This window comes from Acanthochromis polyacanthus, chromosome 8 (genome assembly GCF_021347895.1).
Source record: "Acanthochromis polyacanthus isolate Apoly-LR-REF ecotype Palm Island chromosome 8, KAUST_Apoly_ChrSc, whole genome shotgun sequence".
NCBI classification, from domain to species: Eukaryota; Metazoa; Chordata; class Actinopteri; family Pomacentridae; genus Acanthochromis; species Acanthochromis polyacanthus.
In genome coordinates this window covers 13,259,013-13,319,997 of record NC_067120.1, presented here as the reverse complement: position 1 = coordinate 13,319,997, position 60,985 = coordinate 13,259,013, and the positions used below count along the sequence as shown (strand labels likewise).

Here is a 60,985-nt window from a genome sequence, read left to right as displayed (position 1 = left end):
GAATGTGCGATTGGAACACACATACAGATGCTGTCATATTTATGTATTTATTCATGTGGATGATATTTAAATTAATTCCAAAGGATTCTTTGGACAAAAAACTTTGCAGAAGAAACAATATAATAATTATCAAAACCACCCGAATACTCATTTTACTTTAGAATACATTCATTATGTGTTGTATTTGCTTTTTGCATTCTTTAAGTGTACATGGTGTTATTATATTACTTTCTGTCCATTTTAGGTGGAACTTGATCATGAATATGCTAATCTTACTTGTGGACTTTGTGGAGACTTCAATGGTGTTTCAGTCTACGATGAGTTCGTTCATAATGGTATATCTGCTAATTCATTCTGTATTTATTCACGTAATCTGCTACATTTGGCTTGTCAAGTCACTTTTATTTGTGTAGTACATTTAAAACAAGTCGATCAAAAGCAAATGTACATGTCTGAAAGTGTGAAAAAATGTAATCATATGCAGGTCGCAAAATCAGCCCCATTGAGTTTGGCAACAAACACAGAGTCCATCGTTCAAATGAAGATTGTGAGGACCCCTATGAAGAGGAGGATGAATCGCTGGAGTCTGTGTCTGAGTCATGCAAAAAGTTTGTGAGTTCAGTATCCAATTAACTAATATAGATGTAATGATATGTAGTACAGCAGAGTCACCTCTGTCATGTCTGCTACCCGACACTTTTGTCCTTTTCAGAAAACCATCTGTGAGGAGATGCTGCGTTCAGAGTCCTGGAGCTCCTGCACTACACTGATCAACCCTGCATCGTACATCCAGGCCTGTGTGCAGGACATGTGTGGCTGCACCAACAGCTCAGAAGACTTCTGTGTCTGCAACACACTTTCTGAGTTCTCCCGACAGTGTTCCCATGCAGGAGGAGAACCTCCCAGCTGGAGGACGCCTCAGTTCTGTGGTAATGTTTCCTGTTCTCCATCTGTTGGATTATCATCTTTGTGATTTAGACATTATGGGATGGAGAGAGAATTAAAGCACAGAAATTGCCTCATTTACAATAAAAGGTTGAGTTGTACCACGTATCTTCACAGCTAAACAGTGCCCGTTCAACATGGTTTATGAAGAGAGCGGTTCTCCTTGCATGGATACCTGCACACATCAAGACACAAGTTCACTGTGTGAGGACCACAAAATGGACGGCTGCTTCTGTCCTCCTGGTTAGTGATCTTCACATCTGAGTGCCTGTTTACATAAAACACTCATCATAGTTTCACTCATAATTACCTTCACATGAACTGTCCACTTCAGGAACTGTGTTTGATGATATTTCCATGAGGGGATGCATTGCTCAGTCTGAATGTCAGTGCAAGCACGGCAAAGTCTATAACTCTGGAGAGATTTGCCAACAGGACCGAGAGAAATGGTAGGTCGAATGTTTTATATTGTCCACTGTTTTATTATCTCCAAACTTCCATTTTTATCCAAAGTTTTAGAAAAAGTAGTTTCTACCCAGCTTTTATCATTTATGTGTCATAATGACATCTTTGAAAAATTTCGATCAGGTTTTAAAGCTCTTCACAGCACAGAAACTGCCCTCCTGCCCACTTCTAGCTGCTAACAGAGGAGAGAGCGCAATTTTAATTCTTTTAGACTGAAGTGCAGCCTTTGACACAGTAGACCACACCATTTTAATCGACTGTCTTAGATCCTGGGTTGGTGTCAGAGATGCTGCAATTGACTGATTTTATTCTTATCTTTCAAACAGAATCTTTTCGGTGACCACTCCTCCTCAGATCCTATTGCTTGTGGTGTACAGCAAGGTTCAGTTTTAGGCCCAGTTTTATTCTCTATTTATATGCTCCTGCTCGGTCAAATTATCACGTGTCACAATGTTTCTTTTCATTGCTACACAGACAACATATATACCTCCCGCTGCGACCTACTGAAAGCCCAGCATCTGTTTTTAACTGTTATAACGATGTTATGAACTGTTGGATAGCACAAAACTAATTACAATTAAACAACTCCAAATCTGAAATCAGACCTGTCCAGGGTGTCCCCTGCCTTCGCCCGAATCAGCTGAGATAGGCTCCTCTCTTTTATTTCTCTTTTATCACTATATTCTACCTGTCAAAGCACTTTGTGAATGTTCTTCTCAAGGGTGCTATACAAATAAATTATATTATTGTTACTATCATTATAATGTAGGCAGAATGTATTATTTGTAGTGGGGTGGTTTTTCATCAAAAATCATTTGGGTTTTTCAGTACATGCCTTGAGGGCCGATGGGCTTGTGAGAGTCTTCAAACTCCTGCTACGTGTGCTGTTGAAGAGGGTTCACATGTAACTACCTTTGATGGGAAAACTTACACCTTCCATGGAGAGTGTTACTACACTCTGGCCAAAGTGGAAAGCAAAGTGAGCGAGCTGTAGCTTAGTCCAGTTCAATGGCAGACAATACACAATCAAACGATGAAGTAAGTACTTTATTTTTCATTTATTGTATTCACACTATGTATATTTCAGGATGCTACAAGCCCAAAGTTTACCATCCTGGTCCAGCTGGTGCCTTGTGCAAACCAGGAGTTTGACACTTGTCTGAAGAACGTTAAAATCCTGCTAAACAATGACAAAAACAATGTAAGTTAAATAATGAAGTCATGATATTAATTCACGCTATTTCTGGAAACACAACACTAATGATTGATACTGTTTTATTCAGGTATTAACCTTCACTTCTGATGGCACAGTAAAGCAGAACATGCAGACCATCAGTTTGCCGTACCACACAGGTATGACCAACAAATGGAAACTGAATGAAATATACTACTGTGAGCTTTCATTTAGGCTGTGAGAACAGAAGATAAACTTACTAATTTGTCAATTCTCTTTATTCAAAGGAGACATCAATATATTCCATGCCTCATCCTTTCACATCGTGCTTCAGACCAGTTTCGGGTTACAGATTCAGATCCAGCATGTGCCTCTCATGCAAGTCTATATCAGCCTGGAACAGAGCTACAGAGCAAAGACTCGTGGTAAGTTTTACATTTGGTTGAACATGAAGGAATATTCCATCTCAAATCATCTCTGATTTCCTTAAAACTTTTACTATGCGTATTTAAATTGGTTGATGAAATTTTAGAATATGTCTTTTTTTTTTAAACTGCCCACTTCAGACACTTTCAATGTTTTTTTCACACACTGAAATTTGAGGCTAAGTTATCTCAGGAACTATTTCACTCTTTTTTGTCATTGTGCCATTTATTTGGAGTCTAACATACTTTACAGGTAGATCAAATAGTCTCTGATTATGTGGGAGTTCAAATATGAAAAAAACTGAAACATGAAAGGTGTTAAATTCATTTTTTTTAGAAGTTTCTGCTTCACTGTCTCAGATTTGCCTTAAATCTTTCTATCATAACCTCCCATAACATGACCCCACTCCTCTTTAAAAATATTTAACTCTAAACTAGTTTATGTATGACCCTAGATTTTACACGCGGTCAACTCAATCAATATTCAACACTGTAAAATAAATCTTGTCAAACTGAAGATGGTCAGATGTGGGGCATTCGAATGACCCATAAGTTAGGACTAATATGTATACTTACACATATACGTAACTTACTGCTTGCTGCATATCTGAAATGATATGGCGTGATGAAGATGGTTACGGTGTATTTGGAAACAAGTTTCACGATACACAATCATCACAAAGGAAAGAAATCAAAAGATTATGTGGAAAATGGTCAAAGCTACTATAAAATCAATTTATGCTCTCTTGGATTGTTCAAAAATAAAATACCTGCAATACTTGTAATCTTAATTTTTTATAGTATTTTCTGTAAAACAGTCTGTGATTCTTGGGGCAGTGCATGTTGGTCCCACAGGACAGCAGGTCTTTGCTATATCTGGGCCAAAAGCACCAGGAGGAGGCCCTGGTTACTTAGCCTAAGTGAGATTCCTTCATATTGTGGCTGAGAGATGAGGAAAGACCTGATCAGGAAGCCTCCTGGGTGAATTCAATTGGAGGTTTTTCTGACATGTTCAGCTGATATTAGACATCAGGGTAGACCCAGAACATGCATAAGAGATCATATGTTTGGTCTGACCTGGGAATGCCACAAGATCCCCCATGAGGAGCTGGAAAGCACTGATATGTGGAGGGAGGTCTGGAACAGCTTGCTTAATGTGCTGTTACTCTGGATAAGCAGCAGAAAATGAATGGATTTTCAATTTACTACAGAAAATGCCGCCCAACAGAAAATTTCAATATCTTTGGCTGTTAGCCCCATTGTCTTCTGAAACCCATGAATCCCGACCAGCAAACAAATCATAAGTGTGGTTTCACTCAGTATTTGGCTGTCTATATAGAAATGCTTACATGATGATTTCAGTTTTATTCTGATTTCCTTGTGAAATATTTGGTTTCTTCAGGTTTATGTGGGAACTACAACATGGTTCTGTCTGATGACATGAAGACTCCTCAGGAGATCATTGAGGGAACTGCAGCAACTTTTAGTAACTCCTGGAAGGCCAACCTCATGTGCCAAGACAGAGCGGAACGACTGGATGACCCCTGTTCTCTCAGTGTGGAAAATGGTAGCTAAAAGTAGTTGTTTTATGTGTCAGTCAAGTGCACTGATTTCTATGTTGGACGTGAAAACATTTTTTTTAATGCAACTGAATAGTCCAGTGCAATTTTAGACACTGAAAACTGGGTTGTTGTTGTTGTTTCCCTTATTGAAGAGAGGTACGCCAAACATTGGTGCGGTTTGCTGCTTGGCCCAAACAATACCTTCACACAGTGCCATTCAGTGGTGAATCCTGAGATATACTACAAGGTACAGAAACACCTTTTTGTTTGTCTTTTACTGAATCTGATGGAAATGTAATTCTTTAAAAATGTTTGCTGTTTTCTGCAGCGATGCACTTATGCGAGCTGTAACTGTGAGAAGAGTGAGGCCTGCCTGTGTGCCGTTTTCTCCTCCTACGCAAGAGCTTGTGCATCCAAAGGAGTGTTCTTGATAGACTGGAGAGAGAAAGTGTGTGGTAAGACTTCTTTTATTGTGTTTTGGTACAGTCAAGTAATAATTTTTGCAGTTCGATTAAAATTTTCCCATGTATTCATGAGTCATACAGCTGTTACATGACCATCTTTACATTTTGCACAAAACAGGTAAATACACAGAGAGCTGCCCAGCATCTCAGACCTTCTCTTACAAGCATCAGAGATGCCAGTTGACTTGTAAATCATTGGGCTCAGTACAGCAGAGCTGCACCTCTGACTTCTTGCCCGTGGATGGCTGCTCCTGCTCTGAGGGTCTCTACCAAAATGAAAAAGGTATCTGCGTCCCCATGGAAAAATGTCCCTGTTACCATAACGAAGTGTACATTAAGCCAGGAAAGTCCATCAGCATCAAAGATGAGCACTGGTGAGTCAGCCCAAGACTTCAAATAAATTATCTAAGGATTCAGAATGAGAGCAATGCAAGCAGTATAGAAAGTCTAAAACGAAACTACATTAAGCAACTTTTGATTTTATCTTATGTATTTGGTATCTTTTTCTAGTGTGTGCACCAACGGAGTGCTTCATTGCCGTTCTTGGAGACTCCGCTCATCAGGTCAGTTTTGTTTTTAATCTCCTTTTCTCCTCAATTCGCAGACATTTGGTTGATGCAATGTATATTAAAGCAGTTACTACTGTTGTTACAGCATGCCGTTCTCCAAAAGTATTCTTCAACTGCTCTGCGGCGGTTGCAGAAGAACTGGGACTGCAGTGTGCTCGAACTTGCTTAAATCTGGATAGCGATGATTGCGTGAGCTGCTTTTGCTGCTTTGTCTCAGTTAACCTCTAAAATAACTGAGTCTCATTTATTTTTTCTCAATTTAATGTGTGAACAGCATGTTACACAGACCATATGGTCCACAGAAGACAAATACACATTACTTTCCAGACAGTTTTAGACAGCCATTTACAGCGTCAATAATCATAGTGATCCTTCTATCTTCCCAGGATTCCACAGATTGCGAATCTGGCTGTGTGTGTCCTGGTGGCCTCCTTGATGATGGTAAAGGTTCCTGTGTCAAAGCAAATGAGTGTCCATGTCAGCATAATGGCCATCTCTATGTCCCAGGAGCACAAATTCCTAACCAGTGCAATACCTGGTATGATCATATTTTATCAGAGCTATGATATTAAAGGGGAACTTCGTTTTTTTTCAACCTGGGGTCTGTTTTCATATGTCATTTCATACATGTGAGTGATGGAGAAATGAATTTTCGTCATAGCTCCAGTATTTAGCCAGGCAGGCAAGTATGGGGCAACCTGCCCCCCCGTGTTAAAGTGATGCACAACTGTTGCATACTTTTCGCTAGCTGAGCTGCGAAGCTGCCTGCCTGGCTAAATACTGGAGCTATGACGAAAATTCATTTCTCCATCACTCATATGTATGAAATGACATATGAAAACAGACCCCAGGTTGAAAATAAAACGAAGTTCCCCTTTAAAGGGTTAAAAAAAAGTATTGTCATAGTTCTATGTATTTTTTTATGGCAGTTTTCAAAACAGTGTTTAATATTTAACCATCTGTGATACATCCAGTACCTGCAAAGGTGGAAAGTGGAAGTGCACAGAAGAAAAATGTCCAGGAACTTGCATTATTTATGGAAGTGGTCACTATGAAACATTTGACCAACAAACATATGGATTTCAAGGATATTGTGCCTATGTTGCTGTCAAGGTAAATAATACATGTTGAACTCATTCAAATACTGTGTCTGATATCTGCCTCCCCTTCACTCATTCAGTACTCAGCCAGTAAACTGAGATTTTGAACACTAATCGTCCTCAGTTTGCATCATCTCTGACAGCTTTTGAGTCACACAACTGTAATTTTGTTATGTATAAAATGTAGTGCATTAAGGTGTGTAGTTGTAAGAAGAAAGTAGGCACTTGGCAGAGAGAAGTACAGCTACCTTTAACCAAAGTTCTTAGTTTTATCGAGATCTGGAAGACTGAGAATCTCCAGACATATGTCGATGACACATTTAGACACTTAGTGTTGTGTCCTACATTGTAAACAGTGTAATGATTTCAGAAACAGTCAATGTACCTTCTGTCAAGAGGTACCTAAGAAGTTCTTACCATTAAGGGTAAAATAGTCAATACATGATACTGAAAAAAAATTTACTTGAAGGTGAGTAATTGTCATAATAAGGAATATGAATCGCAAGTGCAGATAAGTGTATGACTTTTCTTTCCTGCAGGAATGAATGACACATTTATCCTAATGTAAGCTCTAGTTTTATTCTGAAATATTATAGTAAAGGTGAAGCTGAAGTTTAATTTTATTGTTGATTTCTGCTCTTGAGAAAACGCACAAAATGTTTATCGAATCTCTTTCCTTTAAGAACAACTGTGGCAACAAACAAGTGCAGGATAAATTTGGAGTTATTACAGAAAATGTACCATGTGGAACTACAGGCACCACATGCTCCAAAACTGTCAGAATTCACCTGGGGGTAAGATCTCACATGAACTGTTAAGTTTTGACTGATCTGTTAAGTTTTCTTTGTTTACATAATTATAGCAGTCAACTGGTTTCTAACATTGCAGCACAAGCTATATAAATCTCCTTTGCATTCCAGCGAAAAGAAATCAAACTCTCAAAGGGTAAATATGAAGAGACGGATCTAGGCAATGGCACTGAGATTCAATACAAAATAAGGAAGGTCGGCTTGTATCTGGTCGTAGAGTCTGACATTGGTTTGGCAGTGATGTGGGATCGCAAAACAACTGTTCGCATCCTACTGGAACCGCAGCACAGCGTGAGTCACAGCAATTGTTTTGATGATGATGACTGAAACCTCTTATGTTAAGACTTTAGAAATACTTTTGTCTCATCTGACCAGTAGCTGTTTTTGCTGATCATTTTCTTATCCCACATATAAAGATTTGGGCCAGCGAAATTCTTGAGGCACTTTTTTCAATATTCATAAAATCGAAAGTGAAAATAATATTCAGTTTGTTAGTGTAATATAAGTGTCTAATCCTGAGTGACTCTTTGGTGTGGTTGTACAGGGAGAGGTTTGTGGCCTCTGTGGAAATTTTGATGGTGATGGACAGAATGACTTCACCACCTCCGGTCAGCTGGTTGTGAGCAATCCATTAGAATTTGCCAACAGCTGGAAAGTGTCCAGCAACTGCCCAGATGTGGAAGTGAATGTTAATCCTTGTGAAGCAACACCAAATCGACATCACTGGGCAAAAATGAAGTGCAGCATTATAACTGGACAAACATTCAAAGACTGCCACAACCAGGTAATGAGTTGTTTGTACTGTAACTGAAAATATTAAACCCATTTTTGAAAATCTTTAATCAACCACTGTGAATGATTTAACAGGTTGATCCCCGTCCATTTCATGACAACTGCGTGAAAGACTCGTGTGCCTGTGACTCTGGAGGAGACTGCGAGTGTTTCTGCACAGCTGTTGCAGCTTACGCTCAAGCTTGTAATGAGGCCGGTGTTTGTGTTGCATGGAGAACTCCAGACATCTGTCGTAAGTAAACTATGTTTAATTTTTCAACCTCATCTGAATGAAGACATTGTTTGTGGTTCCCGATATCCCGATGTTCTGTGGGTTTTGAGTCTGGACTTTTGGTTAGGCCACTGAAGGACAGTTGTAAATTTGTGTGAAGCCTTTCAAGTCTTGCCTTGGTTGTATACTTTGGATAATTGTTAGGCTCATAGCTGAACCATTGTCCAATCTCAGGTCACTGCAGTCTAGGGAGGGGTTTTCTTCAAGAGCTTCTCTGTGGTTGCTACGTTTATTTTCTGAGAAGTGACCTCATAGCACGATGCTGCCACCACGCTTTAGTGTAGGGATGGTATGAGCAGATGATAAGCACTGCTCTTCAACAGAGTTATGCTCAGAGAGTTCAACATTTGACGCCTGAAATCAGAGAATCGTTTCTCTCTGAACTCAGGGTTTTCAAATTGCTGTTTGTAAACTTCAGGTGGGCTGCTATGTGTCTTTAAACAAAGTTGGTTGTCTTTATAGGAGTTTTCAATTCAGTTCAAACACTTTATTTATCCCCAAGAGGCAACTAAAGGCACAAAGAGCAGCATCAACAAAGAACAGGACAAGAACATCAGATTAAATTATCCCCCATCTTCTGAGATAATTTCTTAAGTTCTGAAATGTTACAGTGACAGTTGGATTCCTGGCCAAGGACCTACTTTCTTAGTTACCCAGTTTGACTGCATGGCTAATTCTACAGCGCTCGATTTAGACGGTCGCCAGGTCGCCATTTGCAACTAAAAACCGATTTTGGCGACCAAAAATGACAAAAAACACGCTGGTTTGTGGCCCAAATATTTTGATTTGGGCTACTGACCTCCAAATCCAACTTTCAGGGATGGCAATTTTCCGCGGATCCGCGGATTTCCGCCGATTTAATTTCAAATTTGAACACTTTATTGTCGCTGATGTTAACGTCGTTAACATCTCGTGAACTCCGTTGGATCCAGAACCAGCCCAGAATGTGGTGGCGGCATCCGGAGGACAGCACCAACTGAGCCTGAGCCTGAGCACTGCGAACGGAAAGCACCAAGCCACCGGAGCTGTCATTTTTAACTTGCCGGGTCCGCCGGCTGCTCTCCCCGGTCACAGACTGCTCAGACTCCCCGGCTGGCTAGTTATCCCCCGCTAGCTGCTTGGCTAACACTTGCTGCTCCTCGCCGCTCATCTGCCCGGGACAAACCGCACCTGTTCCGGCTGTCAACGTCCCAGTCGCCCGCTAGGAGCTCCGGACAATGCGCTGCTCATTTGTGGGTGATTTTTCACGGCCGTTGGGGGTTTTAAGGCACACTTTGCCCAGCGACCAGTGATAGCTCGGCGGCTCCAGCTAACAAGTGACGTGGAGGAGGAACTGGATTCCCCCCTCCCCCCCAAAAAAATTAGGATTAATTTTTTTGGCCACTAAAAGTTGATTTTGGCTCCTAAAAATGTCTAAATTGACGTATGTTGGTGGCCCAAAAAATGTCATTTGGGCGACCGGACCTCTCGGCCTTAAATCGAGCGCTGTTCTAGAAGAAGTCCTGGTGGTTGCAAACTTCTTCCATTTCACAGTTGTTGAGGCCACTGTGCACCAGACAAAACTTAGTTTTAGATGTGATTTTATACTCTTGTTCTGATCTATGCCTCGCCACAGTTTTACAGTGTAGGTCTACAGAGAATTCCTGGACTTTGTGCTTGCTTCTTGTCCTGACATGTATAACAGTGAGATCTTCTGGACAAGTGTGTGTCTTTCTAAACTCCACTGAGTTTGTCATGGGTGTTTTCCAGTCAAGTTCTTGTCACATGTATAGGATTAAAGCAACCCTGTGCACCTGACCACAGTACAGAGCGCCATGGCAGATTTTCTGACGAGTTTTATGAATGAGAGATTTCAGATATTTGATTTTTAAGAAATTTTCAATATGCTCATTTTGTCATGGGGGGTAATTGCGTATGGGCAACTCATTAAAAAATAAATCTACAACTTTAAAAAATGAAGAAAAAACAAAAGGGCCTTACCGCTTTCTTAATTGGGTGCATTTAACTATGGTTCACTATTCCGTGCTTGACACACAACATCCTATATTCTAACTGGTTCATTTGTGTTACATATAGTATTTATATGTATATGTTATAGAGTTTGTGTGCATCAGTGCATGTGTTTGTGCATATAACGCCATTTGTCTTTTATATACTCAATTTAAGAGCAAATAAATCAAACACAATGCTGAAAATGTGTCATTGTTATGATCTTTTAGTTGTATACTCTTCATTTTCTTGTATTGCTGTTATTGTTTTCTTTACTGTGGAGTAAGTTATAAATTCCCAAAAATAGCATTGCTAAAATGTTCAGTCCTTGGGTATAAAAAAGATTTACTGTGTGAAGGTGAGGTATTAGAATAGAAATTATAAAGGGAAATTTACCTATTTAAATCAATATTTCCAAAAACTATAACATAGCTTGTATCAATTCTTTGTAGCTGTCTTTTGTGATTACTACAACAGCCCAGACGACTGCAAGTGGCACTACAACCCTTGTCACACTCCTTGCTACAAGACATGTTTGAATCCACAAGGAATTTGTAGCAATCCAATACCCAACCTAGAAGGTAAGAGGTTACCTAGGACCCGCTGTCTCACATTACATCAGACAATTTTGCCAGTCAAAAAATATAATATAATGTTTTCTGATGTGACATTTACAGGCTGTTACCCTGTATGCCCAGAAGATAAACCTATATTTAATGAGAAGAACCAGACATGTGTGGACATATGTCCCTGCATTTACAACGGAACTGTATATGAAGAAAATGAAGTTATTTACAATGTGACCGACAATTTGGGAATGTGTTACTATGCAATCTGCATTAATGCAACAGTGGTAGATGGAAAGGAACCGTGCCCTATTACAACCCCAACGACAACTTCAGGCCCAACGACGACTACAGCAATTTCAACCCCAAGAACCCAGTCTCCTACGACAACTGCAGGACCAACTGCAACAACTACAATTCCAACCACCCAACCTCCGACTACAACTCGAGTTCCAACCACAACCACAGCAATTACAACCAAACCACCTACTCCAACTGCAGGTTCAACCACAACCGCAACATCTACATCTCCAACAACCCAACCTCCGACTACAACTGCAGGTCCAACCACAACATCTACAACTCCAACAACCCAATCTTCCACTCCAACTCCAGTTGAAACCACAACAGCTACAACCAAACCTCCTACTACAACTGCAGGTCCAACAACAACCACAACATCTACAACTAAAACAACCCAACCTCCTACTACAACTGCAGGTCCAACCACAACATCTACACCTCCAACAACCCAACCTCCTACTACAACTGCAGGTCCAACAACAACCACAACATCTACACCTCCAACAACCCAACCTCCTACTACAACTGCAGGTCCAACAACAACCACAACATATACACCTCCAACAACCCAACCTCCTACTACATCTGCAGGTCCAACAACAACCACAACATCTACAACTCCAACAACCCAACCTCCGAGTACAACTGCAGGTCCAACCACAACATCTACACCTCCAACAGCCCAACCTCCTACTACAACTGCAGGTCCAACCACAACCACAACATCTACACCTCCAACAACCCAACTTCCTACTACAACTGCAGGTCCAACAACAACCACAACATCTACAGCTCCAACAACCCAACCTCCTTCTACAACTGCAGGTCCAACAACAACCACTACATCTACACCTCCAACAACCCAACCTCCTACTACAACTGCAGGTCCAACAACAACCACAACATCTACAATTCCACCAACCCATCCTCCTACTACAACTGCAGGTCCAACCACAACATCTACACCTTCAACAACCCAACCTCCTACTCCAACTGCAGGTCCAACCACAACCACAACATCTACACCTCCAACAACCCAACCTCCTACTACAACTGCAGGTCCAACAACAACCACAACATCTACAACTCCAACAACCCAACCTCCTACTACAACTGCAGGTCCAACCACAACCACAACATCTACACCTCCAACAACCCAACCTCCTACTACAACTGCAGGTCCAACAACAACCACAACATCTACAACTCCAACAACCCAACCTCCTACTACAACTGCAGCACCAACCACAACTAATCCTTGTATCACGTGTGAGTGGTCAGACTGGTATAATGTGCATGATCCAAGTACAGATCACAGTGACTGGGAAACATATGAGAATATCACAAACAGTGGTCTACAAATATGTGACAAACGCTGGATCATTGATTGTCGAGCTGTTCATGTCCCGGACATGGACTTCAATGACTATATAACTCAAACTGGCCAAACTGTTACTTGTGATGTGAATTATGGATTGATATGTAAAGCAGAGGACCAGTCAAGACCTCCACGAAAGTGCTTTGACTACAAAATCAGAGTATGTTGTGAAGTAAATATATGTGGATCGACAATTCCAAGTACAGGCTTAACCCCAACCACGACAATCACCACATCAACATCCCAACCTCCTACCACAACTGTAGGTCCAACCACAACATCTACAACTCCAAAAACCCAACCTCCTACTACAACTGCAGGGCCAACAACAACCACAACATCTACACCTCCAACAACCCAACCTCCTACTACAACTGCAGGTCCAACCACAACATCTACACCTCCAACAACCCAACCTCCTACTACAACTGCAGGTCCAACAACAACCACAACATCTACACCTCCAACAACCCAACCTCCTACTGCAACTGCAGGTCCAAAAACAACCACAACATCTACACCTCCAACAACCCAACCTCCTACTACAACTGCAGGTCCAACAACAACCACAACATCGACAACTCCACCAACCCAACCTCCTACTGCAACTGCAGGTCCAACAACAACCACAACATCGACACCTCCAACAACCCAACCTCCTACTACAACTGCAGGTCCAACAACAACCACAACATCGACAAATCCAACAACCCAACCTCCTACTACAACTGCAGGTCCAACCACAACATCTACAACTCCAACAACCCAACCTCCGACTGCAACTGCAGGTCCAACAACAACCACAACATCGACAACTCCAACAACCCAACCTCCTACTACAACTGCAGGTCCAACCACAACATCTCCAACTCCAACAACCCAACCTCCTACTACAACTGCAGGTCCAACCACAACCACAAGATCAACACCACCAACAACCCAACCTCCTACTACAACTGCAGGTCCAACAACAACCACAACATCTACACCTCCAACAACCCAACCTCCTACTACATCTGCAGGTCCAACAACAACCACAACATCGACAACTCCAACAACCCAACCTCCTACTACAACTGCAGGTCCAACAACAACCACAACATCTACACCTCCAACAACCCAACCTCCTACTACAACTGCAGGTCCAACAACAACCACAACATCTACAACTCCAACAACCCAACCTCCTACTATAACTGCAGGTCCAACCACAACCACAACATCTACACCTCCAACAACCCAACCTCCTACGACAACTGCAGGTCCAACAACAACCACAACATCTACACCTCCAACAACCCAACCTTCTACTATAACTGCAGGTCCAACCACAACCACAACATCTACACCTCCAACAACCCAGCCTCCTACTACAACTGCAGGTCCAACAACAACCACAACATCTACAACTCCAACAACCCAACCTCCTACTACAACTACACGTCCAACCACAACCACAAGATCAACACCAACAACAACCCAACCTCCTACTACGACTGCAGGTCCAACAACAACCACAACATCTACAACTCCAGCAACCAAACCTCCTACGACAACTGCAGGTCCAACAACAACCACAAGGTCAACACCACCAACAACCCAACCTCCTACTACAACTGCAGGTCCAACCACAACCACAAGATCAACACCACCAACAACCCAACCTCCTACTACAACTGCAGGTCCAACAACAACCACAACATCTACAAATCCAACAACACAACCTCCTACTACAACTGCAGGTCCAACCACAACATCTACACCTCCAACAGCCCAACCTCCTACTACAACTGCAGGTCCAACCACAACCACAACATCTACACCTCCAACAACCCAACCTCCTACTACAACTGCAGGTCCAACAACAACCACAACACCTACAGCTCCAACAACCCAACCTCCTACTACAACTGCAGGTCCAACAACAACCACAACATCTACAACTCCAACAACCCAACCTCCTACAACAACTGCAAGTCCAACAACAACCACAACATCTACAATTCCACCAACCCATCCTCCTACTACAACTGCAGGTCCAACCACAACATCTACACCTCCAACAACCCAACCTCCTACTACAACTGCAGGTCCAACCACAACCACAACATCTACACCTCCAACAACCCAACCTCCTACTACAACTGCAGGTCCAACAACAACAACAACAACATCTACACCTCCAACAACCCAACCTCCTACTACAACTGCAGGTCCAACCACATCAACAACCACAACATCTACACCTCCAACAACCCAACCTCCTACTACAACTGCAGGTCCAACAACAACCACAACATCTACAACTCCAACAACCCAACCTCCTACTACAACTGTAGGTCCAACAACAACCACAACATCTACACCTCCAACAACCCAACCTCCTACTACAACTGCAGGTCCAACCACATCCACAACATCTACAACTCCAACAACCCAACCTCCTACTACAACTGCAGGTCCAACAACAACCACAACATCTCCAACTCAAACAACCCAACCTCCTACTACAACTGCAGGTCCAACCACAACATCTACACCTCCAACAACACAACCTCCTACTACAACTGCAGGTCCAACAACAACCACAACATCTACACCTCCAACAACCCAACCTCCTACTACAACTGCAGGTCCAACCACAACCACAACATCTACAACTCCAACAACCCAACCTCCTACTACAACTGCAGGTCCAACCACATCAACAACCACAACATCTTCACCTCCAACAACCCAACCTCCTACTACAACTGCAGGTCCAACAACAACCACAACATCTACAACTGCAACAACCCAACCTCCTACTACAACTGCAGGTCCAACAACAACCACAACATCTACACCTCCAACAACCCAACCTCCCACTACAACTGCAGGTCCAACAACAACCACAACATCTACAACTCCAACAACCCAACCTCCTACTACAACTGCAAGTCCAACCACAACATCTACACCTCCAACAACACAACCTCCTACTACAACTGCAGGTCCAACAACAACCACAACATCTACACCTCCAACAACCCAACCTCCTACTACAACTGCAGGTCCACCAACAACCACAACATCGACAACCCCAACAACCCAACCTCCTACTACAACTGCAGGTCCAACAACAACCACAACATCGACACCTCCAACAGCCCAACCTCCTACTAAAACTGCAGGTCCAACCACAACAATTACAACACCAACAACTGGAACTACTATCAAAACGGGAGGCCCAACCACAAAAACACCGACACCAACTGCAAAACCACTCGTATCTGGGACAACACCTGAATCCACAACAGCTACGACTACAATACACAAACCTCCCACAACAACAGCAGGCCCAACCACAACAATTACAACTCCAACAACCCAACCTTCTACTCCAACTGCAGGTCCAACAACAACCACAACATCTACAACTCCAACAACCCAACCTCCTACTACAACTGCAGGTCCAACAACAACCACAACATCTACACCTCCAACAACCCAACCTCCTACTACAACTGCAGGTCCAACAACAACCACAACATCTACAACTCCAACAACCCAACCTCCTACTACAACTGCAGGTCCAACCACATCAACAACCACAACATCTACACCTCCAACAACCCAACCTCCTACTACAACTGCAGGTCCAACAACAACCACAACATCTACAACTCCAACAACCCAACCTCCTACTACAACTGCAGGTCCAACAACAACCACAACATCTACACCTCCAACAACCCAACCTCCTACTACAACTGCAGGTCCAACCACAACCACAACATCTACAACTCCAACAACCCAACCTCCTACTACAACTGCAGTTCCAACCACAACCACAACATCTACAACTCCAACAACCCAACCTCCTACTACAACTGCAGGTCCAACCACATCAATAACCACAACATCTACACCTCCAACAACCCAACCTCCTACTACAACTGCAGGTCCAACCACAACCACAACATCTGCAACTCCAACAACCCAACCTCCTACTACAACTGCAGGTCCAACCACATCAACAACCACAACATCTACACCTCCAACAACCCAACCTCCTACTACAACTGCAGGTCCAACAACAACCACAACATCTACAACTCCAACAACCCAACCTTCTACTCCAACTGCAGGTCCAACAACAACCACAACATCTACACCTCCAACAACCCAACCTCCTACTACAACTGCAGGTCCAACCACATCAACATCCACAACATCTACAACTCCAACAACCCAACCTCCTACTACAACTGCAGGTCCAACCACAACCACAACATCTACACCTCCAACAACCCAACCTCCTACTACAACTGCAGGTCCAACAACAACCACAACATCTACAACTCCAACAACCCAACCTTCTACTCCAACTGCAGGTCCAACAACAACCACAACATCTACACCTCCAACAACCCAACCTCCTACTACAACTGCAGGTCCAACAACAACCACAACATCTACAACTCCAACAACCCAACCTCCTACTACAACTGCAGGTCCAACCACAACCACAACATCTACAACTCCAACAACCCAACCTCCTACTCCAACTGCAGGTCCAACCACATCAACAACCACAACATCTACACCTCCAACAACCCAACCTCCTACTACAACTGCAGGTCCAACAACAACCACAACATCTACAACTCCAACAACCCAACCTCCTACTACAACTGCAGGTCCAACAACAACCACAACATCTACACCTCCAACAACCCAACCTCCTACTACAACTGCAGGTCCAACAACAACCACAACATCTACAACTCCAACAACCCAACCTCCTACTACAACTGCAGGTCCAACAACAACCACAACATCTACACCTCCAACAACCCAACCTCCTACTACAACTGCAGGTCCAACCACAACCACAACATCTACACCTCCAACAACCCAACCTCCTACTACAACTGCAGGTCCAACAACAACCACAACATCTACAACTCCAACAACCCAACCTTCTACTCCAACTGCAGGTCCAACAACAACCACAACATCTACACCTCCAACAACCCAACCTCCTACTACAACTGCAGGTCCAACCACAACCACAACATCTACAACTCCAACAACCCAACCTCCTACTACAACTGCAGGTCCAACCACAACCACAACATCTACAACTCCAACAACCCAACCTCCTACTCCAACTGCAGGTCCAACCACATCAACAACCACAACATCTACACCTCCAACAACCCAACCTCCTACTACAACTGCAGGTCCAACAACAACCACAACATCTACAACTCCAACAACCCAACCTCCTACTACAACTGCAGGTCCAACAACAACCACAACATCTACACCTCCAACAACCCAACCTCCTACTACAACTGCAGGTCCAACCACAACCACAACATCTACAACTCCAACAACCCAACCTCCTACTACAACTGCAGGTCCAACCACATCAACAACCACAACATCTACACCTCCAACAACCCAACCTCCTACTACAACTGCAGGTCCAACAACAACCACAACATCTACAACTCCAACAACCCAACCTCCTACTACAACTGCAGGTCCAACAACAACCACAACATCTACACCTCCAACAACCCAACCTCCTACTACAACTGCAGGTCCAACCACAACCACAACATCTACACCTCCAACAACCCAACCTCCTACTACAACTGCAGGTCCAACAACAACCACAACATCTACAACTCCAACAACCCAACCTTCTACTCCAACTGCAGGTCCAACAACAACCACAATATCTACACCTCCAACAACCCAACCTCCTACTACAACTGCAGTTCCAACCACAACCACAACATCTACAACTCCAACAACCCAACCTCCTACTACAACTGCAGGTCCAACCACATCAATAACCACAACATCTACACCTCCAACAACCCAACCTCCTACTACAACTGCAGGTCCAACCACAACCACAACATCTACAACTCCAACAACCCAACCTCCTACTACAACTGCAGGTCCAACAACAACCACAACATCTACACCTCCAACAACCCAACCTCCTACTACAACTGCAGGTCCAACCACAACCACAACATCTACACCTCCAACAACCCAACCTCCTACTACAACTGCAGGTCCAACAACAACCACAACATCTACAACTCCAACAACCCAACCTTCTACTCCAACTGCAGGTCCAACAACAACCACAATATCTACACCTCCAACAACCCAACCTCCTACTACAACTGCAGGTCCAACCACAACCACAACATCTACAACTCCAACAACCCAACCTCCTACTACAACTGCAGGTCCAACCACAACCACAACATCTACAACTCCAACAACCCAACCTCCTACTCCAACTGCAGGTCCAACCACATCAACAACCACAACATCTACACCTCCAACAACCCAACCTCCTACTACAACTGCAGGTCCAACAACAACCACAACATCTACAACTCCAACAACCCAACCTCCTACTACAACTGCAGGTCCAACAACAACCACAACATCTACACCTCCAACAACCCAACCTCCTACTACAACTGCAGGTCCAACCACAACCACAACATCTACAACTCCAACAACCCAACCTCCTACTACAACTGCAGGTCCAACCACATCAACAACCACAACATCTACACCTCCAACAACCCAACCTCCTACTACAACTGCAGGTCCAACAACAACCACAACATCTACACCTCCAACAACCCAACCTCCTACTACAACTGCAGGTCCAACAACAACCACAACATCTACAACTCCAACAACCCAACCTTCTACTCCAACTGCAGGTCCAACAACAACCACAACATCTACACCTCCAACAACCCAACCTCCTACTACAACTGCAGGTCCAACCACAACCACAACATTTACAACTCCAACAACCCAACCTCCTACTCCAACTGCAGGTCCAACAACAACCACAACATCTACACCTCCAACAACCCAACCTCCTACTACAACTGCAGGTCCAACCACATCAACAACCACAACATCTACAACTCCAACAACCCAACCTCCTACTACAACTGCAGGTCCAACCACAACCACAACATCTACACCTCCAACAACCCAACCTCCTACTACAACTGCAGGTCCAACAACAACCACAACATCTACAACTCCAACAACCCAACCTTCTACTCCAACTGCAGGTCCAACAACAACCACAACATCTACACCTCCAACAACCCAACCTCCTACTACAACTGCAGGTCCAACAACAACCACAACATCTACAACTCCAACAACCCAACCTCCTACTACAACTGCAGGTCCAACCACAACCACAACATCTACAACTCCAACAACCCAACCTCCTACTCCAACTGCAGGTCCAACCACATCAACAACCACAACATCTACACCTCCAACAACCCAACCTCCTACTACAACTGCAGGTCCAACAACAACCACAACATCTACACCTCCAACAACCCAACCTCCTATTACAACTGCAGGTCCAACCACAACCACAACATCTACACCTCCAACAACCCAACCTCCTACTACAACTGCAGGTCCAACAACAACCACAACATCTACAACTCCAACAACCCAACCTCCTACTACAACTGCAGGTCCAACAACAACCACAACATCTACACCTCCAACAACCCAACCTCCTACTACAACTGCAGGTCCAACCACAACCACAACATCTACACCTCCAACAACCCAACCTCCTACTACAACTGCAGGTCCAACAACAACCACAACATCTACAACTCCAACAACCCAACCTTCTACTCCAACTGCAGGTCCAACAACAACCACAACATCTACACCTCCAACAACCCAACCTCCTACTACAACTGCAGGTCCAACCACAACCACAACATCTACAACTCCAACAACCCAACCTCCTACTACAACTGCAGGTCCAACCACAACCACAACATCTACAACTCCAACAACCCAACCTCCTACTCCAACTGCAGGTCCAACCACATCAACAACCACAACATCTACACCTCCAACAACCCAACCTCCTACTACAACTGCAGGTCCAACAACAACCACAACATCTACAACTCCAACAACCCAACCTCCTACTACAACTGCAGGTCCAACAACAACCACAACATCTACACCTCCAACAACCCAACCTCCTACTACAACTGCAGGTCCAACCACAACCACAACATCTACAACTCCAACAACCCAACCTCCTACTACAACTGCAGGTCCAACCACATCAACAACCACAACATCTACACCTCCAACAACCCAACCTCCTACTACAACTGCAGGTCCAACAACAACCACAACATCTACAACTCCAACAACCCAACCTCCTACTACAACTGCAGGTCCAACAACAACCACAACATCTACACCTCCAACAACCCAACCTCCTACTACAACTGCAGGTCCAACCACAACCACAACATCTACACCTCCAACAACCCAACCTCCTACTACAACTGCAGGTCCAACAACAACCACAACATCTACAACTCCAACAACCCAACCTTCTACTCCAACTGCAGGTCCAACAACAACCACAATATCTACACCTCCAACAACCCAACCTCCTACTACAACTGCAGGTCCAACCACAACCACAACATCTACAACTCCAACAACCCAACCTCCTACTACAACTGCAGGTCCAACCACAACCACAACATCTACAACTCCAACAACCCAACCTCCTACTACAACTGCAGGTCCAACCACATCAACAACCACAACATCTACACCTCCAACAACCCAACCTCCTACTACAACTGCAGGTCCAACAACAACCACAACATCTACACCTCCAACAACCCAACCTCCTACTACAACTGCAGGTCCAACAACAACCACAACATCTACAACTCCAACAACCCAACCTTCTACTCCAACTGCAGGTCCAACAACAACCACAACATCTACACCTCCAACAACCCAACCTCCTACTACAACTGCAGGTCCAACCACAACCACAACATTTACAACTCCAACAACCCAACCTCCTACTCCAACTGCAGGTCCAACAACAACCACAACATCTACAACTCCAACAACCCAATCTCCTACTCCAACTCCAGGTCCAACCACAACATCAACACCTCCAACAACCCAACCTCCTACTACAACTGCAGTTCCAACCACAACCACAAAATCTGCAACTCCAACTACCCAACCTTCTACTACAACTGCAGGTCCAACCACAACCACAACATCTACAACTCCAGCAGTAGCTAGTCCAACTTTGACTACAAAATGCTTCTGTATTTTTAATGGCGAGGTTTATAACCCAGGTAAACCTAAAATTTTAAAATCAGCTATTGTATTTAAGATGCTGACAAATATCATGTCTTCTTTTTCAAGAACACTCTTTACCTTTTACATCTTCTCTTTGCTTTTTTTCCACAAATTAAGGGGAGGTAATACTTGATAAGGAACACATTGGATCAGGCATTTGTCTGTCTATGATATGTTCCGACGTTTGTGAAATCCACAACACGACTGAAGAGTGTAGGACCACAACCACACCTACATCCACGCTCACACCGACACCCATACCACCTACGTGTCCTGAATGGAATGTCACAGTAAGTCTGTTCTTGTTTGTAGACTTATGCTTACGCTATTTCATGTTGCACTTGAAACTATAACGCCTGTTGATTTTCATTTGTTCAGTTACTTGCTTTCTTACCTTTGCTTTACCAAACACAATTGTCTTAATTTTTTTTCTATTCTTCTTATTGTTTTCTTTTAGCAAAATGAGACCTTCTTCCTGTGCAACTGCACCATGGCCAAGTGTATTGAGAATAATACAATTGAAATAGTTCCATATGAATGTCCGCCCATTCAGAATATAACTTGTACTAATGGAAAGAAACCAGTTCTTGTGTATGATGAGTACTACTGCTGCCAACATTATGTTTGTGACTGTGAGTTATTCTGTAGATGTGTGATATTTCTATTCACTTGTATACATCTCTTTTAAATTCATTTTAGATGTTTACATCTTTTTTTTTGCTTTTTTTCCAGGTGTATGCGAAGGCTGGGGAGATCCTCATTACATAACTTTTGATGGATTCTACTACAGTTATCAAGGGAACTGTACTTATGTTTTAATGGAAGAGATTTTACCAAGACATTACCTGAAAATTTATATTGATAATGTCTTTTGCGATCCCACTGAAGATGTTTCTTGTCCACGATCGCTAATAATATCATATGGATCAGAAGTTGTCACACTTATTAATCATAACCTTCTTGGAGCACCAGAGTTGGAGGTAAAACTGAATTTATATCATTTTTAAAGTTTATAGTATGTTCCGAAATACTTACCAGATTATGTTTAAGGTTCCTGTCATCAGTGTAGATGGCATTTCAATGATTTTTGTAGTGTATTATGCTTTTTATATCCTTTTGAAGACTTATTTTAATTTTTCCCCATAGGCATTGAAAAATGGAATAACTCTTAAACTACCCTATTCACAATATGGTGTTAAAATTGTGAATACTGGCATTAACTTGGTTTTGGAGATCCCTCGCCTACAAGTGATCATTACATTTGGAATAACTGGTTTTAGCGTCACCCTGCCGTTTAAGTCCTTTGGCAGCAACACACAGGGTCATTGTGGTAAGAACCTTTTTGTAGTATATGCATTGGTAAATTAATAGTTTAAGGAAAGACTGCAATATTATCTGTTCTGTGACTGCTGTCAGGAACATGCACCAACAACCAGGCTGATGACTGCATGTTGCCTGGAGGCCAGCTGGTGGAAAGTTGTGCAGTGATGGCGGACTACTGGCCAGCAAAGGATATTTACCAACCCAACTGCTTGGTTCCACCTGTACTACCCACCAGTGTACCTGAACCACCAACCTTAGAACCATGCAACGCAGATTCCATATGTGACCTGCTTTACAACAGGTAGACATGCACTCCACTGTAACAGTTCACCTTTACCTCCACAAAATCGACATATTGCAGTGTAAACACAACGGTGTTATGTATGCATTTGTTTGTCTTTTTCTTTCACAGTCCCTTTGCAGAGTGTCACCCCTTTGTCTCACCAGACAATTTCTACAGAGGTTGTGTTTTTGATAGTTGCCATGTTTCCAATCCAGCAGTAGAGTGTACAAGTTTGCAGACTTATGCTGCTGCTTGTGCTCAGGCCGGAGTTTGCCTCCACTGGAGGAACCACACCACACTATGTGGTAAGCAACCCCTCATTGTTTTATTGTTGAATGTTGGGATCATTCAAATTAGGAGTAAAAGACTTTTTCCTGACTATTAAACAGTCTGACTAAGCTACTGTTTAGAATCTAAAGTAGGTTGGCAGTATGCACTTTAAAAGGAACCAATTGAGTTCTTTTCTTCACCAACAGCCAGTGACTGCCCATCAAACAAAGTGTACAAACCTTGTGGTCCTGCCGAGCAGCCAACCTGCGAAGACAAGTGAGATTTTACAAAACTGAATGCATTCATTTTGCAAGTTAGCATCTCCTGCGACTATGATCCTGACAGAAAGCTACAAAAATATCTGTTTATTGTGGTAGCTAGGCTAGGCGACAGATATAGTATCTAGTTAACTGTGTTTTACAATCTCATAAATAAATAAGTTAACTCTTCTTTCTTTGTTACTTCATTTCACAGTCCCTCTGAACCTACTATGAACTACACCACTGAAGGCTGCTTTTGTCCTGATGGAATGAAACTGTTTAACAAAGAATCTGGAATATGTGTTGAAAAGTGTGGTAAGTGTAGCATATACTCTCTAGTGTTACCATTGAACTGATTGTACCGTATCATTCATGAAATCCAGCCAAACTGTTCATCTTCCAACAGGATGTCTTGATCCTGAGGGTGTTCCTCGTGAGGTGAGTCAAGTCTTCTTTTCTTGTCTTGTCCAGTTAAAATTGTCACCTTTGTTTTTTGCAAGAGACAATGAAGTAATTTTGTTGGTTTATTCCTTAAGTTCAATGAGAGGTTTGAGTACAAATGCCAGGACTGCATCTGTGAGGAGGCCACTAAGACAGTGACTTGCAAGCCTAAGGTGTGCCAAGCACCACCCATAATAAACTGCGCTGGTGCAGGATTTGTCCTGGTCAACCAAACTAATCCATCGGACCCCTGCTGTTCTGCATATGTTTGCCGTAAGAAATGAAGCATCGGTGCACATATGTTTTAATATTTTCTGATATGTACTTGCTGATGACTTTTGGGTGTGGCTCTGAACAATAACTGTTTTATCATATCCACAGAATGTCAAATCAACACTTGCCCAGTCAGCAACAAGAACTGTCCTACTGGATATAAGCCAGTTATCAGTGTTCCTGAAGGAAAATGCTGTCCAGAACAAACATGTGGTGAGCGATTGAACTGAGGTTGAATTTATATAAAAACCTAACAGCCACAGTAACCATTCTGTCACATACTTTATCTTTTCTTTGCTTGTGTTTTACTTATTCCTAGATCCAAAAAGAGTTTGTGTCCACAAAGATGTCGAATACCAGGTGAACAGGAAATGGATGATTTATTGCATGATTTGTTATTACATCAGCTTTTATATAAAATAATCTCTCCTGCACATAGTTATCTGTGACTAAAACAACAGGTGTGAACACATTTCATCTTTTTTTTTGCTAGCCCGGGTCTTCAGTTCCTGCACATGCATGTCAGGATTGTACCTGTAGCAATCAGGTCGACCCAGAATCTGGTCTTTTCAAAATAACTTGTGAGTTTCAGCAATGTAAAGAAACTTGTGACGTGGTAAGAAAATTTAACGCACTTACACTCACAAACAGCAATAACTACAACTTGTGTTTCTCAGAGCATGTTCAGTATGAGGATGAACATTTAAAACTGGCTCCTCTAACTTAAATCCCCCTCTCTCTTTCAGGGATATGAATATGTGGAAACTAGTTCTGATGAATGCTGTGGGAGGTGTGTACAGACACACTGTATCCTCAATGTTAACGGTACTAAGCAGCTCATAGGGGTAAGTGGGATCGTCTTTGTTGGCATCCAAATGTTGCTGTTTTCTAGCCCAAAGCACGTCAGCGTTTTAATATCTGTGTTTACTGCTGTTTGTGTCTGTGCGTCCACCTCACTGCTCTCCAGCAAAAAGAAACCTGGTCACCACCTGAGAATAAGTGTGAGCATTACACCTGCGTTAAGAGCGGTGAGACTTTGGCAACGATCAGTTCACACATTGTCTGCCCGCCATTCCAACAGAGCAACTGCCAACCTGTAAGTCTCCTTTTCCGAAGATGAATGTGGATTATCGTGTCTGTGTGAACAGAAGATAAAACTAATTCTGCTGATGTTGTGTCTTTTTATCTTTAGAACACAATTCAGACTGCAGCAAATGGCTGTTGTAAAGTCTGTAAGTATGAGATTTTTACTTCTTTTTGGTAGAAGGTGTTGAAATGAAAACAACTAACCGTACATCTTTTTCTTGGAAAGGTGTGGAGAAGGAAAAGGGCTGCAAGTTAGCATTCATGAAAACCCGCGTTTCACACAAGGGCTGTCAGTCTGAACAGGAAGTCAATATGCCATATTGTGAAGGATCTTGCAACACTTTCACCATGTAAGAATGTGAATCCCAATATTCTCTAAAAATATTTGGATGTAGTTTGTGCAGATTTTGAGTTATCTAATGAACCCTGCCCCTGCTTTCTTCAGGTACTCTCAGGCAGCAGCGGCTATGCAGCATACATGCTCCTGCTGTAAGGAGACTCGATCCAGCAATCGCACCGTTGACTTGCTCTGTCTGAATGGAGATACGATTCCCTACACATACATGCATGTGGAGGACTGTGGCTGTGGACACACGGACTGCACCAGAGCTGCAGCACCGCCTGCCCGCAGGAAGAGAAGCTTCACGCTGCTGTGATAAAGCACCTGCTGCTGTCACTTTAACTTCAATATTTGTCTGATACAAATATTTCTTTCCATATATTACCAATCACTACACCTCTTACAAAGCAATTGCCATTGTAAAGAGACTATTTATCAACTGATCAAATAAAAAGATGCAACTCAGTTTATGTCTCATCTCCTCCAATATCTTATTTGTTTCAGGAGAGATTTTATTGAAAATCATATTTTTTTGTTGTTACATTCAAATGTTTTACAGTCATTAAAGGAAAGCACTTCCAATTAGTCTCAAATGAAACATTGATACGGTGAACAATACAACTCAGTGGATCAAGCATCCCACACAGGTACATGGACATTTTAAATCAATCAAAATCATCAAAAATTGTAGCATGTAAGGAGAAGAGGTTTATGTATACAAGTTGGTGACTTACCAGCAAAACAGCCCACAAGTGAGCAGCACAAAGTCAGAAACCAAAGAAGTGTTAAGTTTCACTTGACTGTGAATCCTGCTGCGCCACATCTCTGAATGACGATAACTCACAGACAATTCCCGCCTTCCTGGATCACATAGACAGAGATATTTCTTAACTATCATCTCAGCTGAATGTATTGAAACATTCATTTTTCCCACTTTTCACTTTAATAGCACTTTTTTGGACAATATGTCAAAAAAGTTGTCGTATTCCACACTTCCGATCTTCACTATATGATGTTTATTCTGAGTGAAACGTTCAAACTCAGCACTTTATTTTTAGGGTTAGGGAAATCCAATCAAATCACAATATTTTTTATTTGTGCATAATTCTATACATATTTTTCCTTTATTCAAACTTTTTCTCACTTTTGAAGGCAAGAATTTCAAGTAAAGTTTTGTGGGTTTGTGAAGATTTTTTAGATTTGTAAGGTTAATGGTGAAAAGCTCTCTAATTTTGTTGTTTATGTCATGCTTATCTGTATTCAAAATTATCTGGACTATTTTGTGTGCTTTTCTAATGCTAAATCCCCAGCAAAGATTTGCTTTACCTTTTCCCTTATCTTACTGCTGCTAACAATAATAACATTGGACATATTATGACAAAGCAATTTTAACATACCAGAGATATACTTTTATTATCCGGCTGCACTAAACCAAAGAAACACAGATTATGTGCCAGTAAAAAGGAATATAAAGCAATGAAAATGTCTTAGCTCTGAAAACTCTTACCTTTAGCCTCTTGCTACCTGCACACTGAGCTCGATATAATCTTCCACTAATGAGCATGACATTTTCAAATTTAACATCTTGATCTGTTATCTCTGCTCCAGAGCAGGTTTGGTGTTCAGCATAATGTTCCACCACCGTCGCCCTAAAAATCCAGGATTGAACCTGAAGTTACCTTGCTATCCCAAATCTTGCTTCACAGAACAGGCCTCAGGTGGGGGGATGAAACAAAGTAGAACAGAAAAGCAAAACTTTGATATCCATTTCCGGTCATACAGTCCTGCTAATCTTATATTTAAGAGTTATGTTGAGTCATGTTTCCTGTTTCAATGGAATCATATGGGAAACAGAAGCTAGTGCAATGGTTCCCAAACTGGGGGGCGGGGAGTTATGGCAGGGGGGGCTCGGTGACAAGATGGCCAGGTCTGTGTGTGTGTGTGCACATATGTACTGATCTGGAGTTTGGTATTGTTTAAGTAGAAATAAATGATGTCACTTCAATCGTGGATGTGTATTTACATATATTAGTGATACAATTTGCATGCAATAGAGGTCAACCCAGTCAACCAAACTAAATCAAGCAACATTTGAAATTTTGCTGGAAAAACGCGGACCTGGCAACCCTGCCTGGCTAGGCTAAACATACACAAATGATGTATGCTGCAGCGCAAGCTAGCAGAGCATGGAGAAGTTTGTGACAGGAGGACGGCCAGGTAAACGCAAAGCAAATGAATCTACACCAAACCTCACAAGTAAAACAAAGGCAAGAAAGTATGATGAAGCATATCTCGCCCTTGGCTTCACAAGTACAACTGTGGGTAATGAAGAGGCCGCAGTGTGTCGTGTGTCTCAAAATATTAGCTTCTGACAGTATGAAGCCAAATAAGTTAACACCCGTTGCGCTTCACCGGCCCGCCCGCGGGACGCTTTGAGATCTGCATAAACATTTCCTTAAATATCTGAAGCTGCAAACGTGATTATACAAACACTATACACCCATGGAAAGCTTAGATTCTCATGAATCCGCTGGTATAAACCACTTTCAGATGTGATTACCACAGCGGGTAATATAAACATTTCTCCAACAAACAACAAATAACGTAAACAGCACAACTCACCTTTGAAGGCTCATAACTAGTTACAGATGAAAATATTCCCCAAAAAACGGCCATAATCCAACCTTGGACATCCAGACAAAACAAGCCAGTAAAATATTTTGTCCAAAACATGTCTTGAAATCAGTAAACAATCCACAAATAGCTAGTTTTCGTGAACGTGCACCTCGCGCTGCACGTCCCATATTTGAGATAGGCTACAGCACACTCCACCCCCCCACCCACCCCGCAATCCGAGTGAGGACAAAGCGGTGTATAGAGAATGGATATTAGCAAACTTCAGTAGAAATTTCAGGCAGAATTGACTGCAGTGTATAGGGCTACGGTGCCACTTGGAGACTGCACATCCCGAACACAGAGAAAAGCCAGTTGATTTCTTCAGAAAGAAACTACTCGACTGTCGTGAACAAGTGAACAGAGTTGCTCAGTGTAAAAAGCCGTAACTATTGCCGAGGAATTAATACTTCTTTCTGCTATTGACATGTTTCAACCATGATTGATGAATCAGCAGCAAACAAACTAAAGGCAATTCCTCTGTCAAACAATACTATCGGGAGGCGCATTTATGACATCTCAAAAGACATAGAGAAGCAGCTCAATGATAAGATGACAGACAATCGTTTTGCCCTGCAGGTGGATGAAGCGACTGATAGTAACAAAGACTGTTTATTGATAACATACGTCACATTCATTGATGCCGATGATTTGCTCTTCTGCAAACGTGTAACTAACAGAACCACTACACGGGAATTATTCAAAATCATTGACACTTATTTGAAAGAGGCTGATCTGAAATGGGAGGACTATGTGGGGATCTGCACTGATGGGGCTCAGGCTATGTCTGGGAAACGAGGAGGGCTGCAAGCGCTCCTCAGGTGCGTCTCCACCAATGTGCAGTGGACACACTGTCAGGATTGGTGGGAGTGGAGAACCCAGGTGCAGACAAAGACAAAAACTGAAGGTATAATTAAAGGATTTATTTTCGCAGAACCAAAACCATTAACAACAAAAAGCAAGACTCTGTGGATAAAACTAAAAGGAGAACAGGGGAACTCAGGAGGAAGACTAACCAAGACAAAGACCACAGGAAGACTAACAGAGGAGACAAAAACTAAACTAGGCACGGACAACGGCTAGACTAAAAGGGAGACAAAGCTAAACGAGACAAAGGCTACAGGAACACAAAGACTACAGCAGGAGAACAAACAACTAACTAAAGAACAAAACTAGGATCTTACAAATAACGAGTCCAATGGGGTAATCCGGAGAGGGGATGAAAGATGACGAAATCCAATAACTGAAAGTCCAGCGGAGGAGGGTCGTGAAGAATAACTGCATGTATTGTCCAACTATGCACCAGCAAAGACTGAAGGGAAATGGCAGAGCTTAAGTAAGGGAAGGGGACCAGGTGAATTGAGTGGAGCTGATTGCAACAGGTGAGGGTGATGAGCTAATGAGACAGAGCCAGGGGACGAGCAAGTGGAAAAGGGACAGGGTGAAAACACAGCCAGAGGGAGACAGAGACAAGCCAAAAAACACACTAAAGGCAACAACAAAAATGCACACAGACAAGCAACAAACAGAAGGAACAAAACAGGCCGCAAGAGGGCCGAATCCTGACACACACTGTATGATACATGGAGAGGCGCTGGCGTCTAAACAGCCGGGTCCCGAGCTGAACGACGTAATGACAGACATCATTGCCACAGTGAACTACATCAAAACAAGACCCGTCAAAGCCCGGATTTTTGCAGCTCTCTGCGAGGAAATGGGATCCGATCATACAGCTGTTTTGTTTCACAGTGAGTCCCGATGGTTGTCATGTGGGAAGGTTCTTTCCAGGGTGTTTGAATTGCGCGATGAAATCAGAATCTTTTTGGAGGAGGAAGGTAAAGAACTTGCTCACAAGTTTAGCAATAACAACTTCCTCATGAAACTTGCATACCTCAGTGACATGTTTCAGAAACTCAATGAACCAAATCTCCAGATGCAGGGCACTAAAACACATCTTCCACAGCTGACAGATAAAATCACATCATTTACAAGAAAACTGGAGATGTGGGAGAAACGAGTGAAAGAAGGGAATATAGACTCATTTGAGAGCCTGAAATCATTCATTGAGGACAACAAGCTGCAGAACCCATTCATGCCATGCATGATAAGCCACATCTCTGCCCTACAGAAACAGTTTCTGAGGTATTTCCCAGTGGAGAATCCTACTGAATATGACTGGATCCGTGACCCCTTCAGTTCAGCACCAGCAGCTGACTTCAGTGCTGCAGAAGAGGAACAGTTCATGGATGTCACCTCTGATTCAACAATGAGACTGCACTTTAACTCGAAGACTTTGGCTGCATTTTGGATTGGAGTAGAAAAGGACTACTAACTGCTGGGCAGGAGAGCCCTGACCACATTTCTTCCTTTTGCCACATCTTACCTGTGTGAGATAGGTTTCTCTGCAGTTGCCTCAATCAAGACAAAATACAGATCAAAGCTGGACATTGAAAATGAGCTAAGAGTGGCGGACTCACAGCTGCAGCCTTGATTTGAGAAAATCTGCTGCACAAAGCAAGCCCACATCAGACACTGAAAGGATTGTGGGACTTGAAGTGTGACTAGAAATGTTGTTTTTGCAGAGAATATTTGCAAGTTTTTGTTTATTACTAGAGTATTGTTAACATACCATTTTTGTGTAGAGACTAAATTCTGAGTCTTGAAAGGAATTAATACTGATAGTAAAAATATGAGATTCATGTTCCAAAGTCACTGCTTTCATTCCAGTGACTTTTTTTTTTTTTAGGAAGATGTCACACTTTTGCGGTTTTCTCTGTTAAGTTCAAATACAAAATTGAGATATTTTTGCTGCTAAGTCACTTTTAATGCTTCAGCTCTTAAAAATGATGTGTTCCTTTTAAGAGTTTTCAGTAAGATGTCACAAACTAAACTTCATATATATTCTACAGGAGTTTGCAAGCAAAAAATGTGTCTGTGAGTGTGTTGACGTGGCTGCATACAGGTAGGGGGGGCCCGAAAATATTTTTTTCTTCCAAAGGGGGCCCTGCAGAAACAGTTTGGGAACCGCTGCTGTAAACCAACTTTACCTTAAAGCCTGTTATGAGCCTATTAATATATCCTTCCAGTAGGTGGCACACTTTTGCTACAAAACAGTAAGAGAGAGGTGGGAATAACACTTACACACTAATCATTAACAGTTAATATTAAACACAAAATAATGCTTAAATGTTCAAATCTTAATACCATCAATGTGATCATTCAATATATGGTACAGAGATAAGTACATTGAAGCACATTTCATTCTCTTTTATCTGAGCGCTGCTGAAACTGTCTTCACACAAATAACTAGTGACTCAGGAGGCACTTTTGGTTTCTTTTTAAATGAAGACAAGCCCTCACCACATCATCTGTCTGATCCAATGCTCTGTTTCCTGCCTCTCTTATGGACTCTGTGCTTAGTCAGGGTGAGGAATCTGTATGATTCCTCCTGAATTTTAGCATCTGGATTAGCATTTTCTTGAGCTAATTTCCATAGGTACTTGCATGCGCAGAATTTTGCCAAAATCATGCTTTTCACCAGACTGCACAGCTGCTCAGTGGTTAGCGCTGTCGCCTTGCAGCTAGAAGGCCCCCAGTTCATGTTCCTACTTGGGATCTTTCTGCATGGACTTTGTATGTTCTTCCTGTGCATGCATGGGTTTTCCCCGGTTACTCTGACTTCCTGATTCACACCTGATTCTAAATTGTCCATCAGTTGTTTGTCTCTATGTGTAGCCCTGTGATAGACTGCTGTCTAGGGTGTCTCTTGCTTTCACCCTAAGTCAGCTGGGATAGGCTCCAACCCGCGACCCTCTTCAAATGTTCGGGTTTTTTATCTTGCCTAGCTTGAGCACGTCACAGACCAGTGTATTTATCATTCATGTTGAATGGTTCCTTTGGAAACACGCTCTGAGAGGCGGAGTTTGAGCCGAACCCCGGAACGCTCCACACTCACTCACTCCTCGCAGGCTGACAGGCAGGTAGGCACACTGCGAGAGAACACTCGAACCGAAAGAAAATGTCAAAACGCAAATGTCATTTCACTGATGAAATGCGAAAAAAGTACCTCTGTTTTTGTCCGGGTCGTGTCAAATGGGAGGAAGAATGTACAGTCTGCAAAGCTGGGACTTATGTCTCTGTAGCTAATAAGAGAAGGAAAAAGAAGGAAAAAAAGGACTGTTGACTTGAGGCATTATTTCTATATTTTTTTCATTTGCCATTAGACACATTATTTTGAAGAATGGGCTAACTGAGCACTGAAGAATAGGCTACCTCTCTTTTTTCTTTTTGTTTAATATTTTGAGGCATTATTTCTATTTTTACATAATTGATAATTGGGAGGTTATTTTGAAGAATGGTACTCTACCTCACTTTTCCTAACTAAGGTGTAAGTGTCAGACTAAAGAGAGATGATTATTTCTTATTTTGTTAAACATCTGAATACGTGTTCCTACACAACTTGAGTCAATAACTATTAAAGAGTAGAGCATGCCATATTTGTATGTGACTGACTATATTGTTTAGGAGAATTGCTTTAAATTAATAAATATTTATAAAGCAACTGTTTGTGAGTGTTTTGGGCTATTTTTCTGTATATCCAGGTAAAGTGTTCTTTTCTGGGGAATTCAGAATACCTGTTTAACTGAGTTTGAAGCACAGAAAGCCCCCTGACCCATGGAAAACAAATTTTTCGCGTGCGAGCTGGAAGTGTGTCCTCTTTTCAGAGAAACAGAATATGGTCACCCTATCTTAAAGTCACTACTGCTGGTGGTATGATCATGTAGCCTGTGTGCCATCCCAGTATGTTTAGCTGTTTTTTTTAGTTTTATAAAGTTCGTTCACTCTGTGTTTGATCTGGGCTTCTTGGGACCAAAAGGAAATTACAAAATTATTTTTGCATGTTCTCAAATAACCTCGCAAATGGAAGCTCCTCCAAGAGCAAACATGACTTTGGACAAATTCCCACATGTAGATAGCGGTATGATGAGGAAAGAAGCTTCATTTCTCAGTAGCAGGAAGCGATGTGTTTATTCAGGGAGTATAGAGTTTTCACTGAATTGACCAGAGACACTTTTGGACAGAGACAGGACTGTGTAAGATGTTATCAATGTTGATATAGCACTATTTAACTTTCAACACCTGTTATCATTGCACAAACGCATTGACATGACTGTCACTGAGGCAGTTCAAACAGTAGTCTGTCAGAATACAACACAAGCTTTTCCATAGAAATGTGACAAAGCCACACAAGAAAATGATAAAATACATGAATACATTTTCCCCAATACATTTCCATACTCCACTAGTAAAAAACAAACAAACTGCAATATAAGCTTATACTACAAATGTATAGCATCTAGTCCAAACCTCTGTTATGTGTTTGAATATATTTTATGCAACATTTAAGTAGGCTTTTAAGTTTTTATGTAACAGCTAGTACTGAGTTATGATTCTTCTTCTATTTTTGTGTATCTCATACTTCACCATGTCTGCTCAAGCATCAAGGCAACCTGAATAAACACAAACACACAATTCTAAAGATAATTATTCTTACTAAAGCTGAAAAGGTTATCCAGTACCTCAACGACCAATGTGACAAAGTAACCGACAGAGTTCAGGCCCGGATTTTGCAAAGACCACTCCAAAACCTTAATTTATTTGACTTTTAGCAAATCAGACGTAGACATTTCTCATGCTTTTAGATCATTGTTTAACTGCATAACCTAATAAGGCCTGAGCTACAAATTACAGACTGATGAACTGATGGTTTTCTTCAGGAGTCCAAAGATGTGCTGAGGTTAATTGATTATTCTAAATTTGCCCGCAAGTGTGATTGTTTGTCCTGTTTTAAGTTACTGTATTATTTTTAAGTTATTCTCTTGTTTTTCACTTTGAAGCACTTTCTCACCCTTTGGGATGTTGTAAAGGGCTATAGATATAAACTTTGATTTTCCATCATTTTCCATGTTTCCCTCAATTATAGCAAGTTGCCCCAGAGCAGCAAAGCATGCCCACAACATGACAATGCCACCTCCATGCATGACTGTAGGTATAACTTTCTGATATGTTACAACCCTCCATCCATCCCTCCATTCTCTATACACCGCTTTATCCTCACTAGGGTGATAAGGGGGGATGGAGTCTATCCCAGCTGACTTAGGACGAAGACAGGAGACACCTTGGACAGGTCACCAGTCTATCACAGGGCTACACATAGGCTGTGCAGCCCGTGTCACAACCAACTCAGTCAAAATATAGGAGTAGATAAGCATATTTTGCCCACCGTGTGCACAAATAACCTCAGAAACATGTTTGAGAATTTCGGAAAGAGCCTCTGCACACACAAACACACATTTCCAGCTAAATTTTTCAGTATCAACATGATGCCTTTCTGTTTGCTATGTGTCAGTCCAGTGATTTCTGTTGGCTCTACAGTATGAAAAGAAAAGACTAAGTGGGCTGTCACAACACACAGTGTCTACTTTGACAGATTTTGTTGAAAGGTTTGTTGACAAAGTTAACATTACATTAGTTCTGATTACACTAGCAGCCAACGTTAGTTGTAGCAAGCACAGTAATGACTAGTATGCATGGCCACATCCGTCTATCAGTCTGGTGTGCAGGTGTTAAATTAACATAAAAGTTCAAATTTGCAAAAAGAAATCTTAGAAATGTCAAATTTACAAAGAAAATGGTGCAAGTAACTACAGTCCCTGACAAAAGTCCTGTCGCATAAGGACATAGTAATTTAAAATGGCTTGTAACTTAATTTCTAATCAGTCAGTTGTTACAAAAAATGCTTCATTTTAATGTCAAGAGATTTCACATTAATAAATGGGTGCAAAATGAAACAATCAAAAAGTGTCCTGATATTCACAGCTTGGTAAAGCCCAGAACATCTGTTTTTGCAAGGACAAAAGTCTTGTTCTGTCTTTAAATGATTCGACCAATCACAGATTAGAGCTTCACCTGTTATAAATACTGTAATGAACACATTCCCAGGTGTGTATAGAAAGAACCCCAGCACACCAGACCCTCATGTGAAGTACAACCTGACCTCTGACAACATGCCAAAGATTCAACCACAGACCAAAGTGCTGATCATCAAGAGCCTGAAGACCAAGTTTGCTGCTGAGGTGGCAGACATGTTTAATGTATTCAACCGTCAAATGGAGAGGATAAGAACAAGATTTTAAGAAACTGATGACGTTCATGACAAGCCCAGGTCAGGCAGACCCCACAAGACAACTGTTAGAGAAGACCGTTTGTTGGTTTGACAGTCCAAGGTCAGCCCCCTTTCAGCAGCAGCAGAGCTACACATAAACTGGTCACCAGAAATCCCTGTATCCACAAGAACAGTTTGTCGAACTCTCTCACGTGGTGGTCTCCATGGCCGAATTAGTGCACAGAAACCAGCACTGAACAGAAGACAGCAGAAGGATGACACTCCTTCTTATACTGCAACATTAATGTTTTACCAAAGATTAACATCAACACAGATGATTTGTGACATAGACAGACAAGGATGAAGAGATGTTGACAGCATCCTATTCATGGGTGTGATCTTCCATAGAATCCAAAACCACAAAGCTTGACGTGCAGAATGGATCTGTCACCCCTCCTAAACTGCAAACATCCAGTGAAGTATAATAACATGACCTTGGCAGTGTGGTTGCAGTTGCCTCCAGTAACCCCATCAGGACAGGCACGACCCAGCGACCATGAGAGGAGTCAGGATGCTGCTTGAATGGGTGATACCATGGCTCACCCTCAGCCTCGGACTATCAGCAGCCACCAACGGTATGTAAACCAATGGGACAGAATGTGAGCTAAGATGAAATTTTATTCAACCGTATAACCCTGCAGTGTCTGTTAGGTATAAAAGGTCACATCCTGTGAAGAACAACTGATCAAATGTAGAAGGTTCTTCTATTTGTTTCTTGTGCGTACTGGATGATAGAAATGTAAACACAATCTTCTTTTGTCTGACTATAATAATGTGCAGTTATGATAGCCCCTTGACTTCTCTTGTCGTCAATTCGCATCATACCATTTTCATTCAGACTGCAGCCGAGATAGCGTATCCATTCCTCCAATTCTGGTTTACACATATTCAATACGTTCCACGGAACCTTTTGCAAGCACTGGTTCCTCGTAGGACCGGTCGGAGTGGAACCTAATTATTATATATCTGCTCTATGTGTAATAGACAAATTAACAATCTCCACTTATTTTAGCATCAGCTGGAAAGCAAAACACACATTGTTCTTAAATTTAATTGTAAATAAATTCAGATATGAAGGGGATATAAACGTTTTTTTCTTTATTCAGTTACAGTTCAGACAGTGACCAAAATACCAGTAGTTACAGGTGGTAATTAGTTTTGTTCAAGGATAAAATAAAACTAAACCAAAAACAATTTACACTACAAACTACTTTGTCAGGAAAATTTTTGCTCTACGAACTAGAGCTGAGACCCTCTCACAAAGGCCAGTTGTGCAGCAACTACATCCTGGCACACCAGTGTAAAGGCAGCTATGACAATTTTTGGCCTGTAGCTTGTGAAGTGGTGTTTGTTCCCTGTTTTGTATAGAGGTATTGCCCTTGCTATTTTCATTTTGTTTGAAAATAAACCCATTCGGAATGATAAGTTACAGATGTATGTCATATCAATGTCATTCACATCAGAAGACTTATTGCTTTTACATTCCTTGACTATGTTCAGAATTTCTTTCTCATCCACTGCTTTGAGAAATTGAGCTGGGATATTCTTCTAGCAGCCTGTCTAGTTTTTCTCCAGGTGTTGGGATTCTTTCTTCTAAGTCAGGTCAAACATTTTCAAAGAAATTGTTGAATTGGTTAGCTATGTCCTCCACATTATAATGCTCATTATCCTTGTCAATGAAATACCTAAGATAACTTGTTTTTCTAACACTATTTCTCATAATACTGTTCAGTATATTCCGTATTCCCTTATTATTGTTTTTATCTTTAAGTATTTTCCTGTAATATTCTTTTGTACTTTTCCTTATAATATGAGCTTATTTTTATATTTTTTTATATTTTTCTCTGCCTCTTTAGTTCTTTGTCTTATGAAATCCCTGTAGAGTGTGTTTTTCTTTTTTCAGACATTTTGTAGTTTCTTTGTGACCCATGGACAGTTAGTGTATTTAAAGTTTGTGGTATATTCTTTGATTGGGCAATGTTTGTCATATAGTGACCTAAATATTTCCAGGAGTATTTATTATGCACTAAAAGCATCTCTTTCTTGGTATATCACACCCCAGTTCTGTGCCAGTAGGTCATACATTAGTGCATTGATGGATTCTTCTGACCTGACTCGTCTGTATTGAATTTGTTTGTTTGGCTTATTATTCCTGAAAATGTTATCATATACTGTGTGTAAGAGCCAGTTAATGGGAAATTCATATAGAATAATAATTTAGATTGAAAATGTTTAAAATATGCTTAATTTCATTTTAAGGAATTCATGATGATTGTTATATTTCATAGAATGCATAACTTAGTTAATATAAAAAGAGATTTGTACTGTGCAATGTAATTTTGGCTTCCACTATGTAATACATCATTTGATATTGCCTGCATGTATGTTACGATCAGATTGCAGCTGGAGATGATGGAAGCAACACAGTTTTTTGACCGTCTGTACTGAGCCTTTTAGTTTTTTCTGTAAATGTATTTTTTGAGTTCTTTAAGTAAACATCTTAAAAGAAGACTTGGTTTCAGTCGGGTGATTCAAATACTGGTTGTTAAACAAGCTGCAAAGGTGGTACAACGAACTTTGAAGACACAGAGTGCCACTACACTGTGAAAACAGGCAGGTGGTCACTGATATCATTTATTAATAGTTCGCTTACGGTGTTATCGTCAATGTCATTAGTTTTTATCTATTAGATTGGCACAATGGGACATAAATCTGCTGGGTTTGGTGATTTTTGGAAACAAGCTTAAATCGTACATTGTTTTGACAAATTCAGCTGTCATTTTATGATTATTATCGAAGTTTGAATACAGGCTTCGATAATAAGTGGTTAATTGATAATTTGTATATTGTTCATCAGTGTAGTAGTAGCTATTGCTGCTAAAGGTGGAGAACAAGTTATTGTCTGGGTCTATTTCATGACCCAAATTCTGTAAACTGTAATCGCTGTATGGAAATATTTTCAGTTCAGATTGGTCCTGTCCACTTTTTCCCTGAGTTGTGTGTTCATCATCTTCAGCTGTAGGCTGAGTTCTATCAGTGAGTGTCATATGTTCTTAATTGTTACATTATTGTCCAGCTCATGAGGATCATTGATATTTGTCCAGATCTATGATGCTTCTGACCACCAGCACTTCAGCTTCCTCAGATGTTCCATTTAAGTCCAAGTGTTCTGTATTTTATTCTGCTTCGGAGGGTAGCGTTTCTCTTCTGGCTATGTCTGCATTGTTTTTGAACTGGGCTGGAGAGTCCCTCGCTCGCATGGAGATTTTCCTCTTCATGTTGTCACTTCTACAGAATTTCAATTTGTCCTGCTCTGAAGGACCTGACAGTATTGACCTCAGAGCTCCAGTATGGGTCCAGTGTTGATGGTTGATCTAAGTCAAGGCTAAGCAGCGGCCTGGAGTTCTTACAACTGGCTTAGTTTTTGCACTTTGCTGGTGCTACTGTGTATGATTTCACACTGTTTTAGTGCAATGGCACTACAGTACAGTCGTACTGAATATCTTCAGCTCAGCTTAAAGGTCCGTCAAACTGTGTGTCACTAAAGCGTCACCAAAGCAGGTAATAGCCCACACTGGCAACAATAAGGTGGAGATCTGTGTGGTTTTGTTTCCTGGTTTTGTCCGTCACCAATGTCATCAAAGTCCAAGCCAGACTGGGTGAGACTCCGACTGTTTAGGGTGTTGTGAAATTTTTCTCTAAACTTTAATGGTGTAAATAAATTTGGCTGCTTAAGAGGATGAAAGATACTGTCTCAATATGAGTTTTTTTAGTGACTTAAACTTGCATCTGTATAAATGTTTTCCAGTCCACAACCATGTCAGCAGCATCTGCAGCACCTGGGGCAGAGAGCACTTCAAGACATTTGATGGTGATGTGTACCAGTTTCCTGGTATGTGTGAGTACAACCTGGTCTCTGACTGCCACGAGTCCTACCAGGAGTTCTCTGTGCACATGAAGAGGACAGAAAACGATGGAAACCTTACAATCAGTTACGTGGTGGTCACCATCAATGACCTGTCGTTCCACCTCAGTAAGGCTTCGGTCACAGAAAATGACGTGCCGTAAGTGAAAAAACAACATATACCCTGTGAAAGTAACAGATATTTGTGTTTTATAATTAAAAACATCTTCGCTTTCTTTCTAGTATCAATTTGCCATATTACAAGGCAGGAGTGCAAGTGGAGAAAAATGCAGTTTACATCAAGCTCCAGTCCAAAGTTGGCATCACTGTCATGTGGAACGGTGACGATGCAGTCATGGTAAAAACTATTATGATCATTCAGACTGCTTCATATTGTGTGTTTCCTGAATGCGCGATTGGAACACACATACAGATGCTGTCATATTTATGTATTTATTCATGTGGATGATATTTATATTAATTCCAAAGGATTCTTTGGACAAAAAACTTTGCAGAAGAAACAATATAATAATTATCAAAACCACCCGAATACTCATTTTACTTTAGAATACATTCATTATGTGTTGTATTTGCTTTTTGCATTCTTTAAGTGTACATGGTGTTATTATATTACTTTCTGTCCATTTTAGGTGGAACTTGATCATGAATATGCTAATCTTACTTGTGGACTTTGTGGAGACTTCAATGGTGTTTCAGTCTACGATGAGTTCGTTCATAATGGTATATCTGCTAATTCATTCTGTATTTATTCACGTAATCTGCTACATTTGGCTTGTCAAGCCACTTTTATTTGTTTAGCAAATTTAAAACAAGTTGATCTAAAGCAAATGTACATGTCTGAAAGTGTAAAAAAATGTAATCATATGCAGGTCGCAAAATCAGCCCCATTGAGTTTGGCAACAAACACAGAGTCCATCGTTCAAATGAAGATTGTGAGGACCCCTATGAAGAGGAGGATGAATCGCTGGAGTCTGTGTCTGAGTCATGCAAGAAGTTTGTGAGTTCAGTATCCAATTAACTAATATAGATGTAATGATATGTAGTACAGCAGAGTCACCTCTGTCATGTCTGCTACCCGACACTTTTGTCCTTTTCAGAAAACCATCTGTGAGGAGATGCTGCGTTCAGAGTCCTGGAGCTCCTGCACTACACTGATCAACCCTGCATCGTACATCCAGGCCTGTGTGCAGGATATGTGTGGCTGCACCAACAGCTCAGAAGACTTCTGTGTCTGCAACACACTTTCTGAGTTCTCCCGACAGTGTTCCCATGCAGGAGGAGAACCTCCCAGCTGGAGGACGCCTCAGTTCTGTGGTAACGTTTCCTGTTCTCCATCTGTTGGATTATCATCTTTGTGATTTAGACATTATGGGATGGAGAGAGAATTAAAGCACAGAAATTGCCTCATTTACAATAAAAGGTTGAGTTGTACCACGTATCTTCACAGCTAAACAGTGCCCGTTCAACATGGTTTATGAAGAGAGCGGTTCTCCTTGCATGGATACCTGCACACATCAAGACACAAGTTCACTGTGTGAGGACCACAAAATGGACGGCTGCTTCTGTCCTCCTGGTTAGTGATCTTCACATCTGAGTGCCTGTTTACATAAAACACTCATCATAGTTTCACTCATAATTACCTTCACATGAACTGTCCACTTCAGGAACTGTGTTTGATGATATTTCCATGAGGGGATGCATTGCTCAGTCTGAATGTCAGTGCAAGCACGGCAAAGTCTATAACTCTGGAGAGATTTGCCAACAGGACCGAGAGAAATGGTAGGTCGAATGTTTTATATTGTCCACTGTTTTATTATCTCCAAACTTCCATTTTTATCCAAAGTTTTAGAAAAAGTAGTTTCTACCCAGCTTTTATCATTTATGTGTCATAATGACATCTTTGAAAAATTTCGATCAGGTTTTAAAGCTCTTCACAGCACAGAAACTGCCCTCCTGCCCACTTCTAGCTGCTAACAGAGGAGAGAGCGCAATTTTAATTCTTTTAGACTGAAGTGCAGCCTTTGACACAGTAGACCACGCCATTTTAATCAACTGTCTTAGATCCTGGGTTGGGGTCAGAGATACTGCAATTGACTGATTTTGTTCTTATCTTTTAAACGGAATCTTTTAGGTCACCATAGATGAGCACTCCTCCTCAGATCCTATTGCTTGTGGTGTACCGCAAAGTTCAATTTTAGGCCCAGTTTTATTCTCTATTTATACGCTCCTGCTTGGTCAAATTATCACGTGTCACAATGTTTCTTTTTATTGCTACACAGACAACACACAAATATACCTCCCACTGCGACCTACTGTAAGCCCAGCATCTGTTTATAACTGTTATAACGATGTTATAAACTGTTGGATAGCACAAAACTAATTACAATCAAACAACTCCAAATCTGAAATCATACTGGTCAATCCTCCAAGTCCCCAAAACAGCCTCACCGTCAATGTCCTTGGTCCACTATCTACAAATTTAAAGCCTGTTTCCAGAAATCTTGGCGTCCTATTTGATTCTGACCTCAGTTTCATCAACAAAGTCATCCGATCCTGCTTCCTCCAGATAAGAACCTTTGCCAAAATCAAATCAGTCCTCCCTCAGTCAGACCTTGAAAAAAAATCATTCATGTCCTCATTTTTTCCCGTCTTGATTACTGCAACTCCCTTTTATCGGGTATTCCACAAAAATCCCTCTCCCGCCTCCAACTGGTCCCGAATGCAGCAGCTAGACTTCTGACTGCTTTTAACAGACGACATCACATTCCCCTGTTCTAGCACGTTAAAGTACGGCGGCCCGCGGGCGGGCCGTTTTTTATCGGTATACGCTTTTTTTAAAATAGAAGGACACTGCAAACACGATTATACAAACACTATACACACATAGAAAGCTGAGATTCTCATGAATCCGCCGGTATAAACCACTTTCAGATGTGATTACCACAGCGGGTAATATAAACACATTTATCCAACAAACAACAAGTCATGTAAACGTGCACAGCTCACCTGTCGACGCAGTTTGGACGCTCGTTTCTGGTCATAAAAGAAGATAATCCACAAAAACCGGCCAGAACCCAAGCTTAGCCATCCAGAGGAAACAATCCAGTATAATACTTTGGCCAAAACATGTCTCGAAATAGGTAAAAAATCCAGAAAACGATCGGCTCCGTGCGCGTGCACGCGGCGCGTGGTGGCGCTGTGCGTTTCATATTCACTGCATCTTTCTATTATAACTTTATCATACACGGTCCTATTCCCTTTGTTCGCGATTCAAAATGGATACTGAACGCTTCTCTTCCGCCTCAAACCGGACTTCAACCAATCAGGTGACTCGTTTCCGCCTACTTCGGCGATATAGCCAACCATGGCCCAGTCTGACAGATATCGATTACATCACTTGATTGACTTGTTTCTCAGCAAATCACGCCGGAGGAAACGTTAGATTGACAGGCCTGGTAGCCAATGAGCTTGCTGAATGGCTTGAATATAAATCCCGCCTCTGCCAGCGGCTTTATATGATATTTCATTCGTGAGCTCCGTGCTCCACCTGCTGTTTCTCTGTATTCCTCTCAATCTGTGTGTGTGATCGACACTGAAGCCTATCTGAAGTGATTTTTTGAGTTCTTTATGAGTTTTTGGAATGAAAATGAAGTGAAAATTGAGTGAAAATTAATTTATACCATTCTGTAGAGAGTGTGCACAGTGTATAAAGATTGTATCCAACATTGACAGGGGCGGAGCATATCAGTACAAATACATGTGTGAAACACTCATTTCTTGTAGTATTGCTCTGAAATTTTGACCTGAACTATGTAAGACCCCAGGCTTTTGCAATATTGTGTTTTCAAGCTCTTACAGTGCTGCCACACTGATTTTCAGGTGTTTTATTAGGGAAAAAATGTAGGCGAGAAAACAATTCATCCTAATTCAGTGTGTGCCAACATGAAATACTCTGTGCCAGTAGCACCTAGAGTAATTCTGACTGCACTGGGTGAAAATTCAGGTTGTCAGCTTTCAAATGAGACCCCAACCATGCATGTACTCCAAACAGTTCAAGAACAGCATTCAATTTACTTTCTGTAAATCTCAGTAGAAATTTCGGGCGGAAATTGCCCACCCCTTAAAGGGCTAGCTTCCCTACATTGGCTCCCTGTCCGTTTTAAAACTGATTTTAAGATATTACTGATCACTTTTAAAGCTTGCCAGGGCCTTGCCCCTGGCTATATTTTAGACATGCTAACCCCGTACGTCCCCTTGTGCAGCCTTAGCTCCTCGGGTGGGTCCCTCCTAGTAGTTTCAAAGTTAAGGCTTAAATGGTGACCAGGCCTTCTCCGTCAGGGCCCCTCAGCATTGAAACAACCTCCTTGTGGAGATAAAGCTTGCCTAATCAGTAGATTCTTTTAAATCACTTCTTAAAACTTTTATGGACTTCCCTTTCTGTGAAGTTCTCTTTTATTTCTCTTTTATCACTATATCCTACCTGTCAAAGCACTTTGTGAATGTTTTTCTGAAGGGTGCTATACAAATAAAGCTACATTATTGTTACTATCATTATAATGTAAGCAGAATGTAGTATTTGTAGTGTGGTGGTTTTTCATCAAAAATCATTTGGGTTTTTCAGTACATGCCTTGAGGGCCGATGGGCTTGTGAGAGTCTTCAAACTCCTGCTACGTGTGCCGTTGAAGAGGGTTCACATGTAACTACCTTTGATGGGAAAACTTACACCTTCCATGGAGAGTGTTACTACACTCTGGCCAAAGTGGAAAGCAAAGTGAGCGAGCTGTAGCTTAGTCCAGTTCAATGGCAGACAATACACAATCAAACGATGAAGTAAGTACTTTATTTTTCATTTATTGTATTCACACTATGCATATTTCAGGATGCTACAAGCCCAAAGTTTACCATCCTGGTCCAGCTGGTGCCTTGTGCAAACCAGGAGTTTGACACTTGTCTGAAGAATGTTAAAATCCTGCTAAACAATGACAAAAACAATGTAAGTTAAATAATGAAGTCATGATATTAATTCACGCTATTTCTGGAAACACAACACTAATGATTGATACTGTTTTATTCAGGTATTAACCTTCACTTCTGATGGCACAGTAAAGCAGAACATGCAGACCATCAGTTTGCCGTACCACACAGGTATGACCAACAAATGGAAACTGAATGAAATATACTACTGTGAGCTTTCATTTAGGCTGTGAGAACAGAAGATAAACTTACTAATTTGTCAATTCTCTTTATTCAAAGGAGACATCAATATATTCCATGCCTCATCCTTTCACATCATGCTTCAGACCAGTTTCGGGTTACAGATTCAGATCCAGCATGTGCCTCTCATGCAAGTCTATATCAGTCTGGAACAGAGCTACAGAGCAAAGACTCGTGGTAAGTTTTACATTTGGTTTAACATGAAGGAATATTCCATCTCAAATCATCTCTGATTTCCTTAAAACTTTTACTATGCATATTTAAATTGGTTGATGAAATTTTAGACTAATATGTCTTTTTTTTAAAACTGTCCACTTCAGACACGTTCAATGTTTTTTTTCCACACTGAAATTTGAGGCTAAGTTATCTCAGGAACTATTTCACTCTTTTTTGTCATTGTGCCATTTATTTGGAGTCTAACATACTTTACAGGTAGATCAAATAGTCTCTGATTATGTGGGAGTTCAAATATGAAAAAAACTGAAACATGAGAAATGTTCAATTCATTTTTTTAGAAGTTTCTGCTTCTCAGATTTGCCTTAAATCTTTCTATCATAAACCCCCATGACATGACCCTTCTCCTCTTTAAAAATATTTAACTCTAAACTAGTTTATGTATGGGGCTACACAGTGGAGTAGTGGTTTGCACTTTCGCCTTGCAGCAAGAAGATCCCTGGTTCAAATCCCGGCCTGGGCCTGGGATCTTTCTGCATGGAGTTTGCATGTTCTCCCTGTGCATGCGTGGGTTTTCTCCGGGCACTCCGGCTTCCTCCCACAGTCCAAAAACATGCTGAGGTTAACTGATCACTCTAAATTGCCCGTAGGTATGAATGTGAGTGTGATTGTTTGTCTGTAAATGTAGCCCTGCGACAGACTGGCGACCTGTCCGGGAGTCCCCTGCCTTCGCCCGAGTCAGCTGGGATAGGCTCCAGCACCCCCCGTGACCCTAGTGAGGATGAAGCAGTGTATAGAGAATGGATGGATGGATAGATGGTTTATGTATGACCCTAGATTTTACACGCGGTCAACTCAATCAATATTCAACACTGTAAAATAAATCTTGTCAAACTGAAGATGGTCAGATGTGGGGCATTCGAATGACCCATAAGTTAGGACTAATATGTATACTAACACATATACGTAACTTACTGCTTGCTGCATATCTGAAATGATATGGTGTGATGAAGATGGTTACGGTGTATTTGGAAACAAGTTTCACGATACACAACCATCACAAAGGAAAGAAATCAAAAGATTATGTGGAAAATGGTCAAAGCTACTATAAAATCAATTTATGCTCTCTTGGATTGTTCAAAAATAAAATACCTGCAATACTTGTAATCTTAATTTTTTATAGTATTTTCTGTAAAACAGTCTGTGATTCTTGGGGCAGTGCATGTTGGTCCCACAGGACAGCAGGTCTTTGCTATATCTGGGCCAAAAGCACCAGGAGGAGGCCCTGGTTACTTAGCCTAAGTGAGATTCCTTCATATTGTGGCTGAGAGATGAGGAAAGACCTGATCAGGAAGCCTCCTGGGTGAATTCAATTGGAGGTTTTTCTGACATGTTCAGCTGATATTAGACATCAGGGTAGACCCAGAACATGCATAAGAGATCATGTTTGGTCTGACCTGGGAATGCCACAAGATCCCCCATGAGGAGCTGGAAAGCACTGATATGTGGAGGGAGGTCTGGAACAGCTTGCTTAATGTGCTGTTACTCTGGATAAGCAGCAGAAAATGAATGGATTTTCAATTTATTACAGAAAATGCCACCCAACAGAAAATTTCAATGTCTTTGGCTGTTAGCCCCATTGTCTTCTGAAACCCATGAATCCCGACCAGCAAACAAATCATAAGTGTGGTTTCACCCAGTATTTGGTTATCTATATGCTTACATGATGATTTCAGTTTTATTCTGATTTCCTTGTGAAATATTTGGTTTCTTCAGGTTTATGTGGGAACTACAACATGGTTCTGTCTGATGACATGAAGACTCCTCAGGAGATCATTGAGGGAACTGCAGCAACTTTTAGTAACTCCTGGAAGGCCAACCTCATGTGCCAAGACAGAGCGGAACGACTGGATGACCCCTGTTCTCTCAGTGTGGAAAATGGTAGCTAAAAGTAGTTGTTTTATGTGTCAGTCAAGTGCAATGATTTCTATGTTGGACGTGAAAACATTTTTTTTTTATGCAACTGAATAGTCCAGTGCAATTTTAGACACTGAAAACTGGGTTGTTGTTGTTGTTTCCCTTATTGAAGAGAGGTACGCCAAACATTGGTGCGGTTTGCTGCTTGGCCCAAACAATACCTTCACACAGTGCCATTCAGTGGTGAATCCTGAGATATACTACAAGGTACAGAAACACCTTTTTGTTTGTCTTTTACTGAATCTGATGGAAATGTAATTCTTTAAAAATGTTTGCTGTTTTCTGCAGCGATGCACTTATGCGAGCTGTAACTGTGAGAAGAGTGAGGCCTGCCTGTGTGCCGTTTTCTCCTCCTACGCAAGAGCTTGTGCATCCAAAGGAGTGTTCTTGATAGACTGGAGAGAGAAAGTGTGTGGTAAGACTTCTTTTATTGTGTTTTGGTACAGTCAAGTAATAATTTTTGCAGTTTGATTAAAATTTTCCCATGTATTCATGAGTCATACAGCTGTTACATGACCATCTTTACATTTTGCACAAAACAGGTAAATACACAGAGAGCTGCCCAGCATCTCAGACCTTCTCTTACAAGCATCAGAGATGCCAGTTGACTTGTAAATCATTGGGCTCAGTACAGCAGAGCTGCACCTCTGACTTCTTGCCCGTGGATGGCTGCTCCTGCTCTGAGGGTCTCTACCAAAATGAAAAAGGTATCTGCGTCCCCATGGAAAAATGTCCCTGTTACCATAACGAAGTGTACATTAAGCCAGGAAAGTCCATCAGCATCAAAGATGAGCACTGGTGAGTCAGCCCAAGACTTCAAATAAATTATCTAAGGATTCAGAATGAGAGCAATGCAAGCAGTATAGAAAGTCTAAAACGAAACTACATTAAGCAACTTTTGATTTTATCTTATGTATTTGGTATCTTTTTCTAGTGTGTGCACCAACGGAGTGCTTCATTGCCGTTCTTGGAGACTCCGCTCATCAGGTCAGTTTTGTTTTTAATCTCCTTTTCTCCTCAATTCGCAGACATTTGGTTGATGCAATGTATATTAAAGCAGTTACTATTGTTGTTACAGCATGCCGTTCTCCAAAAGTATTCTTCAACTGTTCTGCGGCGGTTGCAGAAGAACTGGGACTGCAGTGTGCTCGAACTTGCTTAAATCTGGATAGCGATGATTGCGTGAGCTGCTTTTGCTGCTTTGTCTCAGTTAACCTCTAAAATAACTGAGTCTCATTTATTTTTTCTCAATTTAATGTGTGAACAGCATGTTACACAGACCATATGGTCCACAGAAGACAAATACACATTACTTTCCAGACAGTTTTAGACAGCCATTTACAGCGTCAATAATCATAGTGATCCTTCTATCTTCCCAGGATTCCACAGATTGCGAATCTGGCTGTGTGTGTCCTAGTGGCCTCCTTGATGATGGTAAAGGTTCCTGTGTCAAAGCAAATGAGTGTCCATGTCAGCATAATGGCCATCTCTATGTCCCAGGAGCACAAATTCCTAACCAGTGCAATACCTGGTATGATCATATTTTATCAGAGCTATGATATTAAAGGGGAACTTCGTTTTTTTTCAACCTGGGGTCTGTTTTCATATGTCATTTCATACATGTGAGTGATGGAGAAATGAATTTTCGTCATAGCTCCAGTATTTAGCCAGGCAGGCAAGTATGGGGCAACCTGCCCCCCCGTGTTAAAGTGATGCACAACTGTTGCATACTTTTCGCTAGCTGAGCTGCGAAGCTGCCTGCCTGGCTAAATACTGGAGCTATGACGAAAATTCATTTCTCCATCACTCATATGTATGAAATGACATATGAAAACAGACCCCAGGTTGAAAATAAAACGAAGTTCCCCTTTAAAGGGTTAAAAAAAAGTATTGTCATAGTTCTATGTATTTTTTTATGGCAGTTTTCAAAACAGTGTTTAATATTTAACCATCTGTGATACATCCAGTACCTGCAAAGGTGGAAAGTGGAAGTGCACAGAAGAAAAATGTCCAGGAACTTGCATTATTTATGGAAGTGGTCACTATGAAACATTTGACCAACAAACATATGGATTTCAAGGATATTGTGCCTATGTTGCTGTCAAGGTAAATAATACATGTTGAACTCATTCAAATACTGAGTCTGAAATCTGCCTCCCCTTCACTCATTCAGTACTCAGCCAGTAAACTGAGATTTTGAACACTAATCGTCCTCAGTTTGCATCATCTCTGACAGCTTTTGAGTCACACAACTGTAATTTTGTTATGTATAAAATGTAGTGCATTAAGGTGTGTAGTTGTAAGAAGAAAGTAGGCACTTGGCAGAGAGAAGTACAGCTACCTTTAACCAAAGTTCTTAGTTTTATCGAGATCTGGAAGACTGAGAATCTCCAGACATATGTCGATGACACATTTAGACACTTAGTGTTGTGTCCTACATTGTAAACAGTGTAATGATTTCAGAAACAGTCAATGTACCTTCTGTCAAGAGGTACCTAAGAAGTTCTTACCATTAAGGGTAAAATAGTCAATACATGATACTGAAAAAAAATTTACTTGAAGGTGAGTAATTGTCATAATAAGGAATATGAATCGCAAGTGCAGATAAGTGTATGACTTTTCTTTCCTGCAGGAATGAATGACACATTTATCCTAATGTAAGCTCTAGTTTTATTCTGAAATATTATAGTAAAGGTGAAGCTGAAGTTTAATATTATTGTTGGTTTCTGCTCTTGAGAAAACGCACAAAATGTTTATCGAATCTCTTTCCTTTAAGAACAACTGTGGCAACAAACAAGTGCAGGATAAATTTGGAGTTATTACAGAAAATGTACCATGTGGAACTACAGGCACCACATGCTCCAAAACTGTCAGAATTCACCTGGGGGTAAGATCTCACATGAACTGTTAAGTTTTGACTGATCTGTTAAGTTTTCTTTGTTTACATAATTATAGCAGTCAACTGGTTTCTAACATTGCAGCACAAGCTATATAAATCTCCTTTGCATTCCAGCGAAAAGAAATCAAACTCTCAAAGGGTAAATATGAAGAGACGGATCTAGGCAATGGCACTGAGATTCAATACAAAATAAGGAAGGTCGGCTTGTATCTGGTCGTAGAGTCTGCCATTGGTTTGGCAGTGATGTGGGATCGCAAAACAACTGTTCGCATCCTACTGGAACCGCAGCACAGCGTGAGTCACAGCAATTGTTTTGATGATGATGACTGAAACCTCTTATGTTAAGACTTTAGAAATATTTTTGTCTCATCTGACCAGTAGCTGTTTTTGCTGATCATTTTCTTATCCCACATATAAAGATTTGGGCCAACGAAATTCTTGAGGCACTTTTTTCAATATTCATAAAATCGAAAGTGAAAATAATATTCAGTTTGTTAGTGTAATATAAGTGTCTAATCCTGAGTGACTCTTTGGTGTGGTTGTACAGGGAGAGGTTTGTGGCCTCTGTGGAAATTTTGATGGTGATGGACAGAATGACTTCACCACCTCCGGTCAGCTGGTAGTGAGCAATCCATTAGAATTTGCCAACAGCTGGAAAGTGTCCAGCAACTGCCCAGATGTGGAAGTGAATGTTAATCCGTGTGAAGCAACACCAAATCGACATCACTGGGCAAAAATGAAGTGCAGCATTATAACTGGACAAACATTCAAAGACTGCCACAACCAGGTAATGAGTTGTTTGTACTGTAACTGAAAATATTAAACCCATTTTTGAAAATCTTTAATCAACCACTGTGAATGATTTAACAGGTTGATCCCCGTCCATTTCATGACAACTGCGTGAAAGACTCGTGTGCCTGTGACTCTGGAGGAGACTGCGAGTGTTTCTGCACAGCTGTTGCAGCTTACGCTCAAGCTTGTAATGAGGCTGGTGTTTGTGTTGCATGGAGAACTCCAGACATCTGTCGTAAGTAAACTATGATTAATTTTTCAACCTCATCTGAATGAAGACATTGTTTGTGGTTCCCGATATCCCGATGTTCTGTGGGTTTTGAGTCTGGACTTTTGGTTAGGCCACTGAAGGACAGTTGTAAATTTGTGTGAAGCCTTTCAAGTCTTGCCTTGGTTGTATACTTTGGATAATTGTTAGGCTGATAGCTGAACCATTGTCCAATCTCAGGTCACTGCAGTCTAGGGAGGGGTTTTCTTCAAGAGCTTCTCTGTGGTTGTGTAGCGGTACTACGTTATGATTTATAGCTCTCGTTATTAATAATTGGGGCACCACCCAAGATTCCTAGGGAAAAATATTAATTTTAATAAAAAAATTTATATTCATAAAAATTTTGATCAATCTCATATCAAAAAGTCTTGAATCCTCGGTTAAATTGACCACATTCTACACAAAGAAACACTTAAGACTGTAGTTTGATCTAAAATGAGATATTTATTAACTATTCTATGAAAATAATGACAAGTGAACTATATACAATGTAGATATGGTGTGTGTGTGTGTGTGTGCATGTGTGGAATGTGGGAGTGTGTGTGTGGTGTGTGCGTGTGTGAGAGATGTGGAAGTGTGTGTGAGAGAGAAGGAAATATGGTGAGGATTAGCCAGAGCTAACCTGACGAGGTAACCGGTAATTTGGATTAAGAATTCTAATGATTTGTAAAAGAATAAATTGATTAAATGAATTAATTGACCAAGCGGTTAGTACATCACCCATAGAATGGAATCAGAGCAAACTCAGCTGGAGTTATTGAAGTGAACCGTCATGGGGCTGGGACTTGCGGGGCCTTCAGATTCGCAGCACACGGTCTGGACTTGCAGGTTCGGAGCGGTGCGTCGTCGTTATGGCCACGCCTGGATGTCCTGTGTTGATCGATTCTGTGCAAATGGGCCTGATCCAGCAGGTCTCCGGAGTTCTCAGCTGAGTGTTGCTTGGCTTAAAAATTATGGTTCTCAGGCTTGGTTCTGAATCGGTTCTCCAGATTAAACGAATAAAATTCGGCTTAACGTGAGCAAAATGTCTCCTTAAGTTACAAAAATATTAAGAGGTAAATAGTTAAACTTAGATGGTGAGGGAATTTCAAAGATAGGAAAAAACGCGCTTTAGGTAAGAAAATAATGGGAATCTCAGTCATGGATTCCTCAGGTAATAGAGAGTAAGAGAGGGTAAGAGGCAAGAGAGAAGGCAAGATGTGGGCTACGGCTGAATTTATCTGTGGGTCCAGCTAAGGGGAGGACCTGGCCGGAGAGAGAGAACTTTTCGGCGCCAGTTTCTGGTGGAATTTGGAATCTCTTTGTTCTCACAGAGTAGAGAAGAAAGAGGAATCCAGAATGGATTAAAATATGATATTACACGCGCAAAACACGATCTGTCTATCTCACCATATTCAGTTGTATGAAAGTGAAATGTGTAGATTAATACATATGTTCATATGATGTGAATCATTTCATTCATAACTATATGTTTATGTTTATGACATTAAAAATATGTATCACAGTGAAAATATAACAACAAGTCAGAGATTTGGTAACAGGTAAATACAATGGTCATCATTCAACCTAAATAGAGAGATAAAGAAGGAATCAGATTAAACATCACAAATTAATAAATCAGCTTCTGTGAAAGATAGAATCGTGATTTTCGGATATGTTAATGATGAATGATTTCCATTGACACTGGTAATTCTGTAAACACAAAATACATTCCAGAAATATTAATTTGGCAAGGTTTTGTAAGTTCAGTTCCAGTCTCTTTGTTTCAGTCAAAGAGAGTGAGAGGGTGACTCCAGCCTTCAGCCATAAAGTTTTACGACTTGTTATCTGATCTGTGGAATGCAGAGACGTCTCCGGCTGAGGGTCTCCTAAAGCTGAAAAGGGATTTTAGCATGAAAATTCATTAAACAAACATCCATAGCATATAATTGAAAGTCATTGTCTTTTAAAAAGAAGAAGTTATTCCAGGGGTTTAAATGTTCACAGGAGCTCCATCCTTCTGTGAATGAAAACCTACAGAAATACAAATGTCTCAATCCTCCTATAGAGATGGGTGTTGGTCAGTGCTGGAGAGAGGGAGAGCTTACCTGAGTTTTGATCAGCTCAGGAATTCCAGGGCCTTTGCAGTATTGCTACAGTTGCTACGTTTATTTTCTGAGAAGTGACCTCATAGCACGATGCTGCCACCACGCTTTAGTGTAGGGATGGTATGAGCAGATGATAAGCACTGCTCTTCAACAGAGTTATGCTCAGAAGGTTCAACATTTGACGCCTGAAATCAGAGAATCGTTTCTCTCTGAACTCAGGGTTTTCAAATTGCTGTTTGTAAACTTCAGGTGGGCTGCTATGTGTCTTTAAACAAAGTTGGTTGTCTTTATAGGAGTTTTCAATTCAGTTCAAACACTTTATTTATCCCCAAGAGGCAACTAAAGGCACAAAGAGCAGCATCAACAAAGAACAGGACAAGAACATCAGATTAAATTATCCCCCATCTTCTGAGATAATTTCTTAAGTTCTGAAATGTTACAGTGACAGTTGGATTCCTGGCCAAGGACCTACTTTCTTGGTTACCCAGTTTGACTGCATGGCTAATTCGAGGAGAAGTCCTGGTGGTTGCAAACTTCTTCTATTTCACAGTTATAAAGGCCACTGTGCACCAGACAAAACTTAGTTTTAGATGTGATTTTATACTGTTGTGCTGATCTATGCCTCGCCACAGTTTTACAGTGTAGGTCTACAGAGAATTCCTGGACTTCGTGCTTGCTTCTTGTCCTGACATGTATAACAGTGAGATCTTCTGGACAAGTGTGTGTCTTTCTAAACTCCACTGAGTTTGTCATGGGTGTTTTCCAGTCAAGTTCTTGTCACATGTATAGGATTAAAGCAACCCTGTGCACCTGACCACAGTACAGAGCGCCATGGCAGATTTTCTGAACAGTTTTATAAATGAGAGATTTCAGATATTTGATTTTTAAGAAATTTTCAATATGCTCATTTTGTCATTGGGAGTAATTGGCAACTCATTAAAAATAAATCTACAACTTTAAAGAAAAGAAGAAAAAAACAAAAGGGCCTTACCGCTTTCTTAAGTGGGTGCATTTAACTATGGTTCACTATTCCGTGCTTGACACACAACATCCTATATTCTAACTGGTTCATTTGTGTTACATATAGTATTTATATGTATATGTTATAGAGTTTGTGTGCATCAGTGCATGTGTTTGTGCATATAACGCCATTTGTCTTTTATATACTCAATTTAAGGGCAAATAAATCAAACACAATGCTGAAAATGTGTCATTGTTATGATCTTTTAGTTGTATACTCTTCATTTTCTTGTATTATTGTTATTGTTTTCTTTACTGTGGAGTAAGTTATAAATTCCCAAAAATAGCATTGCTAAAATGTTCAGTCCTTGGGTATAAAAAAGATTTACTGTGTGAAGGTGAGGTATTAGAATAGAAATTATAAAGGGAAATTTACCTATTTAAATCAATATTTCCAAAAAATATAACACAACTTGTATCAATTCTTTGTAGCTGTCTTTTGTGATTACTACAACAGCCCAGACGACTGCAAGTGGCACTACAACCCTTGTCACACTCCTTGCTACAAGACATGTTTGAATCCACAAGGAAATTGTAGCAATCCAATACCCAACCTAGAAGGTAAGAGGTTACCTAGGACCTGCTGTCTCACATTACATCAGACAATTTTGCCAGTCAAAAAATATAATATGATGTTTTCTGATGTGACATTTACAGGCTGTTACCCTGTATGCCCAGAAGATAAGCCTATATTTAATGAGAAGAACCAGACGTGTGTGGACATATGTCCCTGCATTTACAACGGAACTGTATATGAAGAAAATGAAGTTATTTACAATGTGACCGACAATTTGGGAATGTGTTACTATGCAATCTGCATTAATGCAACAGTGATAGATGGAAAGGAACCATGCATTCCACCCTCAACTACAACTGCAGGCCCAACGACGACAACAGCAATTTCAACCCCAAGAACCCAGTCTCCTACGACAACTGCAGGACCAACTGCAACAACTACAATTCCAACAACCCAACCTCCTACTACAACTCGAGTTCCAACCACAACCACAGCAATTACAACCAAACCACCTACTCCAACTGCAGGTTCAACCACAACCGCAACATCTACAACTCCAACAACCCAACCTCCTACTCCAACTGCAGGTCCAACCACAACATCTACAACCCAACCTCCTACTACAACTGCAGCACCAACCACAACTAATCCTTGTATCACGTGTGAGTGGTCAGACTGGTATAATGTGCATAATCCAAGAACAGATCGCAATGACTGGGAAACATATGAGAATATCACAAACAGTGGTCTACAAATATGTGACAAACGCTGGTTCATTGATTGTCGAGCTGTTCATTTCCCGGACTTGGACTTCAATGACTATATAACTCAAACTGGCCAAACTGTTAGTTGTGATGTGGATTATGGATTGATATGTAAAGCAGAGGACCAGTCAAGACCTCCACGAAAGTGCTTTGACTACAAGATCAGAGTATGTTGTGAAGTAAATATATGTGTATCAACAACTCCAACTCCAGGCTTCACCACAACCACGACAATCACCACATCAACATCCCAACTTCCTACTACAACTGCAGGTCCAACCACAACCACAACATCTACACCTCCAACAACAAAACCTCCTACTACAACTGCAGGTCCAACAACAACATCGACAACTCCAACAACCCAACCTCCTACTACAACTGCAGGTCCAACCACAACATCTACAACTCCAACAACCCAACCTCCTACTACAACTGCAGGTCCAACAACAACCACAACATCTACAACTCCAACAACCCAACCTCCTACTACAACTGCAGGTCCAACCACAACATCAACACCTCCAACAACCCAACCTCCTACGACAACTGCAGGTCCAACAACAACCACAACATCTACACCTCCAACAACCCAACCTCCTACTACAACTGCAGGTCCAACCACAGCCACAACATCTACAACTCCAACAACCCAACCTCCCACTACAACTGCAGGTCCAACCACAACATCGACACCTCCAACAACCCAACCTCCTACTACAACTGCAGGTCCAACCACAACCACAACATCTACACCTCCAACAACACAACCTCCTACTACAACTGCAGGTCCAACCACAACCACAACATCTACATCTCCAACAACCCAACCTCCTACTACAACTGCAGGTCCAACAACAACCACAACATCTACAACTCCAACAACCCAACCTCCTACTACAACTGCAGGTCCAACCACAACATCGACACCTCAAACAACCCAACCTCCTACTACAACTGCAGGTCCAACCACAACATCTACAACTCCAACAACCCAACCTTCTACGACAACTGCAGGTCCAACCACAACATCTACAACTCCAACAACCCAACCTCTTACTACAACTGCAGGCCCAACCACAACCACAACATCTACATCTCCAACAACCCAACCTCCTACGACAACTGCAGGTCCAACAACAACCACAACATCTACAACTCCAACAACCCAACCTCCTACTACAACTGCAGGTCCAACCACAACTACAACATCTACACCTCCAACAACCCAACCTACAACTACAACTGCAGGTCCAACAACAACCACAACATCTACAACTCCAACAACCCAACCTCCTACGACAACTGCAGGTCCAACCACAACCACAACATCTACACCACCAACAACCCAACCTCCTACTACAACTGCAGGTCCAACAACAACCACAACATCTACACCTCCAACAACCCAACCTACAACTATAACTGCAGGTCCAACAACAACCACAACATCTACAACTCCAACAACCCAACCTCCTACTACAACTGCAGGTCCAACCACAACATCTACACCTCCAACAACCCAACCTCTTACTACAACTGCAGGCCCAACCACAACCACAACATCTACATCTCCAACAACCCAACCTCCTACTACAACTGCAGGTCCAACAACAACCACAACATCTACAACTCCAACAACCCAACCTCCTACTACAACTGCAGGTCCAACCACAACATCTACAACTCCAACAACCCAACCTCCTACGACAACTGCAGGTCCAACCACAACCACAACATCTACACCACCAACAACCCAACCTCCTACTACAACTGCAGGTCCAACAACAACCACAACATCTACACCTCCAACAACCCAACCTACAACTACAACTGCAGGTCCAACAACAACCACAACATCTACAACTCCAACAACCCAACCTCCTACTACAACTGCAGGTCCAACCACAACATCTACAACTCCAACAACCCAACCTCCTACTACAACTGCAGGTCCAACCACAACATCAACACCTTCAACAACCCAACCTCCTACGACAACTGCAGGTCCAACAACAACCACAACATCTACACCTCCAACAACCCAACCTCCTACTACAACTGCAGGTCCAACCACAGCCACAACATCTACAACTCCAACAACCCAACCTCCCACTACAACTGCAGGTCCAACCACAACAACAACATCTACAACTCCAACAACCCAACCTCCTACTACAACTGCAGGTCAAACCACAACATCTACAACTCCAACAACCCAACCTCCTACTACAACTGCAGGTGCAACCACAACCACAACATCTACATCTCCAACAACCCAACCTCCTACTACAACTGTAGGTCCAACAACAACCACAACATCTACAACTCCAACAACCCAACCTCTTACTACAACTGCAGGTCCAACCACAACCACAACATCTACACCTCCAACAACCCAACCTCCTACAACAACTGCAGGTCCAACAACAACCACAACATCTACAACTCCAACAACCCAACCTCCTACTACAACTGCAGGTCCAACCACAACATCAACACCTCCAACAACCCAACCTCCTACGACAACTGCAGGTCCAACAACAACCACAACATCTACACCTCCAACAACCCAACCTCCTACTACAACTGCAAGTCCAACCACAACTACAACATCTACACCTCCAACAACCCAACCTCTTACTACAACTGCAGGTCCAACCACAACTACAACATCTACACCTCCAACAACCCAACCTACAACTACAACTGCAGGTCCAACAACAACCACAACATCTACAACTCCAACAACCCAACCTCCTACGACAACTGCAGGTCCAACCACAACCACAACATCTACACCACCAACAACCCAACCTCCTACTACAACTGCAGGTCCAACAACAACCACAACATCTACACCTCCAACAACCCAACCTACAACTATAACTGCAGGTCCAACAACAACCACAACATCTACAACTCCAACAACCCAACCTCCTACTACAACTGCAGGTCCAACCACAACATCTACACCTCCAACAACCCAACCTCTTACTACAACTGCAGGCCCAACCACAACCACAACATCTACATCTCCAACAACCCAACCTCCTACTACAACTGCAGGTCCAACAACAACCACAACATCTACAACTCCAACAACCCAACCTCCTACTACAACTGCAGGTCCAACCACAACATCTACAACTCCAACAACCCAACCTCCTACGACAACTGCAGGTCCAACCACAACCACAACATCTACACCACCAACAACCCAACCTCCTACTACAACTGCAGGTCCAACAACAACCACAACATCTACACCTCCAACAACCCAACCTACAACTACAACTGCAGGTCCAACAACAACCACAACATCTACAACTCCAACAACCCAACCTCCTACTACAACTGCAGGTCCAACCACAACATCTACAACTCCAACAACCCAACCTCCTACTACAACTGCAGGTCCAACCACAACATCAACACCTTCAACAACCCAACCTCCTACGACAACTGCAGGTCCAACAACAACCACAACATCTACACCTCCAACAACCCAACCTCCTACTACAACTGCAGGTCCAACCACAGCCACAACATCTACAACTCCAACAACCCAACCTCCCACTACAACTGCAGGTCCAACCACAACAACAACATCTACAACTCCAACAACCCAACCTCCTACTACAACTGCAGGTCAAACCACAACATCTACAACTCCAACAACCCAACCTCCTACTACAACTGCAGGTGCAACCACAACCACAACATCTACATCTCCAACAACCCAACCTCCTACTACAACTGTAGGTCCAACAACAACCACAACATCTACAACTCCAACAACCCAACCTCTTACTACAACTGCAGGTCCAACCACAACCACAACATCTACACCTCCAACAACCCAACCTCCTACAACAACTGCAGGTCCCAACAACAACCACAACATCTACAACTCCAACAACCCAACCTCCTACTACAACTGCAGGTCCAACCACAACATCAACACCTCCAACAACCCAACCTCCTACGACAACTGCAGGTCCAACAACAACCACAACATCTACACCTCCAACAACCCAACCTCCTACTACAACTGCAGGTCCAACCACAGCCACAACATCTACAACTCCAACAACCCAACCTCCCACTACAACTGCAGGTCCAACCACAACAACAACATCTACAACTCCAACAACCCAACCTCCTACTACAACTGCAGGTCAAACCACAACATCTACAACTCCAACAACCCAACCTCCTACTACAACTGCAGGTGCAACCAACAACCACAACATCTACATCTCCAACAACCCAACCTCCTACTACAACTGTAGGTCCAACAACAACCACAACATCTACAACTCCAACAACCCAACCTCTTACTACAACTGCAGGTCCAACCACAACCACAACATCTACACCTCCAACAACCCAACCTCCTACTACAACTGCAGGTCCAACAACAACCACAACATCTACAACTCCAACAACCCACCTCCTACTACAACTGCAGGTCCAACCACAACCACAACATCAACAACTCCAACATCCCAACCTCCTACTACAACTGCAGGTCCAACCACAACCACAACATCTACAACTCCAACAAGAAAACCTCCTACTACGACTGCAGGTCAACCACAACAACAACATCTACAACTCCAACAACCCAACCTCCTACTACAACTGCAGGTCCAACCACAACATCTACAACTCCAACAACCCAACCTCCTACTACAACTGCAGTCCAACCACAACACAACATCTACATCTCCAACAACACAACCTCCTACTACAACTGCAGGTCCAACAACAACCACAACATCTACAACTCCAACAACCCAACCTACAACTACAACTGCAGGTCCAACAACAACCACAACATCTACAACTCCAACAACCCAACCTCCTACTACAACTGCAGGTCCAACCACAACATCTACAACTCCAACAACCCAACCTCCTACTACAACTGCAGGTCCAACCACAACATCAACACCTTCAACACCCAACCTCCTACTACAACTGCAGGTCCAACAACAACCAACATCTACAACTCCAACAACCCAACCTCCTACTACAACTGCAGGTCCAACCACAACATCTACAACTCCAACAACCCAACCTCCTACTACAACTGCAGGTCACAACCACAACATCTACAACTCCAACAACCAACCT

The 60,985-nt window shown here is 41.8% G+C and overlaps 6 protein-coding genes across 6 annotated transcripts in view; all 6 read left to right on the top strand.

Moving 5' to 3' along the window:
• The window catches only part of LOC127530236 (mucin-2-like), a 5,849-nt gene extending 3,024 nt beyond the window's left edge, over positions 1-2,825 (top strand). Inside the window, 8 exon segments of the mRNA XM_051952081.1 lie at positions 245-335; positions 485-612; positions 713-929; positions 1,063-1,188; positions 1,280-1,394; positions 2,239-2,389; positions 2,498-2,611; positions 2,694-2,825. Coding sequence (XP_051808041.1) covers positions 245-335; positions 485-612; positions 713-929; positions 1,063-1,188; positions 1,280-1,394; positions 2,239-2,389; positions 2,498-2,611; positions 2,694-2,825 — 1,074 coding nt within the window.
• Positions 2,826-7,439: 4,614 nt separating this feature from the next.
• On the top strand, positions 7,440-15,918 carry LOC127535093 (mucin-2; the record flags this gene model as incomplete). Its single annotated transcript, XM_051952080.1, has 8 exons — positions 7,440-7,460; positions 7,625-7,804; positions 8,058-8,297; positions 8,381-8,537; positions 11,243-11,299; positions 12,923-14,243; positions 14,348-14,370; positions 15,272-15,918. Coding segments are annotated over exons 1-8 (2,646 nt in total), but the record flags the coding sequence as incomplete, so codon positions are not given.
• Positions 15,919-17,961: 2,043 nt separating this feature from the next.
• Positions 17,962-21,971, top strand: LOC127535092 (mucin-2-like; the record flags this gene model as incomplete). The annotated part of the gene is made up of 4 exons (XM_051952079.1): positions 17,962-19,595; positions 19,788-20,902; positions 20,963-21,341; positions 21,929-21,971. Coding segments are annotated over 4 exons (3,171 nt in total), but the record flags the coding sequence as incomplete, so codon positions are not given.
• A 182-nt stretch (positions 21,972-22,153) lies between these two features.
• Positions 22,154-26,761, top strand: LOC110950323 (intestinal mucin-like protein). The gene is made up of 18 exons (XM_051951536.1): positions 22,154-22,321; positions 22,489-22,663; positions 22,764-23,011; positions 23,178-23,361; positions 23,448-23,655; positions 23,767-23,942; positions 24,114-24,183; positions 24,382-24,482; positions 24,574-24,605; positions 24,704-24,881; positions 24,990-25,094; positions 25,201-25,241; positions 25,375-25,497; positions 25,628-25,726; positions 25,849-25,977; positions 26,074-26,113; positions 26,194-26,317; positions 26,413-26,761. Exons 1-18 carry the CDS (start codon positions 22,199-22,201, stop codon positions 26,621-26,623), a joined length of 2,367 nt encoding a protein of 788 aa, XP_051807496.1. The 5' UTR covers positions 22,154-22,198; the 3' UTR covers positions 26,624-26,761.
• Positions 26,762-36,701: 9,940 nt separating this feature from the next.
• On the top strand, positions 36,702-45,338 carry LOC110945649 (mucin-2-like). Its single transcript, XM_051952078.1, is given in 13 exon segments — positions 36,702-36,780; positions 39,753-39,814; positions 39,816-39,864; positions 40,014-40,269; positions 40,353-40,467; positions 40,760-40,850; positions 41,000-41,127; positions 41,228-41,444; positions 41,578-41,703; positions 41,795-41,909; positions 44,752-44,902; positions 45,011-45,124; positions 45,207-45,338. Coding segments are annotated over 13 exon segments (1,635 nt in total).
• Positions 45,339-50,245: 4,907 nt separating this feature from the next.
• LOC110950325 (mucin-2-like) overlaps positions 50,246-60,985 on the top strand; it is a 13,042-nt gene continuing 2,302 nt past the window's right edge. Inside the window, 10 exon segments of the mRNA XM_051952077.1 lie at positions 50,246-50,383; positions 50,510-50,689; positions 50,943-51,182; positions 51,266-51,422; positions 54,995-55,123; positions 55,220-55,311; positions 57,229-59,700; positions 59,744-60,085; positions 60,087-60,291; positions 60,294-60,437. Of these exon segments, the coding sequence (XP_051808037.1) occupies positions 50,246-50,383; positions 50,510-50,689; positions 50,943-51,182; positions 51,266-51,422; positions 54,995-55,123; positions 55,220-55,311; positions 57,229-59,700; positions 59,744-60,085; positions 60,087-60,291; positions 60,294-60,437 (4,099 nt within the window).

What these genes read in the sequence shown, in the direction of transcription:
- LOC110950323 (XM_051951536.1), top strand. Translation starts at nt 22,199, where the DNA reads ATGATATGTTCCGACGTTTGTGAAATCCACAACACGACTGAAGAGTGT. An exon ending in CAACACACAGGGTCATTGTG is followed by an intron (nt 23,362 to 23,447) that starts GTAAGAACCTTT and finishes GACTGCTGTCAG; the next exon opens with GAACATGCACCAACAACCAG. An exon ending in AAATGGCTGTTGTAAAGTCT is followed by an intron (nt 26,114 to 26,193) that starts GTAAGTATGAGA and finishes TTTCTTGGAAAG; the next exon opens with GTGTGGAGAAGGAAAAGGGC.